This window comes from Mesoplodon densirostris, chromosome 14, assembly GCF_025265405.1.
Source record: "Mesoplodon densirostris isolate mMesDen1 chromosome 14, mMesDen1 primary haplotype, whole genome shotgun sequence".
Lineage (NCBI taxonomy): Eukaryota > Metazoa > Chordata > Mammalia > Artiodactyla > Ziphiidae > Mesoplodon > Mesoplodon densirostris.
In genome coordinates, this window is record NC_082674.1 from 69334113 (window position 1) to 69406201 (window position 72089).

General features: G+C 40.9%; 1 protein-coding gene across 1 annotated transcript; it reads right to left on the bottom strand.

Annotated features, from left to right (window-relative positions):
* Positions 1-214: 214 nt before the first annotated feature.
* IL1RL1 (interleukin 1 receptor like 1) lies at positions 215-15350 on the bottom strand. Its single transcript, XM_060117741.1, has 11 exons — positions 15147-15350; positions 14120-14289; positions 13387-13597; positions 12238-12412; positions 11979-12141; positions 10560-10631; positions 8873-9014; positions 8634-8779; positions 5094-5240; positions 3924-4091; positions 215-1053 (listed from the first exon to the last, which is right to left on the bottom strand). The coding sequence occupies exons 2-11, from the start codon at positions 14178-14180 to the stop codon at positions 668-670; spliced, it is 1671 nt and encodes a 556-aa protein (XP_059973724.1). The 5' UTR covers positions 14181-14289; positions 15147-15350; the 3' UTR covers positions 215-667.
* Positions 15351-72089: the final 56739 nt, after the last annotated feature.

Genomic DNA, 72089 nt, shown 5'->3' on the forward strand with positions numbered 1-72089 from the left:
TTAGGATGATGGATTTATGAATAATTTCTGTTATTTTTTCTTTCATACCTTCTGTTCTTTTATAGCTTGTACAGTGAGAAAGATATTTCTAAAGAGAATAAAAATATATGAAAGAAATTTTAGAATTAAAAAATACTTAAATATAATGATAATTTGGTAAGGTACTCCAACCAAATGGACAGTATTGATATGATAAAACTTAAGCATCTGATCAAAAAAAAATCTAACACATTCTGGCATTGGGAACAAGATTTAGTACTAGCGTTCTGCTTGAGGGGATCTGAGTGTTCAAGATCACATGAATATTTAACTCTAAAACTTTCAGTTTGATGTTCAAAATGTAGAATATCGACAAAGAATAAGGAGAGAGAGAGGGGAAGAGTAGTGAGAAGATGCTGGGCCACGATGGAGAAGGACCAGCCATGGGAGATGAGGGAGGGGATGTGAGGTGGAGACAGGGAGCCCGAGGATGAAAATCTCGGGGTATTTTGCATCCAGCCAGAACCAGAGAAATGGAAGTAAAGTCAGTGCATGAAACCTGAGGTCTGAATACCCTCGATACTCCCATTTCTGGAGCCTCCACCCCCAGTGACTGGTACAGCAGCGTGACCCAGCTGGGAGGGACTTGGATCCCCCAAACGCAGTGCGTTAGCCATCAAAGCAAGCACTACTGCCCCTGGGCACTCGAGGATGCCGAGCGGGGGGTCTTTCTTGGAAGTTTGCTTGGCACCGGCATGTGGTACCTTATGTGCTTCCAGAACTTGGAATTCAGGGACTGTTTGTTGGCCACGAGGTCCTCCCTCCACTTGATGGTCCCCTGCACTTTGACGAGATGCTTGAGGGAGTCCTGAAGCTCCCCAAACTGCAGTCCGCTGGGCGGGCACAGAGCCTCCATTTCAATAAGTATGGCCTTGGAGTCGTTCTGGATGAGGGTGTTGTGCAAGGCGATCTCCCACTCGTAGGCAAACTTCTTGCTGTGCATGACCTCAGGAGTCAGGATGAAGATGTACCGCCTGCTCTTCTGGATGCTGGTCTCCACTGTGGTTGCTACATCTAGTGATAAAAGACATAATGGAAGGAGTAAGAACACACACAACCCTTTCACGGTGAGAATATCAGCCCCAAGCCTTCTTCTCTCCCAGGCAGAGCAGTCCAGAGTCCTTCAGTTCAATGGGAACGTAGAGATATGTAGCAGGAGACTTCGAATTCAGGTTCACTAGCTATTGATACATATTATCTTCTTAGAATATTAGCTTACATGTTGTAAAGGGACTTAGAATTTTAACTCTCTTATTACAGAACATTCCATGCAAATGCAGCAGAACACACATTCTTCTCAACACACATGGCACATTCTCAAGGCTAGATTATGTGTTGGGACACCAGACAAGTCTCAATAAATTTAAGATGGAAATCCTAGCAAGCATCTTTTCCAATCACAATAGTATGAAATTAGAAATCAACTACCAGAAGAAAGCGGGAAAAATCACAAGTATATGGTGAAGAGCATGCTATGAACACCCACCGGCTCAATGAGCAGAGCAGTGGTTACCAGAGGGGGAGGTGCAGGGAGGGCAAAATGAGTAAAGGGGGCCACGTGTATGGTGATGGATGGAAACTAAATTTTTGGTGGTGAGCATGCTGTAGGTTGTACAGAAGTAGACATACGTTGTTCATATGAAACTTCCGTTAAATGAATGTTACCTCAAGAAAAATAAATCTTAAATAAATAAAAAGGGACGGTGGGGAAAAAAAATAGAGTGCAAACTCAGGAACCCTTGCTTCTCTGAACTGACTAAAGTCTCTAGGGAGTCCCGGATCCACTTCATCCCCTACTGGTCTCTGTTTTAGAAGCTGATTTGATCCAGACTAGGGAAATCTTAAGGAAGATCAGATCCCCTTATCAAGTCAGCGTTTATGGATCATCAACTCCATGGTGATTTCACTTAACTTCTGGGTGGACTTAGAACATGTAAAACACCCAGCTCTCAAGGCAAGGAGGGAGCAGCATGATTAAGGAAGCACAGCAATGAACAAAACAACTCAAGACATTCTTAGGCCGTGGAGGCTAAAGACTGCCGGTCCACATGGTCTGAAACAGGAAATGAATGTCGAATAGCGCCCGACGGAGACCTTGGGTCAGTCAGGATCCTAACAAAAAGCTCGGCACTCCCAAAAGCACTGACTAAAGAGAGTCTAATGGAAGGACAGTTTATAAAAGACGTGGGCAGAGCCAAAGGAAATCAACAAGAGGTGGTGCAGAGCCCCACAGCAGGTGATGTCAGGGAGCCACGACTGCCCTCCAGGTGTGAAGGGAGTGGAGCGGTTATGGAGCCCAAAGCAGGTACGTGTCTGAGGACGGCCAGCCGACAGGAGCCAGTGTTCCAGCAGAGGGGGGCACAGCTGCCCAGGGGACCCTATCCAGAGGGAACAGGGATGCACCCTGCCCTCTGAGCACCTGCCAGTGCCTCCCATTGGCCAAGCCCAGTGTGGAGCAGAGAGCAAGGGGGTGATGGCTTCCATAAGGATCAGCCACCAGGCCACTGGATGGAGGAGGGTGCAGAATGAATTTGAAGGAGCAAATGGAGAGTAATTGTCATGGGAAGAAATACACTGCATGGGCCAGTCATGAACTTTTTCTAAGGGAAGAGTGAAGTTTGGTGTTGTTTTGTTGGATTTTGTTTTACTTTGGTTGAGGTGAGATCAGAGGACATACTTGAGAGAGGGGGAGGTGGGAAACTTTTCCAAATGAAAAACAGCATGATAAAGGCCACACAAGCTTGAGCACCAGTGAGCTGGCACTCACATTTGGCTGGGGAGAGGTGTAACTAGAAATGAGGTTGGCAGACCTAAGAAAGAAGAGATGGAGAGCATATAGCACCTGGTGTGACATCACAAACAACTGGAGTCCCTGCAGCCTCATAAGCAGACGTGTAACAGGCAATGAGCATCTGAATACCATGACATTACTCTCGACTTGCAGGGGTAGCCAGTGGGGAGAGCTGAAGGAAGAAGAGAGCCTCGGGAGAGAGGTGGGTTACGTTTTCCTGAATTGTGCTCTATACGTGTCTCCCAAGCTGGTACTAGGCCATTAACATTATCCAAATATTGCAGGATAAACCAGATTCACCTGTCGTGTATACATTTAATTCCATAGACACTTGAATCCCTCTTTGCGGTAGGAATGCCAGTTTAAACTCACAGTCTATTAAACATTGACTTTAGAGGACTTACACTCATGATGTCCCTGCCTTATTCATATTCCACACACTTCCTGGTCCCTGAGGAATTTGAGAGGGGCTAGAAGGAGGCTTCCTAGATACCTGACATAAATATGGAGGGAAAGGAGAACGACTACTGAAATGCCGGAATTGTGACCCAACTGTCAAAATCACATGAAATCAACTAGGAATATTAAGGAACAGAAGACACAATTCTATCTGTTCTTTTGAGGGTATAAATTTGCAAATGTTTCACCAATATAAGGAAAATCATAAAGACTTTCTGAGTCCTTTCAAATATTTTAGCCAATGCCTCTGGATAGTAGAACAAAATTCCTTGGATTTCAAGTCCTCCTTCAAATCTTCTAGAGGGACTTCAGAGATGTCAGTTATCCTAGTGGTGGACATGGGGAGTGAAGTAGGGGCTGGGCCCTACTAAATCCACAAGCAAGGATGCCTTATCCTGTCTTCACATCACTGACACAACTGTGAAGACCTCAGGATCAGGGTGGTGATGGGGGCAGGAGAAGCAAAGAGTAAGTACCTCCTTCTTCTGGAGAAATACTTAAAAGCTCTAGTCTTATGGCCTGGAATAATGAGTGCAGCTCCTAATGAAGGCAGGGATAAGACCACCTATTACTTACTTATCCTTCTGATTGATGAATGTGAATTTCTGTCCCTGATGGTTGTTGACAGTTTTACCTTCTCCAGGGAGCAGATCTCTCCCGTAAATGTATAAGTTGTAGCCACATTTATTTTCAAGAACGTCAGGCAGAATCTGGTGAACAAAGTACTCCACAGAGCTGGCCCCCTCTGGACTGTTTTTACAGTTCCGTGGATAGATCACGTAAGCATCATAGGTCTTCCCATCTGAAGATGAGAACAAGGAACACAATATTATTACTTGGTCCTCAAAAATTCTCATTTGATTCTTAGTAGACATTCTTCAGGGAGTTTTATGGCTGTTGGTGAATGTATCTCATGCCCCCAAATAATCTAGAATCCAGAGACAATGACAACAATCTACTGCCACAAAATGTCATCAGGGAACCAATCTTAGTCCCAAAGTTCTCCTTTTTACTGTCTCAGACTGAATGATAGAAAACAGGCAAGAGCCTGACTAGTTGAAACCATATTGTCAAGTTTGATTAATAATCTATTAATAAGTATTTATACTCATGACTAAGGGGCTTTCTGCTGTGCTGAGCAGATCTCAATTTTAGCTTTTGTTTTTCCCACGGTGAAGTGAACATGCTAAAGAGTAATTAACGGTGGCAAAAGAGTAGAAGTTTTTAAGGGATCTGAATTTCCCAAAAATCAAATAATTAGCTCTAGTTGAGTGACCCATATGGAAAATCTAAATTTTATCTGCCTCCAAATGAAAGAACGGTGTTCGTATTTAGCAGGCAGTACTGTCTTCTTTCATGGGTATACATCTGTAGGTAGGTAAGACTCTTTATGGAACAGGGTTTCTGGTAAAATACACTGCATTCTGATGGACCTTTCTAACCTGTTCACATCTGGAAAACGGGAACAATTTTGTTAATGTTTTGACTTCCATAAAGTTTTCCCATTTTCCAAAATGCCCTTTCTGGGCTTGGAGCCGATTCTGCTACTGGGGTTTTAGTAAGAACAGCAATTCTATGGGGGAGAAAGTTGGAGCTATTGAGATGAATCTCAGAACCACAAGGAGTGACAAGGCAGGATGGAGAATGTCCTCTGAGTGGACTCAAAAATGTTTATTGATAACGTGCTAGCAAGCCAAAGGGAATCTGTGTTAAGTAGCATAACTATTAAGAGATTATTTGATAAACAACCAACAGCCCTTATAGAACCTTTTCTTTTGAAGAAAACTTGAAACTTGCCACTTACCATTCCTAGTTTTGTGAGGTCTAGCTATGTCTCTCCAGAGCAGAATAATCTCAATCCAGAATGCTTTTAGAATTATCACGAAGACATTGATTAGCAAGAATAATATGCTAAATCCTGCAAGCATGTAGTAGGTGATTTGTTGATCCGCTATTCAAAAGATGGGGGGGGGGGAGAGAAAAATGATCATTATTATTCCTAAAACAGGAGAAAATAAACAAATACATGGATGCTGGCTTCCACTGGGAGTATGAGAGATTTATACAAGGGATGCCTACATGGCATTTTCATGGCTGTTTTAAGAATCAGTAAATTAATGTTTAGTGAGCCCCTACTCTCTGCAAGGCACCAGACTAGGCATTGTAGGGGATTTTCAAAGCATAAGACAAAGACAGACACATGTAAACTTAGCTAAGATTGGAAGTGAAAGCATTAGTTTTAGCTAGCAGAGGTTTTAGGAAGGTGTGCTCACTCCATGCTGGATTGGGCAGTGAAGGCTTCTTGCAGAATAAGGTCCCTGGAGGATGAGTAAGATTTAGATAGCTGCCAAAAAAAAAAAATGTATTCCTGGCAAGAGAGGATGCTGTGAGCCCAAGGGCAGAGATGGGAGTGTGTTTTCTGAGGAAGGGGGATGATCCAGTTTGGGGAATTACTGGAACATATGATTGGAATGGTGGGTCTAGGGCTAGGCTCTGATCAGATTTGAGGCTCCAGCTAAAGCATTTTGTCTCTGTTCTGGTCATGAGAGCCATTGAATAGTGCTGAGTGGTTTGTTAACAGTGGAAGTGGTTTTCAAGCAAGATTAATCTGATGGTAGTGGAAGTTTTGTTTCTATGACCCACAGGTCCTCGAAGTAGAATGGGATGAGAAGTTTCTGCAGTATGGGGGGTGAGAGATGAGGAGGGGCCAGATTCGTGTAATAATGAGAAAGGAATGGACAAACCTGGCATTGGTGGCGTTAAGGAGAAAGAATCAACAGGTCTTGGGGACTTATTGCATCTGGTGGCATAGGAAAGCAGGGAAGAAACAAGAGCTATCTAAGTCTCTAATGAGTATTTGATGAAGTCAAATGACTGGGTTTTAGGTCCTAAATACGCCCTGTATTTCCCTTCTGATGAACGTTATTTAGCCATCACTGAACTTTTATCCTTACTCATTGCTTCATAATATATATATATGCAAGATGGTCCCCGTATTTATTGAATCAGATATATACAAATTGAATGTAAGAACTGTGCTCATCAATAGTATTTTTGGCTGTTTTAAGTTTACTTCCCTCCTTAGAATCATTAACTATCCCATCTTACAAATAGTCCCACTTAAAGATAAATGTGAAAAGACTCTCAAATGAGATTTGGCTAGATAGCTCCCTTTTCATTTTCATCTGATCTCAAAACACAGGCTCCCAGTTTTGCCATAGAAAATCCCTGGTCTCTATTTGCAAATTCCTTCATTAGTTCATCAGCTCCCTGAGTATCCACACTATGAAATCAAGAATGACCAAGGTGGGGACTTTCCTGGCAGTCCAGAGGTTAGGACTCCGAGCTTCCACTGCAGGGGGTGTGGGTTCGATTTCTGGTCAGGGAACTAAGATCCCACGTGCTGCATGGCATGGTCAAAAAAAATTTTTTAATTAAAAAAATAAAAATAAAAAAAGAATGACCAAGGTGAACCGATCCAAAACTGAAAATTGTGAGTGAGCCTAGCGTCTGCACTGTCATCAGTTTAAACGATAAATACTCCCTAAATGGATTATTTCAACAGGATTCCTTTCCAGGTCACTCTTTCTAAAAATCCTATCTGGATGCATGCCGGGAATCCCTATTTCTTGTGAAGTAGTTATGCACGTGACTGGCTAACTAGAAGAAAGAAGTTAATCCAAGACATTAAGGCAAGTTGAAGTTCAGTATCTTCCTAAATGTTAGTTATTTTATAAATGTATAAGTAATCCTTGTGTGTGTTGACTAAACACTGAATACTTTCTGTAAGAGCTTATAAACAGGAAACATTGCTTGCCTTTGAATCCTGGCTCTGTAACTGTAGCCTGGCCAATTATTCAACCTCTCTTTGCCTCAGTTTCCTCATCTATAAAACTAGATGATGGTGATAGTCTCTTCATTGTGGATTTTTGATAAAATAAATGAAAAATTATATGGGAAATAGTGACAGGTCCTGGTACCTAGGGAACAATGAGTAAATGTGTACTATTATTATTAATAGTATCAAATGTTTAATGATATTTAATAATATGGGGACACAGGCTTTTTAGTTTTTGTTGTTAAAATTCAGGACAATGTGTAATTTCTTTTATTGTATGATTAGAAATAAAGGAATTCATTGTGACCATTGAGAGCAGTTGTAACAATTTTTGTTTAATTGACATAGTTGTTGAGACAGAGTATAATTGTGTTGCTTTGAAGAAACACAGGTGAAAGGTAGCATATACAGATGAATTAGAAGGAACAAAATCACCAAGTACAGGTAACATGAAAACAATTCCAATACACAGGTACTCAGAGAACGGTCATATAATGACAACGTGAGAAAAGCATGGGGATAAGGACACCATGGCAGTGCTAGGGGTGGAGGTGGCTTCCTCTTTCCTGTGGGATCTTCCGTGCCCACCAGAACCACAAATGCCACCCTAAAATGACATCTCAACGGGGTCCACATGTCCTGGGGTGACACAGTTATAACTGGCAGAATCCTGATGACCCATGGAACATGACAGCATTTAAAATCATCTACAGTAGTCATGATTCCGTTTGTTTTATAAAAGCTTACAAATCGGTGGTTAAAGTTGAATTCAAACAAGAAAAATCCCAAGCACCCCCTCGGACAAAGACTAAAAGACCTTATCTGACTGGTGGTCTGTTTTCTCATCTCTCCCAATCATGTTGTGCCTTTGTGGGTTTATCCAAATTAATCTGGACTATACCCCACTTAGGGGTATAAACTGGGAGTTTACCTCTCCCTATGACTATGTGACAAACACATTAAATAATTTCTACATAGTGGTACATGGAGTGACAAGTAAAAGTATCAAAATTTTCTCCCCACCCTTTATTACACCGGATTAAATGCTACATCTAACCAATGGGGTGTCTTTATCTGGACATGCAAACAAGTGAGGAAATTGACAGGTGGTCAGGAAGGCAATGTTTGTAAAACTACTTTTCTGCCTTCATTGTGCGTGCAGTGATATATGGAGAGAGTGGAAGCAAGTTGCCTTTGCACCCGAGAGGAGGGGCACATCCTCACGGACTTGTTTAACGCTGTCTGGGCGTGCTGAGGATGGAAAACACAGTGAATGGGGCGTGGCTTCGTTTTTGTCTTGAATTCTCTACACACAATGTGTCCTGCTGTTGCCTACACCCAAGACAGATCTTTTCTCCACCTGCCTCCAATTTATGAGATGGACCACTCTGTCTTGATGGATTCCCCTGGAGCCACACTCCAATACACTGTTCTCTAAGAATATGATTCAGCCTATAGTTGTTAACAGCAAACTCAGGTGACCCAAGTCTGAGAAACATGCCTTACTTGGATTTTTCCTCCTTAGTCTTACGGTGTGCGTGATCAGGCCACGGAAATTCATGGCCAGACAGTCGTACTTCAGTGACAAATCCTCTTCTTTTACATCCGCTATTCTTAACACGGCAGTTAGGCAAGTCAGATCACTGCGAGAACTAGGAAGACAACCTGTTACTTTCAGTGCTTACTTTGCAGTTGCAAACCGTGTGGGAAGGGAAGGGGATGCTTTAACAGAGATTGCAAAATACCTTTGATTTTGCTCTTGCAACACTTGTATTCTTGCTTCACCGAAGTTCTCAACGTTGCTTCCGTTAACCTGCCACAGGATGTCAGCCATGGTCTGAGAGCCTTTCCCAAAGCAGGCAGAGCACCTTAGGTTTGCTGGTTTTCCTAGATGAGAAGGAAAGAAATTCACCAATAAAATTCAGTTCTGCAGAGAGGATTTAATTTAATTGCATGTGAAAAAAAAAATCATTGAACGTCTAGTGTGTGTTATGAATTGATTCCCATTTCCTTTCCTCATCTTCAGCACCTTCCTCCTTCTCTGCCCTCGCTTTGCCACCTTCTCTGTCTCCCGTCATTTTCATTCCACTCACAGTTCAGGCTGAAGCTCAGGCCCCTCTCTCTTCTCCCCTGCAGTGGAAACTATAGAGGCTTCACCAATGCCACGTTATAATCTAAGATTTCCCCTTACTACGCATTGCCATTTCTTTAACTTTTTTTTTTAATTGGAGTATAGTTGCTTTACAATGTTGTGTTAGTTTCTGCTGTACAGCAAAGTGAATCAGCCACATGTATATATGTATATCCCCTCTTCCTTGGATTTCCTTCTCATTTAATGGCTGTCTTCCACTCCTTTCTTCTCCTATGGAATTCCCTTCATCTCTCGGTAAGTTACCTTTGTCGGTAAAACCGTTTCACCTGAATCAGCCACAATCCCACTGCTTAATCATCCAACAAGAGCCTCTCCACTCCCACTCTTGTTAATTTGAGACTTCCTCACTTCAGAACTAAAAGCTTAAGGGCTGATTCCTGCCTTGGGTTGGGTACTCAGCTGTCCTTTACTGAGTTCTTCATCCCTGTGTCAAGAATGAAGCATCTGAAGAGGGATGAGGAGCTTAGAGTCTCCAAGGAGGTGACAACGGTATAAGCAAATGATCAGAACAAATGGTATTCTAGTGTTTTAATAGAAAGATAGACAAGTGGCATGGGAATATAGAGGGAGACATCAGGGCAGGGAGCAGGGCTGGTGCTGGTGGGCCCGGACTTGACCAGATGCTGGCTCTGATCGTGCTCCCTGGCAGGTAAGGAGGCAGGCAGGGGGATTTCACAGAGGAGGGGGTACTTGAGCTTCATGTCGAGGGATGGGAAGGAGGGCATGGGCGAAAGCAGGGAGGAACGTGGAAACCCTGCAAAGCAGTAGAGCAGCTCTGAGGCAGTCAGTGTGGTTTTGCTTTACGTGCTAAGAACTTTGATTTTGACCCCATTCTCTCAGGGAACCAGGAAAAGCAGAGACGGACAGAGGCATACAATCTGGGTTCTCCTCCATCATCATTTATTCACGCCACACCCTTGGGTATGTCATTGAGCCTCTCTAAGCCTAAGCATCCACAAGCATAATGTGGGGACGATATCTACCTCCTTGGATAGTTGGATAGAAGTGAGAGGGAAATGAGGTAGCACACATGAAAGCACGAAAATAAATAAACAAAATAGAGCAAAGTGCAGTACAAATGTAAGTGCTGTACGTTGCTGTGACCACATATTCCTATTGTTAGCAAGAGCCCAAGGTGGGTGTTTCCAAATATGCATCTCATTTAATCCTCAAGATCTGCTATGGTAATAGCCTGACCCCTGCTTGGGGAATTCAGAGCAAGGGTCATATGGAAAGACTTTCCAGATGAAACATTTACAGTACTCTTAAAGTTTTCTTACCAATTTCCACTTCCTTTGTTTCATTCTGTGGAGGGGCTATAATTACTGGAAACAAAGAAAAGCTTCGCTTATCTGAAATCAAAGACAAAAACAGAATATAAATATTAGGCAAGCGTTGGGTGGTCATCAATATAAAGCTTGTATTTTCATATTTCTGTCCTTTTTCACAGTGAAGTTTCTCAGATTTTTCTCATTGTGATCCATGGCAACAAATACTCATGCATACACACACACACACACACACACACACGAAACAAAAACATTCAAGCAATATGTTCTCTTACTACCTATGATGTTTTTTGATATTTTCTATTCTCTTTTTATCATTAAAACAAATGCCATCCAAAGCATTAAATTAATTGCATGACATAGCAATTGTCAGAAAACCACGATTCTATAGGATAAGCATAACGAACGCTACAGGGAAGAGTTCAAAGGACTCCTGAAAGTGATAAACACATAAGTCCACACTTCTGCTCACAGCTTTCCACCAGTGTGTCCCCCCCATCAGGAAGTTCAGATTCCTGTGGCACTGACACCTAGACACGGTGAATGCACGGCTGCATTCCTGCACCCTTGATTCTCATTTATTTCGGGATGGTGTGATTAAGGACCCCTGCAGGTTTTGATGTTGAACGCTGAGAGATACTAACACAAATGTGGTCCAGCAATGCTTATTTTACAGCGGTGGGGCACTGGAAAACTACAAACAGAAGCTCTTCTCCACTACTGCTCTGCCCTGAGAAATCTGCCAGACATACAGGTCCTGCTGCATCTACACCCATAGATCAGGCTCTGCTAAGGAGACCCCAACTCTTTGTAGATTTAACAGGCTTGACTGTGAAGTCTCACCCCTGATGGACTTTTATAGAACTTAAAGTAATTTTGAAAAAAAAAAGTAGAATTAAATGACCTACTTAAGGTCCTGGAGGATGATGAAAGCATTGCAAATCAAGATTGAAAATCAGCCAGCAATATCTATGTATCTCTTTATAAAGCTTCTCACTCAACTTCTAATCTGGCTAGGTATGTTAGAGATGAAATAGATTTTCCTCTATTTACAGAACCTCTGACAACAAATTGGGAGAAAAAGAGTTAATCTTGCTCTCCAAATAGTTGTATTGCCATTCAAAAAAATGTTAGGTTAGCATTCAGATCACATTATCTTTGAAAAATTAAGCCATAGAGGAGAGAACAGATGTGGCTTTGGATTAGCAGCGTAATTTCCCTCCAAAATGTCTTAAATCTTGATAGTGCATTTAGAATATCTCTTTGCGTCACATTAGAGAATACACGTAAGATGAGTCAGGAGGAAGTTTGGGGAGGAGCATGAAGTACTGGCAAATCAACAAGAAGGACACAATTTCTGTCACATTATCTTTTTTCAAGTATTGCATTTTGTTAAATTCAGTAGCTTACCAATAACTGTGAATGACCTGGTTGCAGTCACAGTATAGTTGACTCCATTTTCATTGTGCATAAATTTACATGTATAATCACCAGTGTCCTTGCTGTTTGCATTGTCAATCAGCAAAAATGACTTGCGTGCTCGGTACCTGGATCCTTGAAGAACTTCACAATTCTGAAATGAAAAGTTCCAGTCCACTTTCAGTAATTCTTTACTTCCACCTATTTGGATGGTGTAATTTTCATCTATTTCCTGCACGTTTCCTTTTACCTTAAACCACTCCACAGGCGCTGTCCAATTGTAGAGGTCAATTGTAGGACAATATATTTTGGAATTTCTTTCTGATCCAGATGTTGTTGAATATAACAGAAAGTCTGGAATATCACAACCTGGTTGTTTTTTATAAATGGTGACATTCACATATCCAGTCTTATTGGAGGTAGGACTATTAAAATAAATCAAACAATTTTTAAAAAGTCACTTAGCATTACGAAATAACTTAACCCAGCTCTAACTTCTACTTAATATTGCTTTTCTTCCTAAAACAATGGACAGAGAGTGGTTCTTCTTCTAAAATAATCATTAAAATCTAGAGTTTTAAATGCTTTCTGTTACATTTTAGGTAAAACACAACCCCACAGTAGCCTTTAAAATGATTCCCTCACCATTTCTGTATACACTGTATGTGCTGTAACACCAAGACCTGCTATAATAAAGATAATTAGTATTTATTAAGAGTTTACTGTGTATCATTCATTTTATTCTTGTAGTCACACTTTGAAGTGGGTTCTACCATCACATGTATTTTACAGATGAGGAAACAAGGTTGGAGAAGTAACTTACCAGCAATGCACAGCTAACTAGAGACACTGTGACTTTGAAACTAATGCTGCCTGACCTCAGAACCTCGGCTCCTAACTGTACCCATCTTGCCTTTTGACTTAGTTCATCTGACATCTCGTACGTACCAAACAGGCACAAAATCACAAAAGTTGGCAATTTACATGTAGAGTAAGGGACTTGTGGGCCCCCAGTCTCAGGTAAACTTCTTGGGTTTGCCCCTCACGTGGGAGGCACAGATGACCCCCCTTTTATACCCATCGTAAGCCTCCTGACACCCCACATCTAGGCTGCTGGTTTGTTCTGATCTGGAGCCCAACGTGAGCAACTGCTCTCAGTTTTCCTGGTCACTAGAAAAGCTAGGTCTTTTTCTAATTGGGCTACAAATTAAGCCCTGTCATTATACATCCAGAGAGTTCACCATCACCTAAAGCCCAACCTGACGGTGTTCCTCGGGTGCTCTTTTATTCCAATCACTTTATAAATTCAACTGCTGCAGAGAGGTCTAGAAAGAGAAGGGAAGTGAGGCAGCTCAGACTATCAACTCTTAAAAGACAAAGGAGCAGGACTGGATAATACCTTCTGATAATACAAGTGTAAAATCCAGAATCGTTGACTTTGGCTGGGAGAAACTTAAGACGTTCCCCTGAGGCAACTACACGACTTCTTCTCTGGGTGGTAATACGTTTGTTGGTCTTTGAGTAATACCAGACCACAGGGTATCGAGATCTTTCTTGTCTGGGACATCTCACAATTAAAGCCTCATTTTCCAGGCCCCAAGATGATTTGCCTGCAAATAAAAAAATATGTATAAATATCATCCTGAAGTGATCATATAAAAAGGATTACAATTTCTGTATTCTAAATATCCCCTTCTAGGATTAAACTTAGAAACTGGTCACACTTTGAGAAAGAATAAGTAAATGATCTAAGATCTTTTATGAAATATTCTAATGGATACACAGATTAGTGATTTAATTTGGAGCTAAATCCTTCACATTGCTCCAAAGGAAAGCAGCCACGTCATCTACACAAAGCATGTTGTCAGTCAACAAATTCTGTCAATACCTTCTATGTGCAGGCACCATATTAAATTTTGATGTATTTGAATATGTAAAATTAAAATTATGCTATATTTGTTATGAAGAATTTATCCTGATAGATTGGTGATGAAGAATGGCTGTAGAACATAAATGAATTTTCTAGGTTACCATTCAGCTAGAGCAATTGGAAGCAGGCAATTTAAAACTAGGCAAATTGTTCTTGGAATTACTTAAGATTTTTTAAATGTCAGTTCAAAAGCAATACTTACTAAATGTAGCTGATGTGGAAGGTATGAGAATTGTTAGAGTTACCAAGACCCAAAGTCCCATTCTCAGTTTCTCAATCTAGAGCAAGTGTTGGTAACCGATTCTCAAGATGATTCAAGTCAAATCTGTGACATACGACGGTGAAGCTCCCCTAGGTGGTTGATGGTATTCCCTAAAATTTATAATTGGGAAGAGTTGTCAGTATCTCTGACAAAAAGATACCAAAAAATAAGTCATACAAAATCACAAGCAAAATATTTACAGCCATGGTTTTTACTTGCTCAATATCCCACAGGAAAATTATTCATGAACAGATCTTTAATATGTATAAATATGTATAGGAGCAGACTTCAGACATATATCATTACATTTATTCCTACAGGACTTTTGGACCACACAGGGCTTACGACAGCCATGCTATATCACTGTCTCATGAGAATGTACCGAAGCTAAATTAAGAGGAAAGAAAATGGGTTTCTATTTTTGAAAAAAAAAGAAAATTATAAAATTCAACAGACCTTAGAAAATACAATATTATAAATGCAGATATGAAACCCAGACATCCACACAGGCTGGCAGCTGTGTGTACACACACATGACTCCCGCCTGCCCTCAAGCACACAGGCAAACAATCATCCCAAAGCAACTAAGGAATATAGGAAAGAGATGGGTAAAACAGTCATCAAATAGTTGCCCTAGACACTATACCAAACCCTCAGAAATGTGTCCCTGCCCCTGCTTATCCCCAAGATTCACCAAAAGCTTTCTAAGAAGAGTTGAAGGTCTGTGAAAAATAATGACATACTTTTTCTTTCAGCAAAAGGATAACTTAACCATATTATTTTTTTCTTAAAAAGTCAGGGGAGGGATGGAACCAATACAGAAACTGACAAATATAGAATGAATACAACAACGCTTAATATATTTTAAGAAAGCACATTTCCTCTAAACACGAATTGTTGATACTTTCCTTATTACATGTCTGGAAAAGTTTTTACTACAAATTTTAAATAAGTAATTGATACTTACCCAAACTGAAGGGCAGGAGGAATGAATTTCAAGTGAATGACTGAGCTGTGAAGTTTCCAGCTCTTGTAGCTCCTTCCTTGCAGACTACTCACATGCACTCTCTTTTATTTTAAAGGGGAGATACTCAAAGACATCCTTCAACTCACCACTCCACCCACCCTGAAATTTGATTTCTAGCCAAAATTCATGACTTGTTCAAAAGTGCTGGTGCATCATGTACCAAGAACTCTGACCTTGGTACATAAATATTTAAATGTAAGGACAACATTGAATAATCCTTTAGAAAAAGTAATCAAATCATCTCCCTGTTTTAGCATCAGTTACTCAAGCTAATGCTTGTTGTTTATCGCACTGATATTATTACACTGAGTTCCAAATGATCTGGAAACCTTGGGGCTTTGAGACTGCTCTTCCGGATACTCCTTTGACACTTCAGTTGGCAGACGTTAGTTAGGAAGGTGTAGCCAGTTACAGCAGCTTTGGTGCAGAGAGTTTCAAAAGCAAAATGGGGGCAAGCAATGAGAAGTAAACAGGACTTTATGGGATTTTGCAAATGTTCTGTTTAGGGTCCAGAATTGACACATCCAAAAACAGATTCCAGATCCTCAGATTTAAGTCCCTACAGGGCTCTTGGATGGGAAAAAGAAGTTTTCCTAAGGAGTTCAGAGAAATAGAAGGAAGTTTTGAGTACAAAGACTGCCTTAAGGGGAATGACAAGGAAACTCATAACCCTCAACTCCTGGGCTCCACGTAAAACAAATGCTCACCACAAGATTTGCTTTTAGCTATGAATAGCTGGTATGACTCAATCATGGGTAAATTCGAGTTATTTTTAAAACTCACCACATTCCAGAAGGATTCAGGGACTAATTCCAGACCCGTACAATAATATAACAAGAAAAGCTAAGCCTTCTCTGGAACTCACTCTATGCCAGATACAGTTCTAAATGACTTACGTGTATTAACTCCTTCATTCCCATAACCACCCAATGAAGCAGGCGCTACCATTATTATGGCCATTCTACAGGCAAGGACACTGAGACACAGAGAGGGTAAGCAAACTGTCCAAGTCATGTTACGCTAAGAGGAGGAACCAGAATTTGAACCCAAGCAGGTTGGCTCCAAAGGCTAGATTCCTAACCACTAAATCATCCTGCCACCAGGTGAAGAAGGTCAAGAGAGGAGGCGTAGCCAAAGAATCATTCTAGTAGGTTTTTGGAACCAGTTGACCATACCATCCCCCTCTCCCCACTCCCCTGTGGCTGGCAATGTTCTTGAACAGGCATCCCTATCTGCAGGGACACCAGTCATGCGCTCTCAGAAGAAGAGATGCAAAGTCTTGTCACTGCTGGGAGATTCACCACCATGTTTGGCCTCACTTCAAGGAATTAGATCCGTTCATTGATATTTTTTTGTTTGTTTTGTTTTGTGGTACGCGGGCCTCTCACTGTTGTGGCCTCTCCCGTTGCGGAGCACAGGCTCCGGACACGCAGGCTCAGTGGCCATGGCTCACGGGCCCAGCCGCTCCATGGCATGTGGGATCTTCCTGGACAGGGGCACGAACCCACGTCCCCTGCATCAGCAGGTGGACTCTCAACCACTGCGCCACCAGGGAAGCCTGCTACTCTTGACTTATTTGTCAAGATCATGAGTTTTGGCACTGAGACCACAGAGTCAGGGGCAGGCAACACTGTAAGCTCTAGATAACATTTTTTAATTAATTTTTTTGGAGTCCAGTTGCTTTACAATGTTCTATTAATTTCTACTGTACAGCAAAGTGAACCAGCTACAGGTATACATATATCCCCTGTTTTGGATTTCCTTCCCATTTAGGTCACTACAGAACATTGAGTAGAGTTCCCTGAGCTATACAGCAGGTTCTCATTAGTTATATATTTAATACATAGTATTAATAGTGTATATATGTCAATCCCCACCTCCCAGTTCATCCCACCACGCCCTTTCCCCTTTGGTATCCGTATGTTTGTTCTCTATGTCTGTGTCTCTATTTCTGCTTTGCAAATAAGATCATCTGTACCATTTTTCTAGATTCCACATATATGTGTTAATATGCGATATTTGTTTTTCTCTTTCTAAATAAAATGATACCAACTTAAACATTCTTACACTTGAATACAAACTTATATTTTGTACCCTAAAACATCTTAAAATTTTAAATTAAATTTAGACATTTATTCATTTAGATGAGGCCATAGTTACTTTGAGTTTTAAGTAAGGTTTCAGTTAGAGTTTTAATATAATCGTGACACCTTGCAGAAGCATTTAATAAAGTCTAGCTATTATGATAAATAAAAGCTATTGTTTTAATTCAGTCCATTATTCAACAATGAAGTCCTTTCATTCAAAGTAAAATACTGCATGGTACTTATCATCAGCATCATTCAACGTTTGCAGATTAAAATAAAAACCCAAGGACGAGACTGGTTAAATAATTTGACCAAGCTCACCCCATTGTGGCTGGTTTGAAACCAGACTTACTGAACCTCAAAGACAAGGCTTTTTTTTTCTAATATCAACTAGAAACAGAGACAGAGATTAGAGTGGTAAAGCTTTCCTTCTTATGATTGTGACTGGGAGATTAAACAAAATAAGCAGCTCTAATTTCCTTTAAGCCTCCTTTCTGTAAAGAGCCAGACAATTCTGGCTTCTAACCTCTATGACACCATCCAGTGTAAAAGTATAATAGTTTATAATAACTTAGCAAGACAAGAGCTTCTAATAAATAACTAAATCCAAGATCTTGAGCAGCCATGAATTCTGCCAAGTTAAGCAGAAATCTTCCAGTGCCTGCTGGTTTCATTGGCAGATATCGTCTTTTTAAGACTCCTCAGAATTACTCTTAATTTTCAAAATTAATCTAACCTAATTTGGCCATAAATTTTTTTCTGGTTTTTGGGTTACAGTTTTGAAATCTTGCATGTCCCCACATATAATCTAAGTCTCTGATATTTCCACTAACAAACAAAAAACAAAACCTTTATTTGCCAGAGGAACATCTAGCTGCTTGCATTCGCAACATGGAACCCAAGTATTTCATAACTTAGAACCTGTGAGGCTTATTCATATGTTTTGGCCGGTGTTATAGCTAAATGGAGATATGATGTCAACACACTGCAGAGCTTAGCCATCTGTAGCCTGGTCTTACTGTAAACATGTGAAAGGGAGGAAATATTTGTCCTATTACACTTTTGTGAATTTAAGTGAGTCAGGTTCTCACTCAATAATTCTGATGATAAGCAAATGGATTTTCCCCCCCTCATTTCATTAGAGAGCGTTTTAGGCACCACTTTCCTTCTGTCTTTCCTGATGAAAATGTGCATAAAGCCTGTGATAGATGGGGGCAGATCCTGTGTAGGGTTAGGTGGTCTGCCCTGCATCTCCAGAAAAGGCTCTGGGCCCAGTCTACCCACTGTGTCTCCTTTGGTTACACTTTTATCTCTTTGCTTCTTCTTTGCCACACTCCAAACTCTTGGGGCACACAGCAATTTATCTCCTTCCCTCTGTGCTTCTTTTGGCCTCAGCCAGTTTTCCCCTTCAAAAACTAGAAGCAACTGCTATACATTCAAGGACAAACTGGAATTAACAGAGACTTTATATCTCCAGAACTAAACTGGAGATATAACCCTCCAACCTTCCTCCACTCCCTCGCCCCTAAGAAAAACTTCTCCCACAATCTTCCTTGTCTCAGTGATGGCAACTCCATCTTGCCCCTTGAGAGTTGCCCAAGCCAAAACTCTCCATATATGATTGTCTCTCCTCTTCCTCATGTATCAGGACATCCTAACAGTTTCATCTTCAAAGTACATCCAACCTACAATGACATCCCTCATCCCCCCGGCCCCACCTCCACGGTCACCTCCCCATCCGAGCCACCATTATCTCTCACCTGAATTTTAAAAATAGCTTCTAACTGTTCTCTATGCTTCCACAAGTGCCCCTCTTCAGACTATTCCTGATACAGAGGCTCCAGAGACCTTGTTAAAACCTAAGTCAAATCATATGTGCCTCCACTTCAACCAGAGGAAACGCCAACACCCTTACAGCAGCTATGGTGCTCACATTATCTGAGGCCACCTGGGTCCTCCTGAAGGTACAGCCAGTACTCTGCACTCACTCTTCCTTCTGTCTGGACGCCTCCTTCCAATTACCTACAAGGCTAACTTTCGCACCTCCTCAAGTCGTTGCTCCAATGGCACCTTCTCAATAAGACTTAGCCTAACTATTCAATTTTCTTTCCTTATTTTGCTGCTGAATAATTTTTTTTATTGATGTTAAATTCACATAACAAAATTAATCATTTTAAAGTGACAATTCAGTGACATTCGGTACGTTGACAATGCTGTGCAACCAACACCTCTATCTAGTTCTAGAACAATTTCATGACCCCAGATACCATACAGAGCAAAGGAAGACAGAAATACCTGCCCACGTGGAATTTTCAGCCTAGTGGAGAAGGAGGACGATATTTATATAAATAAGTAGAAGTATTTATAAAAGGTTTTCCATGGTGATACATTCAGGGAGAAAAAGAAAGCAGAGGAGGGAAGTAAGGAGGATTGGAGAGGAGTGCAGTTTTAGGTAGGGAGACCTGGAAGGCCAACTAGGAAGGTGGCATTTGATAAACAGTTGAAGTACAACCCAGGAAGAAGCACGCCTGCTGTGTCTGAGGAGCAGCAGGGAGCCCTGTGACTTGAGTGGAGAAAGACAGAAGGGAAGGAAGAGCAGCTCGGAGAGGTCCGGTGACCAAATCGTGCACGGCCTCATGAGTCAGCTTTAGCACTTTAGTTCTTGCTCAGTGAGATGGGAACCACAGGAGGGCACAAGACAAGGAATGGCAGGACCTGACGTGGGTTTTAGCAATAAGGCTCTGGGTGCTGAGAATAGCCTTCAGGAGGGCAAGGGATGAGGAAGAAAGCAAGTTAGGAGGTTTCGTGATGGCCCAGATGAGATTGTGGCTTGGATGGACCAGGCTGTGGAAGTGTAGGTTGTGAGACAAGGTTGGATTTTGGCTGTATTTTGAGGTTTGCTGACAGAATTTCTTGATGAACAAGGTATAGGGTAGGAGAGAAAGACAGTGGGCAAAGACAATTTCAAGACTTTTGCCTGAACTTCCGGGGAAGATGGCGGAAGAGTAAGATGCGGAGATCACCTTCCTCCCCACAGATACATCAGAAATTCATCTACACGTGGAACAACTCCTACAGAACACCTACTGAATGCTGACAAAGACCTCAGACCCCCCCAAAAGGCAATAAACTCCCCACGTACCTGGGTAGGGCAAAGCGGAGAGATTCCCACACAGAGGATCAGTGCCGACCGGCACTCACCAGCCTGAGAGGCTTCTCTGATCGCCCGCCGGGGCGGGCGGCCCTGGGAGCTGAGGCTCGGGCTTTGGTCGGAGCGCAGGGAGAGGACTGGGGCTGGCGGCATGAACACAGCCTGAAGGGGCTAATGCACCACAGCTGGCCGGGAGGGAGTCCGGGAAAAGTCTGGACCTGCCGAAGAGGCAAGAGACTTTTTCTTCCCTCTTTGTTTCCTGGTGCGTGAGGAGAGCGGATTAAGAGCGCTGCTTAAAGGAGCTCCACAGATGGGCGTGAGCCGCGGCTGAAAGTGCGGAGCCCAGAGACGGGGGTGGGACACTGGGGCTGCTGTTGTCGCTGCCAAGAGGCCTGTGTGTGAGCGCAGGTCACTGTCCATGCCCCCCTTCCGGGGATCCTGTACAGCCCATCACTGACGGGGTCCCGGAATCCAGGGACGGCTTCCCCATAGGAACGCACGGCGGACCTCGGGTTGGTGCAACGTCACGCCAGCCTCTGCCGCTGCAGGCTCACCCCGCACTCCGTACCCCTCCCTCCCGCCCGGCCTGAGTGAGCCAGAGTCCCCGAAGCGGCTTATCCTTTAACCCTGTCCTGTCTGAGCGAAGAACAGATGCCCTCCGGTGACCTACAAGGAGAGGCGGGGCCAAATCCAAAGCTGAGACCCGGGAGCTGTGAGAACAAAGAAGAGAAAGGGAAATCTCTCCCAGCAGCCCCAGAAGCAGCTGATTAAAGCTCCACAATCAACTTGATGTATCCTGCATCTGTGGAATACATGAATAGACAATGAATCATCCCAAATTGAGGAGCCAGGAGTCAGTGCTGTGCCTCTGAGGTGGGAGAGCCAACTTCAGGACACTGGTCCACAAGAGACCTCCCAGCTCCACATAATATCAAACGGCAAAAATCTTCCAGAGATCTCCATCTCAGCACCAGCACCCAGCTTCACTCAACGACCAGCAAGCTACAGTGCTGGACACCCTATGCCAAACAACGAGCGAGACAGGAACACAGCACCACCCATTAGCAGAGAGGCTTCCTAAAATCATAAAAAGTCTGCAGACACCCCAAAACACACCACCAGACGTGGACCTGTCCACCAGAAAGACAAGATCCAGCCTCACCCACCAGAACACAGGCACTAGTCCCCTCCACCAGGAAGCCTACACAGCCCACTGAAACAACCTTAGCCACTGGGGAGAGATACCAAAAACAACGGGAACTACGAACCTGCAGCCTGCAAAAAGGAGACCACAGTAACATAAGCAAAATGAGAAGACAGAAAAAAACACAGCAGGAGAAGGAGCAAGATAAAAACCCACCAGACCTAACAAATGAGGAGGAAATAGGCAGTCTACCTGAAAAAGAATTCAAAATAATGATAGTAAAGATGATCCAAAATCTTGGAAGTAGAATAGACAAAATGCAAGAAACAGTTAACAAGGACCTAGAAGAACTAAAGATGAATCAAGCAACGATTAAAAACACAATAAATGAAATGAAAAATACTCTAGATGGGATCAATAGCAGAATAACTGAGGCAGAAGAACGGATAAGTGAGGTGGAAGATAAAATAGTGGAAATAACTGCTGCAGAGCAAAATAAAGAAAAAAGAATGAAAAGAACAGAGGAAGGTCTCAGAGACCTCTGGGACAACATTAAACGCATCAACATTCGAATTATAGGGGTTCCAGAAGAAGAGAAAAAGAAAGGGACTGAGAAAATATTTGAAGAGATTATAGTTGAAAACTTCCGTAATATGGGAAAGGAAATAGTCAGTCAAGTCCAGGAGGCACAGAGAGTCCCATACAGGATAAATCCAAGGAGAAATACGTCAAGACACATATTAATCAAACTGTCAAAAATTAAACACAAAGAAATCATATTAAAAGCAGCAAGGGAAAAACAACAAATAACACACAAGGGAATCCCCTAAAGTTAAGAGCTGATCTTTCAGCAGAAACTCGGCAAGCCAGAAGGGACTGGCAGGACATATTAAAAGTGATGAAGGAGAAAAACGTGAAACCAAGATTACTCTACCAAGCAAGGATCTCATTCAGATTTGATGGAGAAATTAAAACGTTTACAGACAAGCAAAAGCTGAGAGAGTTCAGCACCACCAAACCAGCTTTACAACAAATGCTAAAGGAACTTCTCTAGGCAAGAAACACAACAGAAGGAAAAGACCTACAATAACGAACCCAAAACAATTAAGAAAATGGGAATAGGAACATACATATCGATAATTACCTTAAATGTAAATGGCCTAAATGCTCCCACCAAAAGACACAGATTGGCTGAATGGATACAAAAACAAGACCCATATATATGCTGTCTGCAAGAGACCCACTTCAGACCTAGAGACACATACAGACTGAAAGTAAGGGGATGGAAAAAGATATTCCATGCAAATGGAAACCAAAAGAAAGCTGGAGTAGCAATTCTCATATCAGACAAAATAGACTTTAAAATAAAGACTACTAGAAGAGACAAAGAAGGACACTACATAATGATCAAGGGATCAATCCAAGAAGAAGATATAACAATTGTAAATATTTATGCACCCAACATACGAGCACCTCAATACATAAGGAAAATACTAACAGCCATAAAAGGGGAAATCAACAGTAACACATTCATAGTAGGGGACTTTAACAGACCACTTTCACCAATGGACAAATCATCCAAAATGAAAATAAATAAGGAAAACAAGCTTTAAATGATACATTAAACAACATGGACTTAATTGATATTTATAGGACATTCCATCCAAAAACAAGAGAATACACTTTTTCTCAAGTGCTCATGGAACATTCTCCAGTATAGATCATATCTTGAGTCACAAATTAAGCCTTGGTAAATTTAAGAAAATGGAAATTGTATCAAGTATCCTTTCCGACCACAATGCTATGAGACTAGATATCAATTACAGGAAAAGAGCTGTAAAACATACAAACACATGGAGGCTAAACAATACACTACTTAATAACGAAGTGATCACTGAAGAAATCAAAGAGGAAATTAAAAAATACCTGGAAACAAATGACAATGGAGACATGATGACCCAAAACCTATGGGATGCAGCAAAAGCAGTTCTAAGAGGGAAGTTTATAGCAATACAATCCCACCTTAAGAAACAGGAAACATCTCGAATAAACAACCTAACCTTGCACCTAAAGCAATTAGAGAAAGAAGAAGAAAAACACCCCAAAGTTAGCAGAAGGAAAGAAATCATAAAAATCAGATCAGAAATAAATGAAAAAGAAATGAAGGAAACGATAGCAAAGATCAATAAAACTAAAAGCTGGTTCTTTGAGAAGATAAACAAAATTGACAAACCATTAGCCAGACTCATCAAGAAAAAAAGGGAGAAGACTCAAATCAATAGAATTAGAAATGAAAAAGGAGAAGTAACAACTGACACTGCAGAAATACAAAAGATCATGAGAGATTACTACAAGCAACTCTATGCCAATAAAATAGACAACCTGGAAGAAATGGACAAATTCTTAGAAATGCACAACCTGCCAAGACTGAATCAGGAAGAAATGGAAAATATGAACAGACCAATCACAAGCACTGAAATTGAAACTATGATTAAAAATCTTTCAACAAACAAAAGCCCAGGACCAGATGGCTTCACAGGCGAATTCTATCAAACATTTAGAGAAGAGCTAACACCTATCCTTCTCAAACTCTTCCAAAATATAGCAGAGAGAGGAACACTCCCAAACTCATTCTATGAGGCCACCATCACCTTGATACCAAAACCAGACAAGGATGTCACAAAGAAAGAAAACTACAGGCCAATATCACTGATGAACATAGATGCAAAAATCCTCAACAAAATACTAGCAAACAGAATCCAACAGCACATTAAAAGGATCATACACCATGATCAAGTGGGGTTTATTCCAGGAATGCAAGGATTCTTCAATATACGCAAATCAATCAACGTGATACACCATATTAACAAATTGAAGGAGAAAAACCATATGATCATCTCAATAGATACAGAGAAAGCTTTCGACAAAAGTCAACACCTATTTATGATAAAAACCCTGCAGAAAGTAGGCATAGAGGGAACTTTCCTCAACATAATAAAAGCCATATATGACAAACCCACAGCCAACATCATCCTCAATGGTTAAAAACTGAAACCATTTCCACTAAGATCAGGAACAAGACAAGGTTGCCCTTTCTCACCACTCTTATTCAACCTAGTTTTGGAAGTTTTAGCCACAGCAATCAGAGAAGAAAAGGAAATAAAAGGAATCCAAATCGGAAAAGAAGAAGTAAAGCTGTCACTGTTTGCAGATGACATGATACTATACATAGAGAATCCTAAAGATGTTACCAGAAAACTACTAGAGCTAATCAATGAATTTGGTAAAGTAGCAGGATACAAAATAAATGCACAGAAATCTCTGGCATTCCTGTACACTAATGATGAAAAATCTGAAAGTGAAATCAAGAAAACAATCCCATTTAGCACTGCAACAAAAAGAATAAAATATCTAGGAATAAACATACCTAAGAGACAAAAGACATGTATGCAGAAAATTATAAGACACTGATGAAAGAAATTAAAGATGATACAAATAGATGGTGAGATATACCATGCTCTTGGATTGGAAGAATCAATATTGTGAAAATGACTCTACTACCCAAAGCAATCTACAAATTCAATGCAATCCCTATCGAACTACCACTGGCATTTTTCACAGAACTAGAACAAAAAATTTCACAATTTGTATGGAAACACAAAAGACCCTGAACAGCCAAAGCAATCTTGAGAACGAAAAATGGAGCTGGAGGAATCAGTCTCCCTGACTTCAGACTATACTACAAAGCTACAGTAATCAAGACAGTATGGTACTGGCACAAAAACAGAAAGATAGATCAATGGAACAGGGTAGAAAGCCCAGAGATAAACCCACGCACATATGGTCACCTTATCTTTGATAAAGGAGGCAGGAATGTACAGTGGAAAAAGGACAGTCTCTTCAATAAGTGGTGCTGGGAAAACTGGACAGGGACATGTAAAAGTATGAGATTAGATCACTCCCTAATACCATACACAAAAATAACCTCAAAATGGATTAAAGACCTAAATGTAAGGCCAGACACTATCAAACTCTTAGAGGAAAACATAGGCAGAACACTCTATGACATAAATCACAGCAAGACCCTTTTTGACCCACCTCCTAGAGAAATGGAAATAAAGACAAAAATAAACACATGGGACCTAATGAAACTTAAAAGCTTTTGTATAGCAAAGGAAACCATAAACAAGATCAAAAGACAACCCTTAGAATGGGAGAAAATATTTGCAAATGAAGCAACTGACAAAGGGTCAATCTCCAAAATTTATAAGCAGCTCATGCAGCTCAATAGCAAGAAAACAAACAACCCAATCCAAAAATGGGCAGCAGACCTAAATAGACATTTCTCCACAGAAGATATACAGACTGCCAACAAACACATGAAAGGATGCTCAACATCTTTACTCATTAGAGAAATGCAAATCAAAACTACAATGAGATATCATCTCACACCGGTCTGAATGGCCATCATCAAAAAATCTAGAAACAATAAATGCTGGAGAGGGTGTGGAAAAAAAGGAACACTCTTGCACTGCTGGTGGGAATGTGAATTGCTACAGCCACTATGGAGAACGGTATGCAGGTTCCTTAAAAAACTACAAATAGAGCTACCATATGACCCAGCAATCCCACTACTGGGCATATACCCTGAGAAAACCATAATTCAAAAAGAGTCATGTACCAAATGTTCATAGCCGCCCTATTTACAGTAGCCCGGAGATGGAAACAACCTAAGTGTCCATCATCAGATGAATGGATAAAGAAGATGTGGCACATATATACAATGGAATATTACTCAGCCATAAAAAGAAACTAAATTGAGCTCTTTGTAATGAGGTGGATGGACCTAGAGTCTGTCATACAGAGTGAAGTAAGTCAGAAAGAGAAAGACAAATACTGTATGCTGACACATATATATGAAATTTAAGGAAAATAATGTGTCATGAAGAACATAGGGGTAAGACAGGAATAAAGACACAGACCTACTAGAGAATGGACTTGAGGATACGGGGAGGGGGAAGGGTAAGCTGTGACAAAGCGAGAGGGAGGCATGGACATATATACACTACGAAACGTAAGGTAGATAGCTAGTGGGAAGCAGCCGCATAGCACAGGGAGATCAGCTCGGTGCTTTGTGACCGCCTGGAGGGGTGGGATAGGGATGGTGGAAGGGAGATGCAAGACGGAGGGGATATGGGAACATATATATATGTATAACTGATTAATTTTGTTATAAAGCAGAAACTAATACACCATTGTTAAGCAATTATACTCCAATAAAGATGTAAAAAAAAAAAAAGTGACCCCAGAACTGAAAAAAAAAAAAAAAGAAATGGAGAGTTAGTATCTTGTTTTTTGAAATGAAGACTAGGTCCCCATGAGCTGATGTTCCATGTCTTAACCACGGCGATGATGACAATGATGCAGCAATATCAACATTCCATGTAAACACAGCGATGATGACACAGCAATATCATCTGATATGGGATCCTTGTTAGGGCCAGCTGACAGTGTGAGCATGTTTCTATATGGTAACTCATCCCCTCCAGGGGACGTCTCTTTGTTATTCCCATTTCACAGACAGGAAAGTGGAGACCCAGAGAGATTTGGTAGTTTGTCCCTAGTGTCACAGCTGTGAGTGGTGGGATGGGGATTTGAAGCTAGTCCGATCCTACGATGTGTGCTTAACGTCAGGCTCCAGGGCTCAGTGGAAGGCCAAGGACTCAAACTCAGGGCTGCCTGGTGGTAAACCGAGAGCTTTTCTTCTTCTCCATCAGCCCAGGGAGGCAAAATTATGTCTGGGCTGGTGTTGGCCCACTGTGGCTTTCCTGTTCAGCTGCCCAGTCTGGGCCCTGGAGAATCAGCCAGCTAAGGTCTCATGGGACCTGTGCACCCAGGGACCAGGGGTTCTATTGTGTGTACATAGCAGGCTGGCCCCTAAGGGGCCAATAATTCACTCCTGGCCTCAGGAATGTGGTTCCTGCCACTCAAGCCTGTCTAGTTCCAAAGCTTTCTCCGCTTGACTTTTGTGGAGTTTTCTGAGGGACTCTTGCCTCAGACAAAGACTTCTCCATCAAAGCAGAGCTTGACATAGAGTTATTTTTGACTAGAGCGTCAGAACTCAGTTTCTAGAAGGTTTATGCTTCCATGGGTTGCCTGCAGCTACAGTGAAAGATGAAGCAATTGGCTCCACTTCAGTCTTAAAGCACTGGCATCACAAGCAGGCTGTCCCTCCTGCCCGGAAGGATGCATCAGTGCCACAGAGCCCTGGCCGCTGGAGGAGAGGACGCTGTGTGTGCAGTGGCTGGGACTGGTTTGCATGGATTGTGCTGTCCCATTTGCCTCTTAGACACAACAAGATACCCACATGCTGGTTCTAAGGAACCCTCAGAATTCCAATTCCTTCCAGCTCAGTTGAAAGTAGATTATGTCTCCAGAGCTCCTCTCCCTGATATGGTAGCCGTCAGCCACATGTGGCTCTAGAAAGCTTGGCATGTGGCTCATCCTCATTGAGATGGGCTGTGTCAAATACTCACTGGCTTTCAAAGGGTACAGAAAAAGAGATGTAAAGTGTTTCATTAATAATTTTTATATTGATTATGTGTTGCAATGATCATATTTTTGATGTATTGGGTTAAATAGCATAATGTAATATAAAATAATATATTAAAAAAAGACTTTTGCCTGAGCAGCTGGGCATAGGGGGTTGCTATTTACTGAGATGGGGGACTGGATGTGGAACAGGTTTTGGAATGAGAGTCAAGCAGTTTTGGATATATTCAGCTTGGCATATCTCTTAGACATACAATGGGAGATGTCAAGTCACCAGTGGGCTGTTTGCTTCTGAAGTTCAGGAGACACATTTGGGCTAGAGATATATCATCCATATATATATAAATTTGGAATATGTCAGTGTATAGATAAAATTAAACCCACCAGACTAGATGAGGTCTTCAAGAGTGAAAGTATATAGATAGATCATGAGGTTTACAAAAGAGCAACCGCTTATTTTCACTGGAAAGCTTCCCTGGGGAGAGATATTCATCTTTCCCAAACAGATAAATTTGCATCTCTGTTTGTAAATCACTGCGGAAGTGCTGAGAATTTCGCATAAGTTAAAATGTTTCTATTAGAATCCTTTCTTTCTTTGTCTCTGTTTCTCATTTTGTTTTGTTTGTTTGCTTGCTTTGCAAATAACCTTATAGAATCTGAACCCATTTTGGAAACACTGCGTTGCTTCTTTCTTTAAATTTCAATTCTGTTAATAACTAGTTAGGATTGTAATGGCATCCTGCCGTTGTCAATGCCACCAATTACCTCCACGTAATTGCTAGAACCACTGTGTGTCCTCAGTCTTCATCTTGCCTTGAGCTCTGTGCAGCCTCTGTCCCAGTGGAAGAGTTTCTCCCCGTCTTTCTTCAGGACACCGCTGGCTGCTCTTCACATCCCCTCTTTTCCCCATCGCTGCATGGCTCAGTCCTTGAATCTCTTTTCTTCTCTGTCTACACTCATTCCTCATGTGATGTCATCCACTTTCCTGGTTGTAGACTTCATCTATATGCAGATTATACTCTCACAGTTAAACCTGCTGTCCAGACTATCCCCCTGAACTTCAGACTCAGATATGCACCTGCTGACTTGACCCTCCACTTATCTGTATCCTAGATGTCTCAAAATTAACCTGTCAAGACTTATTCCTGTTCTTCACACCAAAATCTGCCCTTCCAACAGCCCTTATCATCTTGGTTGATGGCAACTCCATCTTTACAGCTGCTCAGATCAAAATCCATGGCTGTTTCTTTATGCCTCTGTCTCTAACACATCTCATCCAAACCATCAGCAAGTCCCACTGAATCTACTTTCCAAGTAGATTCAGAGCTCAACCACGTGACCACTGCTCATGATGCTCACTGGTGGTCTGGACACGCAGGCTGAGTGGCCAAGGCTCACGGGCCCAGCCGCTCTGCGGCATGTGGGATCTTCCCGGACCGGGGCACAAACCCGTGTCCCCTGCATCGGCAGGCGGACTCTGAGCCACTGCGCCATCAGGGAAGCCCTTGCCTGGATTATTGCAATAGCCTCTGAATTAGTCTCTTTGGTCCTTCACTTGTCCCCTTAGAATCTATTTTCAAATCAGAAACCAGCATGATCCTTTTAACCTCTCCTCTCCTCAAACCTCTCCCTTTATTCAGTGAAAACCAAAGTCTCTGTAATGGACTAAAAGGCCCTCCATGGTCTGGCACCCTTCACACTTCTCTGATTCAGGTCTTCTATGTGTCCCACCCTCATTCCACACTTTTCTCCTTCCTCTTCCCCCAACACCCCAAGCTTGTCCCTACCTCAGAGCTGGTATTTGTATCCCTTGGATACCTCTTGGATATCAATGTTACCCAAATCTCTGGAGATCCTCTCCTTTGCACTTTTCTGTCTCTGCATTCACAGAAAACTGGGAAGTGTGGAAGGACATATATGAAGAGTTCTCCTGCTGGAAGAGCAGGAATCTGAAAACTAAAGACGTCCCAGATCTGTTTGAGCTATTAGTCCCCATCTTCAAACATAGAGGGAGCAACGTCCTCATCTATACAACCTGTTCAAGAGCGGAGACAACCCAATGTCCTGCTGGGGATTCTGTAATTCAAAACAGCAGCCACGGCATGCTGCCAGCAGGGCACAGAGATGAAGGTTCCCAGAGCAGGAAAGGTAAAAAATAATGATGATGGCTGACATTATTAAGCATTTGCTGACAGCTAGGTGCGGTGCTGTTACTTTACATCCATTTAATCTTTAGAAACCACCCTCTTAGCTTGGTATTAGTACTAAGATGCTGGTTTTATAGGTAAAGAATACAAGAATTAAAGAGGTCAGATGAGTGGCCTAGAGTCATCGGTAAGTCATCGGCAGAGATTAAATACAGTTCTTTGTAAGTCAGAGCTTTCTCTCACATACTGTACATAGAATAGCAGAAAGGGGATAGCAAGGTCCATATTGAGATTTGCGGGCAATGACACATGAATATTTTTTGCCTCAAGAGCTGCTGCAAAAAAAGAAAAAGAAGGAGTCTTCCCTGGCGGTTCAGTGGTTAAGAAGCCATGCTCCCACTGCAGGGGTCACAAGTTCGATCCCTGGTCAGGAAACTAAGATCCCGCATGCCACATGGGGTGGCCAAAAAAAAAAAAAAAAAAATGAGAGAGAGAAGTGTTGCAGCCAGAGGAAGCACACCTCCCACTTCTCTGTCCCTGACGCTCAAGAGTACGGCTTTGGGGGTCAGCTCTGCCACATCTGACTCTACACGCTTTGTTGGGAGACTTCAGAGAGGAAAGAAATGGAGCTGTCAACTGGAGGCGGCAATGCCAAGCGTGAACTTAAATCAGGTATTCCTCCCTACCCACCGCTCCCCCAGAAAGATGGGCCCTTAGTAGCCCTGCTCCCCACACCCGTCACTCTCCTTTTTCATCCTGTATCTCCTTCTCCCTGAGGGTGTGACTTCTCTTCCCCATACCACATACGCTTTGCCCCGCAGCTCCTTGCTTGTTAAGCACTTTTCCCTTCTCCACCATCTGAGCAGATTTCACTTCTGGACTTTAGTGGATTCCAGCAAGAATAATTCTGGCATACGAGCACTTTGTATGTACTGTATACTGCAAGGCCCCCTCCCAAGCCCATCCTCACCCATTTATTTTCCATTACACGAGGCCAAAGTTCCATATCATACAAACAAGACTTCACGGGACTTCATCAGTCTGTAACTTGGGTTTCCCATGGGTAATACTACTTTTTTCATAAACAGAAAATTGAGAGCAATGATTAAGTTTAACCCACATTTTTGTTTTAAAATTCCATTCCCTTTGAGATAAATGCATTTTTGAAAAACACCCCAAGGAAAGACACTTACCATCAGTCTGATGTGCTCTTTCTTCCTCAACTTCCTACCAATGAGTTTGTTAACTCTAAAAACCAATTTCTCTAACAGCTCTGTGCTCAATACGACCGACAGCCACCTTTCTCTTAAAACCTCCCATTTTCCTTATCAGTTAAGACACAGGAACCAGCTTACTGATAAGCTAAAACTGATTCACTGTACTGTTAACAAAGACCAACTTCAGTTGGCACCACATGCTCTATTCGAATGCAAAGTGATTGCATCTCTATTGTGATGCAAAGTCTGCATCACATTCTCTATTCGAAAGGTCTCTGATGAAGCTACACTTCCAGTTGTAACATTATCTCCATAGATGGTCACATTTCCTCTTAATTCTGTTTTACTTCCCTTGTGGGTGACTTCCTCAGCAAAACCTCCCCACTCTATCTTGGTGGCAGGTCACTCAGTGCCCTTACAGTGTGAGCTGGCAGCTATAACTTTCCAAAAGCTGCAGCTCTAAGAACAACAGTGCACTTTTCTGTAGGAAGTTTTACTGTTGATGCTTCAACCTCAATGTTTTGAAAACATCTGATACGATTGGGTGCCTTAAGTGTACACCAGGCTCTGTGTGCAGACACTTTTGCACACGCTGACTCTTCCATTCCTCAGAGGCTTACCAGAGGCTCAGAGAGGCAGATTAATTACCTTACGCAAGGCAAGAGCCAGTACAAGGTAAAGTCAGAATCCAAAGCCTCCATAACTGGACTCTTTCCATGTGTCTCCAGATGGCCTGTCTTGGATGGTTATAATACAGATTTGTGGACTCATGTTGCACCTGTTAGAATTCTGAATAAACCAACTTTAATCATCTATGTGATTTTCTTTTTCAGACTGTTAGTGACTTCCAAATGATCAGGATGTGCCAGCTGCCAAAGAACTCTCTAATATAGTAGAAAGAACAGGAACTTTAGATACAGCTGGTTTTCCACTTACTGACAGTGTAGCTTGGGTCAAATTCTCCATCCTCTCTAAATCTCTTGTGCAAAGGGTATGGTTATCAATATTAAATGAATAATCTATGTAAGGGATCAGCCATATTAATGAACACTGGTGGCTTTCTGTCCTATCATATACTCAATCCACCAAAATTGTGCTAAAAAACAACTTCAAAATTTATTTTCTTTCATATTTGCTTCCAGACCCCAGTCTCACCAAGGGAACCAAATCTCCTTTTCTCCTTACCTATGGTCACTGTACATAAAAGATGAAAATCTACAGCACAATCCAATTATTTACTACACAATCTTTTTATGGAGCCTACTTTTACATGGGGTCATCTATCACTTCTTCTCCACAGCTAGAGAATTATAGAAAATGCACTTGAACAATAAACCAAGCAGTATTTATTGATGTATCCAACGTTGTGTTGGGCATTATGAGAGATGTAAAGTAAGTTTGAGACTCATTACTGATCTCAAGGAACTTAAGCTTTACCCAACAAAGGGTGGGAGGGGAATGTAACATTTTCCAAATCTGAATATTTTGAGTTTAAATTAGAAATCTGCAACAATCTGAATATTTTTAAAAAGTAGAGTAGGTTATCAAGAAACTATAAAGTAGTCTTTGTTCAAGAGTGGAATTTTTCAAATCTTTCTGGCATGGTTGAATTATGGTTCTACCCTAAATCTAGATCTCTTGATGTGTGTATTAAGGCAGCAGGACAGTGCTTAGAAACTTGGGCCAAATCTGCTGTGGAATCTTCCTTTCAAAGAGTTTGTCAGCACTGGCACTTACGTACTTGACAGTTACCAAGATGACTAACAGCATCTTCAATGTTTCCATTGACTGTTCAAGACATTTCGTGTAGTCCAGGGAGGCCAGCATCTATCAAGGCCTATGAAGTTTTGTAATAGAGAAGGGAACATTTGATGTAAGATAGAGGGGCCTCAGTAGCCATGGGCTGCTTCAGGAAGTTCCTCTTTATCCTTCTGTCTTCAAGGGCTCTGCAAAATGTATAATCCAGAGATTCTTGCTGATGCATCCAACTGGCAGGGAGAGGCTGAGTGAGCCTGAGAGGGCACACAGCCTACTCCCTTGAGGATCTCTCTCCAGGCCCGAACATCTGACATTGCACCCCATGTGTAATTTGCTCTCAGGCCACACCCACTAAAAATGACTGTACCCCTTGGAGGTGACTCTCCTAAACAAAAGTGACCCAGATCCGATGGAAGGCAATGCTTCTCTATGGGGGCACAGAACATCTGTGGCAACTCACCATTCAATGACATGAAAGGAAAGATAAAAATTGGCCAAACTTGTTTGTCTGAAATGAGAACAGATTGGTACAGCTGGAAGAGCAGAAATGTGTTTGTTGTGTGTGTGTGTGAACGCACACACGTGTACAAGAGCTTATTTGTGTTTGCATGTGGGTTTTGTCCACGTGGAGAGGACATCTTAGCTCTGTAACCAAACCAAAAGGAGCTTTTAAATGTCAAAAATCTCACTGACCTGCCAAAATGGAAAAGTTAGCTGGGCTTCCTTGCGCCTTGGAGAAATAGGAATAATTAGTTCAGACCCACTTCCAATTCCACAACCATATAACAACCCAGAGTCTTCCCTATGAGGTCTACTAATTCCGGGGGCTCCTGATTTCGAGGTGTCTCTGTCTCAGGCTTCTGTGTCCAGAAGTGCCGGCTCTGTTCTGCTCAGCATCAGCCCAGGACTCGCCCTTTCTCCAACTTGCACAAGAAATCCATGTACATGAACAGTTCTGAAATATGGGGCACCAAGCTAGCGATGTGTACATCACTTGGAGTATCTCACAGCTTCTTATCCTTCCTAGCCTCTTGCACCTGCTCATCACCACCCCTTCCCTCCCAGAGGTGCTCAGAAGCCTCTCACTTCTCCTCAGTGTCTGTCCCCAGATGTGCACACCCCAAATCCCCCATGGTGCTAGGCAGCTATGAAAGCTGCTCCCTTTTAGAAAGAAGCTGAGGCTATAGATTGCAAATTCATTTTCCCGTCACATCTGCCTTTGCTCTCCTCCCCTCCCCTCCCCATGAGAGCTTTTCCCCTTCTAGCACCTTCTCTCCTCTTAGCTGGTTACTACAACTCACCAAATATGTTCACCAGTAAGACTTGCTGCTTCACTCCCGCAAGGAGGAAAGAGTTTCTTGAAAAGCAGAAAAACCTTATAAATACAGGTGTCCAATTAGCTTATAAAGGAATCTCAGCATCTATGAAAAAGAGAGAATTGTAGGATTAATGTTTTACCCCAGAAAACTAGAATCAAATCTAATACATAACCAGAAACTTTCCCTCCTTGTAAGACTAGCCCTGTATGTCTCTGCCTCACCCTTCAACCTGGGTCACTGTCCTCCTCATCATATTTAACAGGAAATAAAAACTCGACCTTATTTCATAGTCACAATATAGAAAGTTCTTTCAGATCTTTTATGATCACATAAAGAGGTAACAAACTTTCTATTTTCAGGAGTTTCTATATTCTTGACTTTCTGAGGCAATTGTCTTCAATAATTGACTTCTACTCATCCTAATTAGTCTGTATAAGTCAAAGATTTTGGCTTGCAGTACTCTCTCTCTGTCTCTTTTTGAGAAATTAAAACTTAAAACCAAGCACAAAAGCTAGTATTTTGTCCCTTCCTTCTTACTCCTATCCCATAGTTCCAAAAAATGTCTGTGTTTAGCTGAGAGTTCACAGAGATGCTTGCTTTGGGAATTGAAGAATAGGAGTTATGCTGAAACCATATGTCAATTTTGATCTGAAAAATTAGATTTTTTTTACATTCTCTCTTTCTTTCTCTCCCTCTCCCTTTCCTTCCCCCCATCTCTGTCTCTCTTTCCCCCCCCCACACACACACACAGTCTCCTCCTCCAAAACAACAACAACAACAAAGAATGGAAAATGTTTAGTCAATGGCTTTTATAAAATATGTTTAGCTCCCTCCATGTTTCAACAAGTTTCAAGGTTCATGTGTTCCCTGCCAGACTTGAGTAGTTTAAATGAAAGGATGAGGAACTGAGTCTCTAGAAATTGTGAGGTCCCAATAAAAAGCACCTTTAGCAAGTGTGGTGGCCAGGCTCCAGAATGGCCACCAATAATCCCTGCTTCCTGTTGTTCACACCTTTGCAGGGTCCTCTCCACTCTGTACCAGAGAGGTCGACGTGACCAGTAAATCATGGAGTAAGTAATCACATGCCACTTCCAAGATGAGGTTATAAAAGGCATGTGGCTGCCATCTAGGGCTCTCTCTCTAGAATCACTTCTGTCTCAGAGAAGCCATGTGTTGAACAGCCCCATGAGTGCTCCACATGGAGAGGTATCAGAGCTTTCTGACAACAACCCACATTAGCGACTTGGAGGGAGGTCTTCCAGTTGCATTCAAGTCTTCAGAGATGACAACTTCTAGCCAACAGGTTGACCACAACTTTATGAAAGACCCTGAAGTAGAACCACCCAGGTAAGTCACTCTCAGATCCCTGACCATCAAAAAAATGTGTGAGATAAGAAATGTTTATAGTTTAGGCTACCAAATTTTAGTCATTTGTTATACAGTAATAGGTTACTAATAGTTGATAATAATGTGTCTATCACCATTTTCCTTGTGAATCTATTGACAAGAGGTAGAAGTCAGGGGTCCTTGTTAGCATGAAATGGCTTTCATTCAAAAATACAACTTCTAGTCCTACTTAAGAGGCCTTTTGCTATCTGTGTTGTCAGGAAGCTGCTCCACTGTGTCACTTGGGTTTCCCTTATCAGAGACAACTTCCTATGTTAGAGATTGTTCCACTGTTCTTAAAAACACTCCTTCCCTAGTCTAATCAGATAAAGTTCTTCTCTTCTACATGCTCATTCTATATATTCAACAGATCATTACCTGTGTATCAGAAGAAAGCAAACAGTGTTTTATCACAGGAAGCAACATTTCATCATGCTGCCCTTGAAATATTGGTCAACAGGGTCATCTGTGGGGACTCATGAGGACAGGTCTCTGTGGGTAGTGAGATGACCCACTTGTGGGTAGTGAGATGACCCACTTGTGGGTATTAGGAGCACAGCAAATAGGCAGCAGATGTCACAGGAGGAAAGCCAAGGGTTCAGAAGAGCAGAGGTCAGGGGCTGTGGCTCGGGCAGGGAGTCCATGACTTTGGGCAGACAATCTTTGCCTTGATCAGAAATGTTCTCATCTTGATGTGATGTCTCCTCTAGCAGCCTTTGCTCCCTGGAATCTCACACAAATGCTTTAGCTTCTAACACAGTGAGAGTGTGAGAGGACATCTGATGTGTAGGTTATGGTCTCAATACTCCCCTGTGTGCTGGCCTTTCTTCTCTGGGGTCTCGGTTACAGCCCCTGCCTTCTAACTCTGTAAGAACCTAAGAGCAAAGGCCCAAGTATAGGTCCTGTTCTCATTCATTCCTCCTGTTTAAATAAATGTCAACATTTTCTTTCATGGCCCTGTGTCTTCTACAACCTAGAAATCTAGAAGCTTCCATCTGGGTTGGTAAAAATTTAAATGTGTTTATCATTTGCTGAAATTCTCCAATCCTGTAAATACTAGTTCTCAGATTATCTTCTGAGATCAAGTCCAGATATCCTGAAGCATTCCAAGAAAATTTAGATTTAGGAAGGAAAGAGGATTAGGATTAGGATTAGGATTATGGAGGAAAAAAAAGGTAATTTCACAGAAACCAAGTCATGCATTTTCAGGAAGTCACTTTAATCATCCGCTTAAAATTGTTTTCTCAATGTCCTATACAATTCTTGTGAAATCAACTTCCCTAATTGATAACACATTTAAAAAAACAATTTGCCAATATACTTGTGCATTACATAGCACATAATATGTAACAGGCACTGCACTTTTGTCTGAAGCACAAAGCAGTAGAATATTGGGGTGCCAGACTAATTTAAAAATCATGTATTTCTGACTGTTATGAGTAATATTCAGTGAAGAAATTTTGAATATCTCTGAGTATTATCCATAAGACTTAGGATAATCATTTTAAACATGCTCATATATTTCCTGTCAGCCCTATTTCTAAGAAGGTGTATGTGAATACAATTGTGTGAGGTATATATAATCATGAATAAATATTGTATATATATATATATATATATATATATATATATATATATATACACATATACACATACAACAAAAAGATGTAAAAGAGACACAAAATAAGTAAAAGGAGAATCCTATGATGTTTCTAGAGAAGGCTCAATTAATAAAAATCATAATTATTTTGGACTTTGACAAAATAATTCTAAAATTAAAATTAGAAAGAAATAAAAATAGCAAAACTAACTTTTTATGCAATGCTCATGTGTGCTAGGCACTGGTTCCATCCACCGTAATAATCATCATCATAATAAACTAATAAGCTAAGGACTATTATTACCCACACTCTCAAGGTAAGGAAACTGTGCCACAGAGAAGTGAGGGTATTTGCTGGGCCACCTGCTAGTCAGCTGGGGACCTGGGATTTGAAACTGAATGCTATGAAAGTGAAGTCTGCTCTCTACCTGATGTCTGCATGGCTTCTCGACTTTCCAGGAATGTTTGAGACCAGCCACTGAAATGGTAAAAAGCAGTAAAAAGTTAAGGGAATGGGTGATTTATCCTTCCACATGTTTTCTCTTGGGCCTACTGTTGTCCAATTAAGTTTCAGTAATTAAAATAATATGGAACAGAAAAGAAAAACAAATTAAAAGCAAGACAAAACAAAGTAATATGGAACAGCCACAGGAGGAGACAGTTTAATAGAACAGAATGGAAAATCTAGAAACAGATCTAAATATTCCTAAGAATTTATCATAAGATGATAAAAAAACATAGCATATCAAATCTGGGGAAAAGAATAGATACTAAATAAACTGTGTTAAGACCATTTTAGATTTATTTAAGCATTGTAAATGTTTTAATATAAACACTATAAAATATATCACAAGCAATAGAAAAATCAAGTTCAACTGATGAAAAAATTAAATTCCAGATGGATTAGAGATTACACAGTAAAAAATTTAAAGCTGTAAACAAATAGAATATAATATTTATTTGATTATGAAGTGGGAGTAATATTGGCTTTCTATGCACAATAATACATATAGAAACCATAACAGCAGAGATCAAATCAATTTCATTACATCTGAATATATTATAAATAGACAGCAAGCAAAAGACTGGGAAAATATTTGAAAATTTGAAAATTTATATATAGCTTATATATATAGCATATATACATATATACACACTCAAATACATACATTCTATACAAGTATATTTTATAAATCACTAAGAGGAAAAAAACAACTTAATTTTTAAGATAGGCAAATGTTATGAACAGGCAGTTCAAAAAAGAGGGTATAGGAGTTTTCAGTAAGCTTCAATAGAATATAATGCATCAAAAAGTAATTGAGAAATTAAAATTAAAATCAATAAACACCATTTTCACTCATCAAATTTGTAAAAACATTACAAAATTATAATATCCAATACTGACAAAAAGTGTGGGGAGATTACGGATGTATAAACTGGTACAAGTTTTCCAGAGGATAATTTGGAAATTTATATCAAAATACTTTAACTTGGTAGTTTGTCTTCTATTAATATATTTGAAAAAATCATGGATGTTCAAAAATATTTAGCCTCTCATTGGCAGTGTTGTGGACAATAATGGGAAAAATATATATACAAATTGAACAATTGATTAAATAATCTATGGTACTTCTAAATAATAAAATACTTTGCAGTCATCAGAAATGATGTAGGCTAATCATATTTAAGAAACAGGAAATGTTTGTGACATATTTTAAGTGTTTAAAGAACAGGTTTTCTGATTTTCACTTCCAGCCAAAGTGGTATAACAGGGACTAGATTTACACTCCTTTCTAAAACAATTAAAAACTGCACAAGATATATGAACCAATAGCTCTCAAGATACTGACGTCAGGCAATAACTGATAATGAACTCTGAGAGATGGGAGAGAGCCTGAGATTGCCCCAGTTTACTGCCTGGAGTGTTTCTAGGCTATGGCACTTGGAAGGAGAGAGAGATGGAGCCCAGCAGTGGCTCTGAGTTGAGGGTCAGAACTGACAGTCTGGAAAGCCAAGGTAACTAGAGTTCAGAAAGCAGAGTACCAACAAGGAGAGCACTGCATAGAGAGATCTGCAGAAGGTCCCTTCAGTTTCTCAACTGAGTACCAATCAGCTCATGTTTATGAGGAAATTATCTGAAGCCAAGGAAAGAAACACCCCAAAAGATTAGAGGGAATAATCATCACAGTTCATATAGGGCCAGGAATAGTACTTATTCCCACTATTCAGAATAGAAAATGATGTAATTCATGGGTTGTCATATAGGCTGTTTAGAAAGATTTTGTCTCAGTAGTATAAATTAACCTTAGACTAAATGCTGCTCTGGTCACACCTAAAAAAATTTAAAAGACCCCAAAAATCCAACTGTTTCAGTGCAACTTAACACTGATTCAGAGGATAGATAAAGAACAGTTATAGGGATACAAAAATATTCAGTATCTAGCAAGTCAAAATGAACATTGCCTGACATCCAAAGATTATCAAGTATACAAAAGAGCTGAAAAATACTACTCTTAATGAAAAGACAAACAATTAAAACTGACCCAGAATTGGCATACAGGGTAGAATTAGTAGAAAACATTAAATCAGCTATTATATCTGAATTTCATATGTTTCGAAAAACTACATGAAAGACTGAAAGTGTTAAGCAGAGACATGGTAGATACAAAAAAAAAGACACAAAGAGAACTCCTACAGTTAAAAACTAAAATATTTCAGATGAAAAAAATGCAAGGTATGTTAATAGAGGCTACACAAAATGAAACACAGAAATTTAAAAAAATCAGAAAAAAATAGAGCATCAGAGAAGTGTGGGAAATTTTCAAGGTATCTCATACAAATGTAATTTGAGTCTCTGAAGGAGAGGAGCTAGAAACGGGACAGAAAAACGTTATTTGAAAAAATAATGGCCCCACAATGTTGCAAATTTGATGAAAATTATAAAACCCCCAAGTCCACGAAGCTCAGTGAAACTCGAGAATGAAGGGCATGAAGAAAAACACCCCAAAAGGCACACCATAATCAAGTGATAAAGAGAAACTTTTAAAAGTCATAGGGGGGAAAATCATGTTACTACAGAGCAACAAAGACAGAGATTATATCAGATTTCTCGTCAGAAACAAGCAAGAAGATAGTGGAACAAGATCTTTAAAGTACCACAAAAAAAAAAGTCACCTTAGAATTCTTGACCCAGTTAAAATATTGTTCAAAAATGAATGTGAAATAAAGATTTTTTCAGACATATAACAATTGAAAAAATTCATCAACAACAGAAAAGTGCTATGAAAAATTTTAAAGGAAAGCCCTTCAAACAGAAAGAAAGATACCAGGCAGAAATTTGAAACTGCATGAAAGAACGCAGAGCACCAGAAAAGTTAACTATGTGGGTCAATATAGAGATTCTTATTTCTTGTCATTTAAATCACTTAAAAGATAATTGATTGTTTAAATCAAAAATGATTACAATGCATGTGCAGGTTATAATATAAGTAGAAGTAAAATATATGACAAGAGCACAAAAGTCATAAGAGAATTGGAAATATACTACTGTAAATCTCTCATTCTATAAGTGAACTGGTAAAATAATCACTTCAAGGTAGACTGTGCTATTTAAACATGTATAGTATGAAGCTAAAGAAACCACTAAAATAGCACAACAGAGTTACAGTGAATGAGTTTACAAAGGAAGAAACTGATATCAAAGAATATGCAACTATTCAAAGGAAATCAGAAAAATGAGAAAAGAGAAACAAAGAACATTTGACTCAAATAGCAAACACACACAAAGCAAGAAGAGAGTTTTAAACCCAACCATATCAATAATCACATGAAATGTAAATGATCTGAACACACCAACTAAAAGGCAGAGATTATCAGATTGGATTAAAACAGGAAAGCCAAACATTATGCTGCCTACGGGAGTTCAACTTTCAATAAATAGATTAAAAGTAAAAGGAAGAAAAAAGATATACCATATTAATACCAATCAAAACATAGCTATGATGGCTGTATCAATATCAGACAAAGTAGATTTTAGAGCAAAAAGTATACATCTTACCAAGAATATTAATTATCAAAAATGTTATTTCATGATAAAGAAGTCAATTCATCAAGAAAAGATAATAGCCCTAGATATTTATGCTTCTGATAATGGAGCCTCAAAATATGTGAAGAAAAACTGATAAAACTGCAAGGAGAAATAAAGAAATCCTGAATGAGAATCAGAGATTTCAATATCCCAATTTCAGTAATTTATAGAATAAATAACATACTGGTAAGGATATAGAAAACTTGAAAGACTTTGTCAACCTATTTGACCTAATTGACATTTACAGAACTCCACCCAACAGCAGCAGAATATTCCTTCTTCTCAAATACATATGAATCATTTACTATGATAGATCATATTCTGGTCCCCAAAGCAAGTCTCAATAAATTTAAAAGGGTTCAAGACATACAAAGAAAGTATGTTAACAGACAACAATGGAATTAAATCAGAAATCAACAACAGAAAGGTATGTAGAAAATCCTCAAATGTTTGGAAACTAAATGACACACTTCTAAATAACCCACAGATCAAATAAGTCAAATGAGAAATTAAAAACTATTTTGACTGAATGAAAGCGAAAACACAATATATCAAAATTTGGGAAGTGCAGCTACAGTCTTATATAGCAGAATATTTACAACACTAAATGCCTGTATTAGAAAAGAATGAAGGGCACAAATCAATATTCTTGGCTACCACCTTAATATATTAGGAAAAGAGAGCAAAGGAAACACAAAGTAAGCAGAAGAAAGGAAATAATATATAAGCATGCCTGATTTTATTGCCCTCTGTGAATATTGCTTTTTTTACAAATTGAAGTTTTATGGTTACTCTGAGTCAGCAAGTCTACCAGTACCATTTTCCAACAGCATTCTTTTTTAATTAAGGCATGTACAGTTTTTAGACATAATTCTTTTGCACATTTAATAGATTATGGTATACTGTGAACATAACTTTTATACACATTAGTAAAAACAAAAACAAAATCACGTGACTCACTTTATTGCGATATTTGCTTTACTGCAGTGGTCTAGAACTGAACCCAAAATATCTCTGAGATATGGTTGTAAATCAATGCAGAAAACAATGAAATCGAGCACAGAAAGGCAATAGAGAAAAATCAGTGCAACTCAAAGCTGGTTTGTTGAGAAGGTGAATAAAGTTGATAAATCTCTACCCACACTGATTGGGGGGCATGCAAATTACTGGTATTAGGCATGAGAGAGTTGATACCACTAAGTTTCTACAAATATTAAAAAGATAATATGAACAATAAAAATACTAAAATAATTTTAAAAGAAAAAAGAAAAAGAAATGAGCTATTGATACATGCAACAACATTGATGAATTTCAAAATAATTATGTTGAATGTAAGAAGCTAGGCAGAAGAGAGTACATGCTGTATGATTCCATTTATATAAAATTTTAGAAAATGCAAACAAATTTATGGTAACAGAAAGAAGATAGTGGATACCTGGGGATAGGGTAGGAGAGGCAAGAGCCAGGAATTTCAAAAGGATGAGTGGAAATTTGGGAAGTAATGAATATGTTCGTTGTTTTGATTGTAGTGATGGTTTTATAGGTTTATACATATGTCAAAACTTATCAGCTAGTACAATTTAAATATGTGCAATTTATTACATCAATTATACCTCAGTAAACCTGGCAGGGAAGGGCACTTAGAGGATTTTACCTCATCTGATAGTGATTTAAACTCTGCCACTGAACATAAGGATGGACAGAAAGCCCTCTTACCATTGACATGTCATTGCAGAGCAGGAGCTCCTCTTAACCTCAAAGTGCCAGCTACATGAGCTGATAACAGTGCTTCTGCTATTGTTTCAGGGACCAAGAAATTCCAGGATAGCTGTTTTACATAGACACATCAAAGCTTCCTTTAGAGCTCTTTCGGTCTTTCTTTCTTTTTGTGTTCCTTTTCAGATTGTTTTTAATATGTTCACCACCTAGGCAAATTATATTACATCATATCCCCTGGCCATTCAGCAACATGAGCTACCACATCAGTCACCCCAAGAGACCAAATCCCCTGCAGAATCTAACGGGAAACCTCTCAAGGGACATGAGGCCCCGCCAGCCCCATAAGGATCTGGAAGGCAGACAGGCACCGTGGTTAAGAGCAGCGGCTTTGAGGCCAGACCACCTGTGCATGTACCTCCCCCACTGCTTACCAGCAATGTGATCTTCAGCAGGTTACTTAGCATCTCTAAGCCTCAATTTCCTCATTTATAAAATAGAGGTGACTATTACAATGTTCCAAGACTATTGCAATAATAGGTGAGAAAATGTGCATAAAGTGCTTGGACCATAATGCAAGCATCACGAAGAGTAGCTACTCTTTTATGGAATAGGGTGTGGCCTGTTTTTTATTTTTTATTTTTTAATGCAGAAAAGTTCCCAGCCCCATCTCTCCTGAAAGAGAAGTGGTTATCTTGGAACAGACCTTTTTTTTCCTTGAGTGAGGTCAGTTGATGCCCTCTTAGGGGTGCAATATGGGTGAGTTGGCAATCAGTGTCCTCAGAGAAGAATCTAATGTTCAGGAAAGGTCCACTTCTGTTTTGATGGTAGCAAAGCTGCCTCAGTGGGGCAATAGACTTTGCTGCACATAAACCTAAAGTTTTCTGGGGTGGAGAAAAACTGTCCCCAGAGATTCCAAGATAGGGAGGCATAGCAGTGGGCAGTAGGGTGACCCTGCAGCTGTGAGTGGGGACTGGTGATCAGAGTCCTCAATGCAGTGCATGTACCTGGAAAGCAACAAACACTGAGCCCAGAGGAGCAAATCAGAAAAGGGCACCTCCAAGGCCGGTTAGTTCATCCTAGCAGCAGTGGCCATTCCCAACCGTGACCATGGGGCGGAGGACCACGGTGGCATCCAGATTCCCCTGAACTGATGAAACAGGTAGTATCTGTAATAATTGGAAAGGAGTTTTTTTTTTTTTTTTTTTTTTTTTTTTTTTTTTTTTTTTTTTTTTTTTGCTGTACGCGGGCCTCTCACTGCTGTGGCCTCTCCCGTTGCGGAGCACAGGCTCCGGACACACAGGCTCCGCGGCCATGGCTCGCGGGCCCAGCCGCTCCGCGGCATGTGGGATCCTCCGGGATCGGGGCACGAACCCGTGTCCCCTGCATCGGCAGGCGGACTCTCAACCACTGCGCCACCAGGGAGGCCCTGGAAAGGAGTTTTTAATGGAGAAAAGTATGCTATTCTTTAAGGATCTAATTGTGACCCCAAAGCAAAAATCCATGTTGATTTTCAGGGCCATTTGAGGGGTGTCCACTGAGGAGAAGAATTTCCTCTCAGAAAGGTTCACTGTGCTCTCAAATCTTTATGCAAGGGTCATGGTGTCGCACCTGCTGTCAGATTCCTGGAGCGAGAATTGTAGAGAATGGCCCTCCATCTGCATCTAGAGTGCGCAGACAGGCATCTGACCTAATTCAAGTCACTCTTCTTCACCAGCCTCAGAGAGACCCCTCCAGCTGAAAGCATCAGGCCAACCTCTGCAGAGTCCTGAACAGAAAGCAGTTAGGGAATGAACAGAAAGACTGTTCCATTTCTCATTTATTAACATATTGCCTCATTTTCAACAAGAGGTGTCAGGTCCAGAGATTTATTAATAAGTCAATCTCTCAACTGATTCAAACTCAGCTGACAACTTATAAAGAAGAAGGGTAAGAATGTATATTTATTTCATGTCCCCTTTTCAATCACTGCACCTTGGGAAGTAGTCTTTCTAGAAACTGGGGAATTGGATGAGTAACTTCCTCTTACCTTTTCTAGGGTCAGAGAGCTTGTTATATAAGGACAGGTGTTCAGCTGATATACTGTGACATCAGTACATTGGCAACCATGACATTTACCTTCCAGGGGAAGCTGAGCAGACCCACAACCATTAGGGGCATTTCCTACAGAACCAAAGATGTCATCTCTTCAGCTATACCTGAATCTTCAACATTCCCGGGGGCGGAGCTAGCATTCCCTCTGTGATCAGAGCAGCTGCTGAAATCAATGCACTCAAGGTTCCCACGTGCATTAGTTTAACACAAAGATAACTCCACAACTTCTTACCAAAAAAAGTGGTGGGGAAAGAGGCTGTTACACCTGGCAGGGAGTACTGTGGTTCATATCACAGTGTGTGGACAAAAAAAGAATGTTGCCCGCCACTGCAGTAAACGACGAATGTTGCCCTCCATCAGGCCATCAGTGACTGAGATGTCTGATGTTCGACAACGTGGGTTTTTTTTCTTTTTCAGCAAAAACTCATATATATTCTGGCTCCTCCCTTACCTGTTTGGAACAGTTCCTCAGAGCTATCTGAGAGGTTGTCTCCGAGGCTATAGTCTTCAGTAAGGTCCCTGAATAAAAGATAACTCAACTTTTAGGTTGTGTGATTTTTTTCCTGTCAGCAGTGGCTGCCATTTATTGAGAAATTTGTATGTGCCAGGCCCTGAGCTAAGCTCTTTACATATGTTACATATACACATTTATACCCCATTTGCATGTTAAAAACAACTCTGAGATTAAGGTATTAGCACCCTGGTGGTATAGGAAACAGGCACACAGAGGTAGCAGTCACATAGTCAGTAAGCAGGAAAGCCATGATCAAGGTTCAATCAAGTGGACCCCAACACTTGCTCCTACCATGATTCTGTCTACCAAGCCTTTGTTTTGATTGCCCACTTCTCTTCCGTCTTTGAGGTGGGAGGCTTTGGCTAAGGGTAAGGACATAAGGTGAGGTCTAATCAGTAACATTAGCAGTAACAAATGCTATTGCAACATCTTGTTTGCCTTGTGTTTGTAACTGATACCCAGTAGCCCTGAATAGATCACTGATCTAGACATGATATGAGAATAGACCACACATAAGCTTCCTGCCTTCTAGAACTTTCTGTGCCAAGAGGGATGTATTGACAGCATTTGCAGAGACAGATAAGTTATCTCAAAATAGATGCACATGCTCAGAGAAATATAAATATCATGTGATCCCCCAGAACTGACTATTCAAGAAATGCTTTTGAAAGCAAAAAGGTCAACACATTTCTAGAAATAACAGAGGACCTCAGAGTTCTCTAGGTCAGCATTCTCTGAGTTTTCTTGAACAATAACACTTAAAAATAATAATGCATTTACCCAATACTGTAAGAGATTATGAGATATTTTATATACTTAGAATAAAGTACAAAACAAAGATGATGTTACAGATGAATTAACTATTTAAATGTTGAAAAATTTGTAGTTTCTCCTTTATGACAATATTTTAAAACTCAAAACTAGATGAATTGTCATATGTTTTGTTAAAAGAACAAAATGCCACAGCTACATGTTGAAAAAAACATAATTAGAAATGCCACAGAATCCATGGACCTTAGGAAAACAGTGTGTTGGGAAATAAGCAGATGGAAATCTGATCATTCATGCATGATGGGATCCCCCATATTAAATCCTAGCATGTTCTGATATGGCTCATCCTTCTTTAAAGGGAGATTATTTAAAATGAAGAGAACTATAATTTGAAATTTAAACTTTCTTTTTCTTTTAATTTTATTTTAACTATATTTCAGAAAATGCATATCCATGGCATTGTTTGTTTATGGAAGAACTCAGAAGAATATCTGAGGAATAAAATAGTGATCCAAGGAATTAGGGTTGATGGGAGGGAGTTGTGTAGAGAGAAGAGATAGGGACAAAGAAAGGAGAAATAGGGAAGGGTTGTCATCATTCTATCCCACAGTTCTACGAAACCCAGCCTTCGTTATCATTAAATACAAGAGTCAGTTTAGGTTCTAAATTCTTATGGTAACAGCTTAGAGGATCCCAGGTAACCAACCAGAAAGTGAGATACCCGTTGGGAGCCTCCTGCAAGAATCGCACCAAGAGGTGGTAAGGGCTTGAATTTAGAAAACAGCTGTTAGAATGAAGTAGGAAGGAAGAACACATTGTATTCCTATGTTTAAGAGTAGAATTAATTAGATTTATTAAGTTATTTTGCATTGGGAAGGAAAGATGGAAAGGAGTTTGGGGTATAGCTCTCAAACAAGGTGGGATGTTTGACAACCATTGACAGAGATACCAAATACCGGAGGAGGAGCAGTTAGTAGGAAAGCAATGGTGGGTTCAACTTTGGATAAGCTAACTTTGGGGGGCTGTCTTGACATTAAGCTATTAGAAATACGTCGGTAAAATTATGGGCTAGACCTATTAATTTGGGATTTGTCAGTGTGCAAATTGTACTCAAGTCATGGGGATGATCCAGGTCCCTTCAGGAGGAAAGAACAGAGCAAGAACTGCAAGGGACAAGGAAGGAGTCCTGGGATGCATGACTCCCGATGGGCAGAAGGGGGGACTGGCACCCCCACAGGGAAGTAAAAGAGGTTAAAGATGGAGAAGGATGGAGAAGTTCCCATCAGCAACCAGTGCAGTCACTAATGACATCATTTAAAATGACTTCAGAGCTGGTGAGGGTGGCCCAGGCAGGACACAGTGAGTTGGAAAGAAATGCTAGGAGAAGTGAGAACACTAAGTGCAATGTGTGGTTGTTTGGAAATGGCAACGAATGCAAAGACCCCTGCCTTCTCCTCTCAGAGACACGAAGAGGGGAGATGAAGAAACCCCCCGGGAGACTTGGTGTCCTCAGAGGAGAATCAGGTCTCGGTTAAATCCAGAAGCTACAAAGAATGTTCTCTGAAGAATTTAGGGGTGAAGGATGTCTACTAACAATGGAATGGTAACTGTTGGAATTCCTTATATATTTTGGATATTAACTCCTTATCAGATATATGGTTTTCAAATAATTTCTCCCATTCCATAGGTTGCCTTTTCACTCTGTTGGTTGTTTCTTCTGCTGTGCAAAAGGTTTTAACTTGATGTAGTCCCACTTGTCTACCATAAGATCCATCAATCACACTTTGGGGTGTGTAGTCAAAAGCATTGGAATCAGGATCTTAAAGAGACATCGGCACTCCCATGTTCATTGCAGCATTATCCATAAGTCAAGAAATGGAACAACCCAAATATCCACCAACACATTAACTGAGGAAGAAACTGTGGTTTATACATATGACAGAATATTATTCTGCTTCAAAAAACAAGGAAATCCTGGCATATGTGACAACACAGACAGACCTGGATGAAATTATGGTAAGTGAAATGAACCAGTCACAGAAGAAAAATTACTGCATGATTCCACTTTCTAAAACAGTCAAACTCACAGAAACAGAAAGTACAATGGTGGTGGCTAAGGTCTGGGGAGAGGGGAAAAGGGGGTGGCTGTTCAATGGGTCTAAAGTTTCAATTATGCAAGATGAATAAGTTCTAGAAACCTGCTGTGAAGCATTGTGTCTATAGTTCACAATGCTGTACTGTGTTCAGAAAAATATAGTAAGGTAGATCTCTTGTTAATAGTTCTTACCACCAGAGAAAGAGAGAGAGAGAGAGAGAGAGAGAGAGAAAGAGAGAGAGAGAGAGGGAGAGAAAGAGGTAAATCTTGAAACTAGATGCGATCACCCAGATGGAGAAGAAGGTAGAATGAGCCCTGAGTCCCTCCTAAACCAGAGGTGTTTGGAGTCTAAAAACTAGGTGAGAAATATTTCAAAGAGGAAGGAATGATTCATCACGCCAACGCTGCAGGCAGTTCCAACAGGATGAGGACCGGGAAAAATATCACTGGCTTAACAACATAGATGCCACAGCAACATTGAGAAGCTGGTGTTTGTAGAACAGTAGGTATGAAAACCTATTTAGAATATTTTAAGAAAGAGTGGGAGAAAAGGAATTAAAGACAGTAAGTATATAGAACTACTCCAGGGAATTTTGCTGTAAAGAAGAAAGAAATGGAGCACAGACTGGAAGGGAAACGGAGGCAAAGACAAAGGTTACACGCTGCGCAGGGGCGGTCAGGGCCACATGTGTGGCCACGAGAGTGTGCTTTTGGAAATCAGTCCCCAAAGCAGCCTCCTACAGTGTACCCAAAGCAGTCGCATTGTTACTTCCAGCCAGGATACCCAAAAGGATAATAAGGAAAATGTGAGTCAAGTTGTCAAACCAGCAACATCGGGAAGCATAAGAAAGTTGATGGGTGAGAGAGGGCAGGGTGAGCCGGTGGGGAGGAGAAAACTGGAGGTTCCCCTGGACCAACCCATGTGCAACTAGCAGGCCGGGCACAGCACAGCCCTGGATGGAGGCAGGAAGTTGGATGGGCAGGAGCACTTGGGGAGGAGGAGGGAGCCTCTACCAGGCTGAGCATGATCTGAAGGGGGTCTGGGGAGGCCTGACCACAGGTGAAGGCCAGTGCTCAGCTGGACTTCTCGCAGTGGTGCCATCAAGAAGATGCCCCAGGGACTTCCCTGGTGGCGCAGTGGTTGAGAGTCCGCCTGCCGATGCAGGGGACACGGGTTTGTGCCCCAGTCTGGGAGGATCCCACATGCCGTGGAGCGGCTGGACCCGTGAGCCATGGCCGCTGAGCCTGTGCGTCCAGAGCCTGTGCTCCGCAATGGGAGAGGCCACAGCAGTGAGAAGCACGCGTACCACAATAAATAAATAAATAAATAGAAATTAGACTTTTTTCTTTTCTGATAAATAAGGAAAATAAGGAAACAATGAACAGGCTGGGGAAACAGCATAAACAGGCCTGAAAGGATTAAGCAATCTTGGTTATTCTTTAGCTGTTACTACTAACAAACACTTGTAGCTAGATGTGTCCTTCACATAGCTAATTGCTTTCTGACTCCATATGAATTACACCCTGCACCTGGCATTCTTCTCCCCCTACTCTCCCTTGTAGCATTCTTCATTTCAGAAAGAAGGTCACGGGCTGATAACTTCAGGGACACCAGACCCAGTTGCTGAACCTCCTGACACCAGTTTTGACCATGAATTTATAGAAGAAAAGAAAAAAATGTAAGGCCTTCATTACTCTGAGGCTTATCACCTACCCCAGACCACGAGCTCCAGCTATAAAAACCTTTCCCTACTCCGCAGGGGAGGAAGACACAGTCCTTGAGGTGCTAGCCTACTGTGTTCTCTCTTTGCCCAGCAAAGAATAAAGCTACTCTCTCTTTCCTCCAGACTCTGTCTCCATGCTTCTCTTTGACATCGGTGCACAGAGAGCCAATATTCTGGCATCACAACTATGAGCAGATGCTGATGGTCAAGATCCATGTCAAGGTCTCACACCTCCTCACGTCACCCTACCTGCAAATTTCTTGATGCCACCTACACAATATGCATTGTGTTCAGCCACCTCTTTCATCACTCACCACATGGCCCGATTCAGACCTTCATCATCTCACCAGGACTATTGCAATAGCTTCCTAACTATCCTCCACTTGTGCCCTAGTCTTAGTGCACTCAATTTAGTGCCTTCATCAAAACCCAGAGATGGGTCACACAGTCCTTACAATAATGTCCAAATTCATTGTTTAAGGGTCTTCTCTCTGGATGTGTGTCCTTGTTCCAAATGAGCTGTGGGATTTGAAGAAATTATTTACCTTCTTTGAGCTTCTGTAACTTTACCTCATAGTGTTTCTGTAGGAAAAGTTGCTCAGGTTGTACACTGCCCAAGTGTGCCCAGTGGATGGAGCATGTGGAAACTGAAATCCAGCCCATGCTCTAATCACCAAATGGGTTCCCTGGTCTGGGCTGAGTCTGAGTCTGGTCAGAAGAGGAAGCTCCTTTCCCTAATTTGCCCAAAGGTGTAGTAAGGATTGGGACTTCCCTCTTCAACACTTACATATTCCTCTCCCTAATTGACAGTCAGACCCAAATCTTCTATTTTTTCCAAATATGCCATGTACTCAAACAACCTAGTGTGTATGTTTCCATCGTCTCTGCAGCAGTGTCCACCTGGTGAAAACCTCATTCTCCAACGCCCCTTGGCCTGGGAAGATTCTGTGCATCCTCCCAGCTCAGAACTTCCTCTTTAGCTCCACTGTGTAAATGGTTACATGTTTCTTGAGCACTTATGTCACTCTTGTTTGCACTGTGATTTTGATTAGGAATCTATCTCCTTCATTATTGGGTGATCTGACAGCAAGATGCAGAGTGGAGCCCACTCATGATGCTGGTTTGAGCTCAGTATTCCTGGCAAACCTGGATTTGTAGCACTATCAGTTTGCAATTTGGAAAGCAAAGGCATAGAGCAGAACTTAAGGAGGATACATGTAAATCTTGAAGAAGCCAGATTAAATAACTGTTTGAAACTAACATTTTAAATTATAGAAATAATATACAATGACCATATGTAAATTAGAAAAATATAGATATGTAAAAAGAAATCAAAATTACTTCTAATCCCTATACCTAGAGATAGCCATTGTCATCATTTTGTTCTGTAACCTTACAAATGTCATTATACATATATTTACATATATATATGATTTAACCCAAAAATGAGATTATTATATTACCTACATTTTCACTTAGTTTCATGAGCATTTTCTGATGATATAAAATATTTTTCTATAGAATTATTATTTTTACTGTCTGCATAGTATTTCACTAGATGGCTATACTGTAATTTATTTAAACACACCCTAATTAGGTTAATTTTTATTTTTCTCTATTTTATGTAATACTGAAGTCAATATCTTTGTAACTAAATATTTGGTACAAAATGAATTTTCTCTTAAGAATAAATGCCTAGAAGCAGAACTGCTGGATCAAAGGTTAGGTACACTTTTAAACCCTTTGCTATCTATAACTAAACTGGCCCTGAGAATCACCATAGCAACATACCCATCCCATTTGAGATCAGTGACTTGCCAGTTTCACCACGCTCACCAAAATGGATCTTATTCTGTCAGATCACAGAATTTTAAAGCTGGAAATAATCTAAGAGATCTGCCCCAAGGTATCACACCTGCTGCCACTGGAATCAACTGGGGCTGGGGGCAAGGCATTATGTATTTTTCTAAGCTGTCCAGGTGATTCTGCTATGCAGCCAGGTTTGAGAACCACTAATATTGTCCATATTCCACATTCTAGGTTTGGGAAAACTAAGGACAAGGAAAGGTAAGTAACAAATTGACTCAGGAAAGGAAGACAAATGAAAATGTCTCCAAAATATAAAGGAGAAGAAAATGATGCATTTAGGTGGAAAATTAAGAAGTAGTAATTTATAGGTAATTATTGTTAAGAGAACTGGTAAGTCCCTAGGTGTTTATATTTGAAATCTCATTCTAAGTCTGCAGACTATTTAAGAACACAGAATGAAAGGAATGCTGATCTTTCTTCTATTCCATGGAAAAACCACTCTTATAATATCAATTCATAGCCATTTGTTCATCTTAAAACTTGCTCTTTTTTTGAAAATTATAATTTTGATCTGAATGTTTCTCATTTTTAACCAGCATTTATACTTAACCTGATGTGATTTTACAAAAGATTTTAGATTTACCTAACCTCCAAATTTTATAGTTTAATTTTTGTAAGCAATAGAAGAAACATCCTTCATCAATGATGACACAAAAAAGGGATAGCACATGAAGGGACAATGGATAATTCTACCCAAATAAATTCTCAAGAGTTTGAGAAAAAAAAACTTGCACTTTTTAAAGTGTATCCTTATAACAAAGGGGTGGGGGGAAGAGCATGGATGCCTGTAGATGAACTTTACATGACTGGGGTATAAAAGACGCAAAAATACATTTTTAAACAAATATCAATCCTGACGATACAGCAAAATACTGTTTGTTCAGCACATAGGGAAGAATAATTGTGTGTGTGTGTGTGTGTGTGTGTGTGTGTGTGTGTGTGTGTGTGTGTGGCGGGGAGGAGTGAAGGAGATGGGGAGGGGGTGGAAAGGCTGAGGAATTGTGTCTAAGACGCAACGTCTTCTAGAGACCAGCTGAATCGGCGATTACAACAAAGGGCTGCTTTCAGTTACCACTTTACAAGAAAGAGTGATTGTAGCACCTGTTTTTCTGAGAAAGGAAATATTCTCAGAAAGGAAAGAATTTTTTTTGTGCCTTGTTATTTGCTGCTTTCAGGAGATACACTGCTTGTGGCTTTGAAAGTCTGAATTGCCTGTCACTAAATCCATCTTACCACTCCCAGTGGTGAAATGAAGAGCTATGTCTTCAGTATTAGTCAACCAATGAACAACTCTGTAAATGAGCACCCCCTGCATTGCCAGGAGTGGCCCCAGACTTGGCCTTAGATTCCCAAAGGGCTTAGAATACAGAAAAGGGAGGTACATTCACTTTCATGGAGCATCTTATGCCCCAGGCAAGCTTCTGCTTTCACTGAGCCTCCCCACAGGAGACAATCAAAGCCCAGTGACATTCTTAGAAGCCATTCTGCTGGTTGGTACCATCAGACCAAAGGAAAGAGCAGTCAGTCGAGGCTGGAGAAACCAGGGCAGCTTCATTCAGGAGATGAGCTCATCTTGTTATGGGTCAGTGATGCTAAATCTTCTGGCTTATTCTACCCTACTTCCATATGGCATATCAGAATCCTTCAGTGACCACACCTGGAGGGAACTACCCAGGTGATTCTGAGGGTTTCTCAACCTCAGCACGATTGCCATTTGGGCTGGTAATTCCTGGTAATCTTCATCGGGAACACTGTCCCGTACATTGTAGGGTGTTCAGCAACATCCCTGACCTCTACTCACCTGATGCTACTAGCTGCCCAAATCCCCCCGGTTATGACAAAGAAAAATGTCTCTGGACATTGCCAGATGTCCATGTCCTCTGGGGCACAATCCCCTCTCCCCTGGTTGAGAACCGTGTTCTAGCAGAGAGCTCCGCTCTGGGGGAGAGTGTGCAAAGAGAAGCATCAGAGATGGGGACCGAGCAAAGGCACAGACTGGAGAAAGGAGAGTCTTGTCTGCAGCATCATGAGGAGGCCGGGCTGGCTGGTAACAATAACAACAGCAGCAGCTACAGTTTGAGAGCCAACAGTGTTACAGGTTCTCATTTTTATCCCTAAACATGTCCACATGTTATTACATCTTGCAGATCAGAAAGCAAAGGCTAAGAAGTATTCTTAAAGTCACCCAGACACTGTGACCCTGGGTTGGGATCTGAACTCAGGTCATCCATGCTCTTTCTGTTGCTATAACAAGGACTAGAACTAATGATAAACTGTGGCATTTTGAACAAAATAAGGTGCAATTGGGTCACATTAGAAAGAGCCTAGATTACCAGGATAAGGAGCTGGCTTTTCTAAATGAAAGTGACACTCTTCTCACTCATTTTGTCACTTTTTCACAGGTAATGGACATTAGCTTTGAGCAAGAATGTACATTTTAGGAAAAGAATGTTCAGGGATAATTAAGAAGGCAAAGACAAACATTAAAGAAGAATAGAGTAGGAATTAGGAGGTTGGGATTGACACATATACACTACTGATACTATGTATAAAATAAACAACTTATGGAAATATACTGTATAGCACAGGGAACTCTACTTAATGCACTGTAGTGTCCTAAACGGGAGGGAAATCCAAAAGGGAGGGGATATATGTATATGTATGGCTGATTCATTTTGCTGTACAGTAGAAGCTAACACAACATTGTAAAGCAACTATACTCCAATAAAAATTAATTAATAAAAAAAGAAGAAGAATAGAGCAATAGCAAAGCAACCAGTTATGGTCCAGTTATAAGCTTAAAGGTATATATATGAAATTTTGTTAATGGTCTCTACATAGAAGAAAGAAAATAGAAATTCAGGGAATATTTCTTTTTTCTTATGTAATGAGTGGCTCTACCAGAGGGACACCCAGCCAGAAATTAAACTTGAATATATATGCAGGGACTGATCCTCTTAAACGAGAGAAGTTTCCACTGTCATAATATAAGTGAGGATAAGAAATCTTTTGGGGGGCTTCCCGGGTGGTGCAGTGGTTGGGAGTCCGCCTGCCGATGCAGGGGACACGGGTTCGTGCCCCGGTCCAGGAGGATCCCATGTGCCGCGGAGCGGCTGGGCCCGTGAGCCATGGCCGCTGAGCCTGCGCATCCGGAGCCTGTGCTCCACAACGGGAGAGGCCACAGCAATGGGAGGCCCGCATATCGCAAAAAAAAAAAAGAAAAAAAGAAATCTCTTGGGATCCCCTGCAAGGCCATCCTCATTTAGAAAGTCACATCACTTCTGAATCACTGGCAAGGTCTTCCCTTACAGGGGTAGATGCAGGGAGAAGAGGAAAAGAGCAGTGGCTTTCCTGGGGGCGGGGGGAAGAGTGACCCCACATAGGAGAATGAGTTATGGCCAAAGAGACCAGCACAGATGGGGGTTCTGGTCCACAGTGTAGAATGCCCTAGGACACCTGCCTCAGCTCACTGTACTTGCCAGGACAGTGAATGCAGCCTTGCCCGTGATAGTCCAGATGTGCCCTTCAAGAGCAGCACTTCACTAGATGGATCCCCACTCCGTCATTCCAACCACCCTGTACTTACAACAGAGCTCAGATGCAGGTTTCTGTAGCCCAGACCTCCACCATCACATGCTCCTGAGGTAACAGCACCCTTATCAGTCCCTGAGCTGTGAGGGACAGGAAGTGACAGGTTAGAAGTGAAGGTACCTTTCACATGTGCCCTCTGGCAACAGGTATGCTTACGGCACTTTTTTTTTTTTAATTGGGGTATAGTTGCTTTACAATATTGTGTTAGTTTCTGCTGTACAGTGAAGTGAATCAGCTGTAAGTATACATATATCCCCTCTTTTTTGGATTTCCTTCCCATTTAGGTCACCACAGAACATTGAGTAGAGTTCCCTGTGCTATATAGTAGGTTCTCATTAGTTATCTGTTTTACGCACTTTGAACAATGTCCAAGTTATGCTTGGCTGGACATAGTACTTAGCAATTTGTGAGTAAAATGATTTGAGAATGTGCAAACTTGGAATCAAAGTAGTAACAGGAAAATTATCATCTTCCTTCTAATGCCAATGGGATTACAACAATGTGTGCAAGACATTATTTAACACTCTACAGTAAGTCCCCTACATACAAACAATTTCCGTTCTGATAGTGCGTTCATAAGTTTAATTTGTTCATTAAGTCCAACAAAGTTAGCCTAGGCACCCAACCAACACAATTGGCTATATAGTACTGTATTGTAATAGGTTTATAGTACTTTTCACACTAATAATACATGAAAAACAAAGACAAAAAATAAACATTTTTAATCTTACAGTACAAGTACTTTGAAAAGTACAGTAGAACAGTACTTCTTAGCAGTACCAGCTACATCACCGCTGTTTTTATGCTTGCTTCCGGACATCCTGGGCTTGAAATAAAGATACTGTACTACTGTACTCTATACAGTATGTACGGTAAAGTAAACAAAAGCACAATCACTTGTAGAGGATGAACGCACATGACAATGTACACCAGACACGTGAACTAATTTACATGATTGGACATGCGAACACATGTTTGCATCTTTGAAAGTTTGCATCTTGAAGGTTCATATGTAGGGGACTTAGTGTATTGTAAATGGTAAAGAATAAAACTCCTGGCCATGATGCAATAAGACTAGAAATAATTAACAATGTTACATGCAAACAAAGAACCACTAGAAAAAAAGAAAGTCACTAAAATTGGTGAAGATGGAAATTGAGACTTAAAAAATCAAAACTTATTGTGGTAATCATTTCGTGATTTATATAAGTCAAATCATTATGTTGCACACCTTAAACTTACAGTGTTGTATGTCAATTATATCTCAATAAAACTGGAAAGAAAAAAACTTAAAAATCAAAACTTAAATATTAGCCAGAAGAATGTCACATATCAAACTTCTGGGATACAGCTAAAGCTGTACTGAGGGGACAATTCTTTATATCTTAAAAATAAAGTACTTGAATTAAGTTATTAAGTATTTATCTTGGGAAGTTACAAAAATCAGCAATCACAAATAAAGTTAAAAAAAGGGTAGAAAGACTTAAAGATAAAAATAAAAAGAAATTAATTGACTAGGAGAAAATGTTTGCATTGATAAATCCAAGTGGTATGGAGGGTAGAAGGTGAAATAGACATCTCTGCCCGGTCAAAAGGCAGGAGGGAAAAGTGAAAGCAAAAGGAAACAAAGTTAGAGATGAAACAAAGAACGACAGTGTGTACATTTAGGACATGAGTGCTTTTAGGAGGATTACTTATATCTTTCTATGGTAATTAATTTAAAATTTTTGACGTCTCCACAATTTCTAGATAATTGTAAAGTAGCAAAATTGATTAAAGAAAACTTTTAAAACCAAATTAATCAATAAATGTGACAGAAATAACAAATACCATGTAAGGATCGCCACCAAAGTGATACTGTACTCAGATAGTTTCATGGGCAAAGTCTTCAAACCTATAAGGAAGAAAGAGTTACCAGTCTATGTTAACACTTCCAGAGCCAATAAAAGATGGAAATCTTCATATTCATTTTATAAAGCCAGCAAAATTTCTACAGGACAGAGTTTTAAAAAGTAAAGATCAATCTCATTTGTAAATATAAATGAAAATTCCAAATAAAATTTGATAAATGTAATGTATTAACAAATAAGAGAACAATGGGTATTCAGGAATACAAAAATGGTTTAATACAAGGATATGTATTAATATGTTTAGTCACATCAAAAAGTCAAAGGAGAAAAAGCATATAATCATCGTAATATATGCCAAAGACTCATGATAAAATTCAAGCACATTCCAATATAAACTTTTAGTAAATTAGTCCTGAAAGATTATTAAACTTAAAACAATTTGAATCTGAAATAATTTAAAAATCTTAACAACAGCAGCCAACATCATAGCTAAAGTTAAAACATACAGACATATCTATTCTCATTTCTATTAATAAAATTCTAGACATTCTAACAATTAGACAAGAAAAAGAAACAAGTACCATAAATAATGGAAAGAAAAAGACAAGTCTATTACTATTTTTGGTTATGATCATCTATGTAGAAAAATAATTGAATCTGCCCCCAAATATTAAAACTAGTGGCAATTGGCCAGTTATAAAATAAAAATACAAAAATCAGCAGTACCCCATTAGTCAAGAATTAACGGTTAGAAGAAAACCAGGGAAAAAAGATACTAGTAACAGTCCCAATAACAAAAAAATACAAGATGATTCCTGAGAAGGAACTCTATAAGAAGCTTGGGCAAAGACCTATATGGAAAAATTATTAAATTATATGAAGGGGCCTTAAAGAAATATTGAGTTGAGAGATATTACAAGTTTTTAGAGAGGCATAATGTAAATTAATGCATAAATCCAAAGCAGTTCAAATCAAAATACCTTTAGAAATGTGTTGAAACTTGGGAAACGAATGAATAAACAAGGGAAGTGCTGAAAGGAAGTATTGTAATAAGTATAATAGTAAGGGATAGCTCGCATTTCTAGGTGTGAAAACAAAGTATAAAAATATGAACAGTGTTTATGTCTGTATGGTAAGATTGTGAATGTTTTTCCTTGTGCTTTTTTGCATTTTCAAAATTTTACTCGAGTATTTATAATCAGAAAAGTCTTTTAAAATGTAATCCACATACGAAATCCTAACCCTCTCTCAGTCTGTGCCCTGCTCCAGGCTCCCACTCACCCCCTTCCATCACCCGCTCTGCTCACCCACGTTTCAGCCCCACCCTCCTTCCAGCTTCATGCTCTGGCTCCAGTTTGATTGGGGATCACATTTTCCCAAAAGTTTTCTCTGACCTCCTGTGCCCCATCCTCACTGCTCTTCCTACATCACATTAAAATCATGTGTAGGTAAGAAAATTGATGAAAGAAGAACAGACTTAGATTGAAGATGGTGTTTCATTGCAAGAGGGAGATATATTTTATCTTATGCTGAAAACACTTCAATTTGTTGCTTAATCAGATTATTTTCAAGATCTGTGTCACATTCATGTTTTAATCTTGTAGGGGAAGAAAAATAATTTTCCCTCTACTCTTCTAGGTTCTGTAACTGAGGTCTCCCTGCAATAAAAGACAGATTCACAAGAGAAAAACAAACAAAAGTTTAACAACAGGTATACCTTCTGCTATATGGGCGAAACCCAGGAAAACTTAGTAAAACTCCCTGAAATGGCCCAAGCCACCACCTTAAATATCATCTCCAGTTAAAGACAAAAGAAAGATGTTGGGGGCGGGGACCAGTTATGGGAAATTATCAGAAAAAGTACAATAAACAAGGGTAAGGTTGTTATGCAGATTTCAGAAGGGTGCCTTCTCCCTGGATGAGTTTCTTGTGATTCAGAGTCCTCCTCTTCCTGGTACTGAGGGGAGATTTACAAATGGAGACTTCCTTTATAAATGTAAATATCTCTTAGAAAATGGTAATTTCTACTCTGTTCCAAGTTTCTCCTGTATCTGCCATTTCTTAAAAATAATCAGCTCAAAATACTCCGTAAGCCAAACAGGCAGATTTTGAGGTGGTATATCTTGCTCCTCTTCAACCCTCAGGCTTAAAAACAGCTTATTGTTCTCAATCAAAATATCTTTTAAAACACAAATCGGTAGCATTACGAGGGATGTTTATAGCTCTGTTCTTCAGTCAGATTTCAGTCCCGTGGGCAACGAGCTAGGACAGCCACTGAGATGCCCCAGGAAGGGGGCTGCCACCATGTACAGTCAAGGATACAGGCTTCTATCTTTTCCGTCTCACTGCTCCAACTAGGATAGGAGAGAGAGAGCAAGAGGAGGGGTGCATGACCTACACCCACCGTCAATCCGACCACTAGAGGCTCAGCTCCCATCTCCCCCTAGCGGCAGAGAGGAGCAGAAAGGCTCTGACTCAAATGATGACGTAATCTGGACTAGAGCTTCATCCTCTAGACCCCAAATGACACTTCAAAGCACCAAAAGTGACTAAGAAGCTATCAAATCCTGCCAAGTGCTCATTAAGAGAGCTGATGGGGAAGGGGGCTCAGCATTGGCGGGTGGGGGGCGACCACCTTAGTACCACAGTCATGGAGCTCAGTTACCTGGGGACACCTGTCTTCCACCTGCTGCCAGTCTTAGGGAGTGGTTGCGATGATGGAGTGAGATTTCATGTTGCACTTTTCCATCCTTGATGGGCCATGTCTAGAAGAATCACCAGCAAAAACACTTACCCATCCAACCGTACCAGAAGCTAAGGCTGTGAGTTGTTTCTAACGGACGTTTCTTGTGTTTCTGAGACAAGGAGGAGGAATGTAGAATCCGCTAGCCAGTCTGTTCTCCCCCCGTATTTTATTAGCATAGATTTTTATTGCTTTGTGTCAAATCAACGTTACAGTTCTTTACAGGAACCCTTAGAAATTGAAGAAAAAAGTGCCAGGATGCCCCCTGCAGGACATTTGGAGCAATCGCGGGCGCCACGTGGGCCGCCTGCTTCAGCACCAGCTTTAAGGGTCTGGGACATCCCTGCAGCTGTCTGCAGGGGGTTTAACAGTGCGTTCTTGTCCTTGGGAGCAGACAAGTAGCCACCTCCCAGGAGAGTCGGCAGCGTTCCCAAGAGGGGCTGCGCCACAGCGACCCGCCAGCCGCGATTGGGGGCGGGGCTCGGGGGCTGGGGGTTGCCCTGGGGCTGAGGAGGGGACAGCAGCTTTGAGGACAAGCCATTCTTCCCCAGATTCTCTGTCATCAGCAAGGCTGAATCTTCCCCCCTCCTGCAGCTACTGCCACCCTCCCCAACCTCGGGACAATTTCCCTGAGTACTAAGGGAAAACCACTTTAAATGATTTATTCTCCATTCTCCGAAACGGACATGTCTGGTGGAGGGTTTAGTCTTAGGTTTAATTTAAACCAACCAGCTTGGCAGACACCACAGCCCTGTTCAAGGATCCCAGTGGCTTCTGGCCGCAGCTCCTACCCACGTGGACACCTGATGGCCATGGGGAGCCGGACCATGGGGGAGGGGGGTGCTCAGTGGAAAACAGCTGGGTCCCCGCAGCCTCTTCATTTAGCAAGGTAACATCCAGGCCAGCCATGTCCCCTTGTGACCTTTGTTGCATTTAAAATACTACAGATGATACAGATAGCTAGAGATACAGATAAGATATACGATCTCCAATCAGTTAACTTTCTCCCCCATGATTTTTTCTTCTCTCCCTCTGCTCGGCACCCCCCTGCACCCTCTGCCCATCTCCCCTCCTTTTTAAAAAATATTTATTTATTATTTATTTATTTATTTTTGGCCTGCGGGATCTTTAGCTGTGACTTGCGACCTTCTTAGTTGTGGCATGCATGCGGGAAGGGATCTACTTCCCGGACCCCTGCATTCAGAGGGTGGAGTCTTACCCACTGGACCACCAGGGAAGTCCCTCCTCTCCCCTTCTTGTTGCTACCTCACCTGTCCACTAGCTTGCACAGACCATCAGGGCACAGACGGGGCTGTCTTGTTCATCTTTGGATCTACGTAGGAGGCCCATTTGCTGAATGAACACGTGGTAAAAGATGACAATAAAACCACAAAAGTCCTGTTTGGGACACGTGTTGGAGCACAGTAGCTCTGCCAAACTACCTCCCAGGGCTCTTTCCTGGTCTCTTGAGTGTCTACAGACTGGACTATCGCCGTTGGTTTGGAAGGTGAAGGCTGCAGCAGGTGTGTGTGTGTGTGTGTGTGTGAAAGATGGGGCTTCTAGGAACACAGGCAAAGCACATCTTCCGGGTCCCCGGCCACACCCTGAGAGGCGGGGCAAGCACAGCCCTGGGAGGGGCTCCCGCTCAGTGTTGGGCTGCTCACCAGTTCCCCGCTTCCCCGGGAGCCACACTGGGCAAAATGTCCCAAGAGAGACCAGCACTGCAGCAGTGCAATGGAAATCTGGCACAATCTCAGATTATAGATACAAAGAACATCAGGCCAAAAGTAAATGTCCCTGCGTCCCACGTTCCCATTGCTCATTCATCCACCGACCTCTGCCAGCACCATGCTGTGCTGGAGGCCCTCAACTCCCCCTGGGGGCACACATGGCCACTGTCAGAGTGAAGGGATGCGGATGCTTTATTTTCACCCTGAATGAGATGGACAGAGCCTGCCTCTCATTCAGTTAGTCATTTGTGGGGATTTTCCAAGCTGACTGATGTTACTTGAAACCAAAAAGGGGGAAAACTGAGAAGGGAATGGTTTTTCAAGCACAAAGGTTAGGAGCACATATCCTGCTATTGTGCACCCACCCCTCCCTCAATAAAGGATTTGGTTTTGTTGATTGATTCCAACAAGTAGTATTAATACTTACACACAAGACCTATAGTCTTCTCAAGGGCCCAAGCATCTCTTCTCAAGAATATCTGTGCCCTATCCACTATGGTGTGTGAAATGAACTCAGAGAGGGTGACATCAAAGCAGGGCAGGGACATCCTGAAAGCCCAAGCCTCCTGTTAGTTTTAGGGGCTCGCACTCCTCATAGGGGAGCAGCTCACCACTGCAGCCTATCTGACTGAACTCCGTCCCCTTCCCCACGGGGCCCTGAAACCAAAGACCCCAAAGACATTGGCCTCTCTCACCTGGGGTGGGGTGGGAAAGGAGAAAACACAGTTGGGTTGTGACTTGCTGTTGTGGCAGTAACTTAGGCTACCAGAGTGGGTGGCGGTAGCGGCAGCCTAGAAGCCACTCCCCTTCGTTTGGAGCCCCAGGCCTCTCCTCACCCCAATACTATGGCTCCTCAAGGTTTAGGATGCAGCCAACTGGATGGGGCAGCAACAGAACCCAAACCTGCAGGAGTGGCCCCGCCTCCACGTCAAAGTCCTGCTTGAGACCACACCCTCCAGGGCCTCCAGCAGCATAGCACACTGGATCCCACAGGTGCCCGCTCCAGGGAGACGGGCCTGGGAATTGCACAGCTGCACCCCAGTACCGAGAAGTGTGTGACTGCGTCCTTCAAGACCCAAAACATCCCACCCCATCCATCTTGTTGATCTTCTCTTTTGAAACATGCAAAAACATATGAAACAAGAAATTTCCCATTGTTATGACCAAAATAGGAACTCAAACTGAAATTCTTCACTGGGACACCTTAGAATAAATACTTAACTCTCTGGCATCTTCAACCAACATATGGTATGAGTCACAACCACAAACTTTCTGGAGGGGAATTTGGAAGGATGTTTCAGATGTCTTAACCTAGAAATTCTATTTCTAGTCATCTATTCAAGGCAAATCATCAGATGAATGCACCACATTTGCCAAAGTAACCAATTGGAAACAACCTAAACATCCTTAAATCAAGGATTAGTTTAAAAATTATAATACATCTATCCAGTGGAATGTTATGCAACCATTAAAAATGGTGTGTGGGGACTATAGTTAATAATCCTGTGTTGTATATTTGAAAGTCGCTAAGAAAGTAGATCTTAAAAGTTCTCATCACAAGAAAAAAAATGGTAACTATGTATGTTGAGGGATGTTAACCAGACATATTGTGGTGATCATTTCACAATATATACAAATATTATATCATTATGTCATACTCCTGAAACTAGCATAATGCTCTATGTCAATTATGTTTCGGGGACTTCCGGGTAAGATGGCGGAAGAGTAAGACGCGGAGATCACCTTCCTCCCCACGGATACACCAGAAATACAGCTACACGTAGAACAACTCCTACAGAACACCTACTGAACGCTGGCAGAAGACCCCAGACCTCCCAAAAGGCAAGAAACCCCCCACATACCTGGGTAGGGCAAAGCGGAGAGATCCCCACATAGAGGATCAGTGCCGAGCAGCACTCACCAGCCCGAGAGGCTTGTCTGCTCCCCCGCCGGGGCACGCAGCGCTGGAAGCTGAGGCTCGGGCTTCGGTCAGAGCGCAGGGAGAGGACTGGGGCTGGCGGCGAGAACTCAGCCTGAAGGGGGCTAATGTGCCACAGCTAGCCGGGAGGGAGTCCGGGAAAACTCTGGAGCTGCCGAAGAGGCAAGAGACTTTTTCTTCCCTCTTGGTTTCCTGGTGCGCGAGGAGAGGGGATTAAGAGCGCTGCTTAAAGGGGCTCCACAAACGGGCGCGAGTCGCGACTGAAAGCGCAGAGCCCAGTGACGGGCGTGGGACGCTGGGGCTGCTGCTGCCGCCGCCAAGAAGCCTGTGTGCGAGCGCAGGTCACTGTCCACACCGCCCTTCCGGGAGCCTGTGCAGCCGCCACTGCCGGGGTCCCGGGATCCAGGGGCGGCTTCCCTGGGAGAACGCACGGCGCGCCTCGGGCTGGTGCAACGTCACGCCGACTTCTGCCGCTGCAGGCTTGCCCCGCACTCCGTGCCCCTCCCTCCCGCCCGGCCTGAGTGAGCCAGAGTCCCCGAAGAGGCTGCTCCTTTAACCCTGTCCTGTCTGAGCGAAGAACAGACGCCCTCCGGCGACCTACACGCAGAGGCGGGGCCAAATCCAAAGCTGAGACCCAGGAGCTGTGAGAACAAAGAAGAGAAAGGGAAACCTCTCCCAGCAGCCTCAGAAGCAGCGGATTAAAGCTCCACAATCAACTTGATGTACCCTGCATCTGTGGAATACATGAATAGACAACACATCATCCCAAACTGAGGAGCCAGGAGTCAGTGCTGTGCCTCTGAGGTGGGAGAGCCAACTTCAGGACACTGGTCCACAAGAGACCTCCCAGCTCCACATAATATCAAACGGCAAAAATCTTCCAGAGATCTCCATCTCGACACCAGCACCCAGCTTCACTCAACGACCAGCAAGCTACAGTGCTGGACACCCTATGCCAAACAACTAGCAAGACAGGAACACAACGCCACCCATTAGCAGAGAGGTGGCCTAAACTCATAAAAAGTCCGCAGACACCCCAAAACACACCACCAGACGTGGACCTGCCCACCAGAAAGACAAGATCCAGCCTCATCCACCAGAACACAGGCACTAGTCCCCTCCACCAGGAAGCCTACACAACCCACTAAACCAACCTTAGCCACTGGGGACAGACACCAAAAACAACGGGAACTACGAACCTGCAGCCTGCAAAAAGGAGACCCCAAACACAGTAACATAAGCAAAATGAGAAGACAGAAAAACACACAGCAGGAGAAGGAGCAAGATAAAAACCCACCAGACCTAACAAATGAAGAGGTAATAGGCAGTCTACCTGAAAAAGAATTCAGAATAATGATGGTAAAGATGATCCAAAATCTTGGAAATAGAATAGACAAAATGCAAGAAACAGTTAACAAGGACCTAGAAGAACTAAAGATGAATCAAGCATTGATTAAAAACACAATAAATGAAATAAAAAATACTCTAGATGGGATCAATAGCAGAATAACTGAGGCAGAAGAACGGATAAGTGAGGTGGAAGATAAAATAGTGGAAATAACTGCTGCAGAGCAAAATAAAGAAAAAAGAATGAAAAGAACAGAGGACAGTCTCAGAGACCTCTGGGACAACATTAAACGCACCAACATTCGAATTATAGGGGTTCCAGAAGAAGAAGAGAAAAAGAAAGGGACTGAGAAAATATTTGAAGAGATTATAGTTGAAAACTTCCCTAATATGGGAAAGGAAATAGTTAATCAAGTCCAGGAGGCACAGAGAGTCCCATACAGAATAAATCCAAGGAGAAATACGCCAAGACACATATTAATCAAACTGTCAAAAATTAAACACAAAGAAATCATATTAAAAGCAGCAAGGCAAAAACAACAAATAACACACAAGGGAATCCCCATCAGGATAACAGCTGATCTCTCAGCAGAAACTCTACAAGCCAGAAGGGAGTGGCAGGACATACTTAAAGTGATGAAGGAGAAAAACCTGCAACCAAGATTACTCTACCCAGCAAGGATCTCATTCAGATTTGATGGAGAAATTAAAACGTTTACAGACAAGCAAAAGCTGAGAGAGTTCAGCACCACCAAACCAGCTTTACAACAAATGCTAAAGGAACTTCTCTAGGCAAGAAACACAACAGAAGGAAAAGACCTACAATAACGAACCCAAAACAATTAAGAAAATGGGAATAGGAACATACATATCGATAATTACCTTAAATGTAAATGGCCTAAATGCTCCCACCAAAAGACACAGATTGGCTGAATGGATACAAAAACAAGACCCATATATATGCTGTCTACAAGAGACCCACTTCAGACCTAGAGACACATACAGACTGAAAGTAAGGGGATGGAAAAAGATATTCCATGCAAATGGAAACCAAAAGAAAGCTGGAGTAGCAATTCTCATATCAGACAAAATAGACTTTAAAATAAAGACTACTAGAAGAGACAAAGAAGGACACTACATAATGATCAAGGGATCGATCCAAGAAGAAGATATAACAATTGTAAATATTTATGCACCCAACATAGGAGCACCTCAATACATAAGGCAAATACTAACAGCCATAAAAGGAGAAATTGACAGTAACACACTCATAGTAGGGGACTTTAACACCCCACTTTCACCAATGGACAGATCATCCAAAATGAAAATAAATAAGGAAACACAAGCTTTAAATGATACATTAAACAAGATGGACTTAATTGATATTTATAGGACATTCCATCCAAAAACAACAGAATACACATTTTTCTCAAGTGCTCATGGAACATTCTCCAGGATAGATCATATCTAAGGTCACAAATCAAGCCTTGGTAAATTTAAGAAAATTGAAATTGTATCAAGTATCTTTTCCGACCACAATGCTATGAGACTAGATATCAATTACAGGAAAAGATCTGTAAAAAATACAAACACATGGAGGCTAAACAATACACTACTTAATAACAAAGTGATCACTGAGGAAATCAAAGGGGAAATTAAAAAATACCTAGAAACAAATGACAATGGAGACACGACGACCCAAAACCTATGGGATGCAGCAAAAGCAGTTCTAAGAGGGAAGTTTATAGCAATACAATCCCACCTTAAGAAACAGGAAACATCTCGAATAAACAACCTAACCTTGCACCTAAAGCAATTAGAGAAAGAAGAACAAAAACATCCCAAAGTTAGCAGAAGGAAAGAAATCATAAAAATCAGATCAGAAATAAATGAAAAAGAAATGAAGGAAATGATAGCAAAGATCAATAAAACTAAAAGCTGGTTCTTTGAGAAGATAAACAAAATTGATAAACCATTAGCCAGACTCATCAAGAAAAAAAGGGAGAAGATTCAAATCAACAGAATTAGAAATGAAAAAGGAGAAGTAACAACAGACACTGCAGAAATACAAAAGATCATGAGAGATTACTATAAGCAACTCTATGCCAATAAAATGGACAACCTGGAAGAAATGGACAAATTCTTAGAGATGCACAACCTGCCAAGACTGAATCAGGAAGAAATAGAAAATATGAACAGACCAATCACAAGCACTGAAATTGAAACTGTGATAAAAAATCTTCCAACAAACAAAAGCCCAGGACCAGATGGCTTCACAGGCGAATTCTATCAAACATTTAGAGAAGAGCTAACACCTATCCTTCTGAAACTCTTCCAAAATATAGCAGAGGGAGGAACACTCCCAAACTCATTCTATGAGGCCACCATCACCTTGATACCAAAACCAGACAAGGATGTCACAAAGAAAGAAAACTACAGGCCAATATCACTGATGAACATAGATGCAAAAATCCTCAACAAAATACTAGCAAACAGAATCCAACAGCACATTAAAAGAATCATACACCATGATCAAGTGGGGTTTATTCCAGGAATGCAAGGATTCTTCAATATACGCAAATCAATCAACGTGATACACCACATTAACAAATTGAAGGAGAAAAACCATATGATCATCTCAATAGATGCAGAGAAAGCTTTCGACAAAATTCAACACCCATTTATGATAAAAACCCTGCAGAAAGTAGGCATAGAGGGAACTTTCCTCAACATAATAAAGGCCATATATGACAAACCCACAGCCAGCATCGTCCTCAATGGTGAAAAACTGCAACCATTTCCACTAAGATCAGGAACAAGACAAGGTTGCCCACTTTCACCACTCTTATACAACATAGTTTTGGAAGTTTTAGCCACAGCAATCAGAGAAGAAAAGGAAATAAAAGGAATCCAAATCGGAAAAGAAGAAGTAAAGCTGTCACTGTTTGCAGATGACATGATACTATACATAGAGAATCCTAAAGATGCTACCAGAAAACTACTAGAGCTAATCAATGAATTTGGTAAAGTAGCAGGATACAAAATTAATGCACAGAAATCTCTGGCATTCCTATATACTAATGATGAAAAATCTGAAAGTGAAATCAAGAAAACACTCCCATTTACCATTGCAACAAAAAGAATAAAATATCTAGGAATAAACCTACCTAAGGAGACAAAAGACCTGTATGCAGAAAATTATAAGACACTGATGAAAGAAATTAAAGATGATACAAATAGATGGAGAGATGTACCATGTTCTTGGATTGGAAGAATCAACATTGTGAAAATGACTCTACTGCCCAAAGCAATCTACAGATTCAATGCAATCCCTATCAAACTACCACTGGCATTTTTCACAGAACTAGAGCAAAAAATTTCACAATTTGTATGGAAACACAAAAGACCCCGAATAGCCAAAGCAATCTTGAGAACGAAAAATGGAGCTGGAGGAATCAGGCTCCCTGACTTCAGACTATACTACAAAGCTACAGTAATCAAGACAGTATGGTACTGGCCCCAAAACAGAAAGATAGATCAATGGAACAGGATAGAAAGCCCAGAGTTAAACCCACGGACATATGGTCACCTTATCTTTGATAAAGGAGGCAGGAATGTACAGTGGAGAAAGGACAGTCTCTTCAATAAGTGGTGCTGGGAAAACTGGATAGGGACATGCAAAAGTATGAGATTAGATCACTCCCTAACACCATACACAAAAATAAGCTCAAAATGGATTAAAGACCTAAATGTAAGGCCAGACACTATCAAACTCTTAGAGGAAAACATAGGCAGAACACTCTATGACATAAATCACAGCAAGATCCTTTTTGACCCACCTCCTAGAGAAATGGAAATAAAGACAAAAATAAACACATGGGACCTAATGAAACTTAAAAGCTTTTGCACAGCAAAGGAAACTATAAACAAGACCAAAAGACAACCCTCAGAATGGGAGAAAATATTTGCAAATGAAGCAACTGACAAAGGATTAATCTCCAAAATTTATAAGCAGCTCAATAACAAAAAAACAAACAACCCAATCCAAAAATGGGCAGAAGACCTAAATAGACATTTCTCCACAGAAGATATACAGACTGCCAACAAACACATGAAAGGATGCTCAACATCTTTACTCATTAGAGAAATGCAAATCAAAACTACAATGAGATATCATCTCACACCAGTCAGAATGGCCATCATCAAAAAATCTAGAAACAATAAATGCTGGAGAGGGTGTGGAAAAAAGGGAACACTCTTGCACTGCTGGTGGGAATGTGAATTGGTACAGCCGCTATGGAGAACGGTATGGAGGTTCCTTAAAAAACTACAAATAGAACTACCATATGACCCAGCAATCCCACTACTGGGCATATACCCTGAGAAAACCATAGTTCAAAAAGAGACATGTACCAAAATGTTCATAGCAGCCCTATTTACAATAGCCCGGAGATGGAAACAACCTAAGTGTCCATCATCGGATGAATGGATAAAGAAGATGTGGCACATATATACAATGGAATATTACTCAGCCATAAAAAGAAATGAAATTGAGCTATTTGTAATGAGGTGGATAGACCTAGAGTCTGTCATACAGAGTGAAGTAAGTCAGAAAGAGAAAGACAAATACTGTATGGTGACACATATATACGGAATTTATGAAAAAAAAAATGTCATGAAGAACATAGGGGTAAGACAGGAATAAAGACACAGACCTACTAGAGAATGGACTTCAGGATATGGGGAGGGGGAAGGGTATGCTGTGACAAAGTGAAAGAGCGGCATGGACATATATACACTACCAAACGTAAGGTAGATAGCTAGTGGGAAGCAGCCGCATAGCACAGGGAGATGAGCTCGGTGCTTTGTGACCGCCTGGAGGGGTGGGATAGGGAGGGTGGGAGGGAGACGCAAAAGGGAGGGGATATTGAAACATATGTATATGTATAACTGATTAAATTTGTTATAAGGCAAAAAATTAAAAAAATAAAAATAAAAAAATTTAAAAAAAATTATGTTTCAACAAAAAAAGATATAGTTCTATTTTACTGGCTTGTAATTATGTCCATGATATGCTATTACGCTGATATATTAGTATTTTACTGGGGAACAATTAGATATGTATTTTAAGATCAAATCCATGTAAATAGCCATATATACACCAAAATGCTAATATTGTTTTTTAAATAATTTCATGTTTTTATGAATTTTTCCAATGAGTAAATAATCAGGAAAAGAAGAAGCTGATTATATTTTGAAAACAAAAGAAAACCAAATGCCTTTTTCCCTAGCTAGAAAAGAAAAATGTGTTTCTTTTTTCATAGGCAAATTTGCTCAAGTGTCTGAGAGTTAGTTGTTGTTCTTTTTTAAATCTTTTTAACTTCTTTAATGTTCAAGCTTACTTTGGAGAAGATTTCATACGTATCCAAAAATAGAGAAAATAATATGATGGGCCCCCATGAGCCTCATTCACGGCCATCTTGTTTCCTCCATCCTCTGAAGGGCCCCTCTTCTCCCTACACTGAATTATTTTGAGGCAAATCTCAGACATCTTAGTATTTCATCCATAAATGCTTCACTGTATCACATCGAAAACACAAGGACTCTTTTGGAAACATAACAGTGCTACTATTATCACACCAAAAAATTTAATGGTAATGTTACAGTATCAAGAAACACTTAGTGATACATTTCCTAGGGCATTTCTTACAACTACATTACCCCTGGGTGATCTCTTACATCCTTAATTTATTCATTTTTCCAAGTGGGGAAAATATAGGATCATTGAGAGTAATAAATGAGAGAGTATATTAAAGAGATTAGCATAGAGTCTGGCACATTGTAACTGTCCTCAACCAGTAGCAACGGGTGATTTGCCATGTTTTCCACTTTCTCACTCACTAGGCATTTGCAGGAATTAGCCCTTATTTTGTGAATTTCCTGTTCATATCCTTTGGCCTATTTTCTAGGGGGCATTAAGAATGGCAACCTTTATCTTTCATATGCTTGTTCACATTCTTTTTCAGTTTATTCTACATTTTTCTATTTTACTTGTGATTTTGTAGTAAAATATGTCCTTCCTTTCCTTTGTTTGGATCCAATAGAATATACATCTATATGTTTTCAGTGTTTTGTGGTTTCGTGTTTTTTTAATTTGATTCATGTAAACTTTGAGAATCACTCATCAAACGAGCCCTGTACTCTATACTTTCACTAAAAAAGCAAAAATATAATCACTCTCTGAATTCATGAGCTTATATATTTTTTAGTAGAATCAAGTTTTTCTTAAGGTGGAACTACTCTAAATATGTACCCAGTGACATAAGGTAATCTTGGGTTTACCATATTCACAGTAATACCAACTAGCCATTTTGTCTAGGGCTTAAAGTGCCTTCCACATATTGCATTTAATACGTACCATCCTCTTATCAAGGAAGTATTATTCTCATCTG

What these genes read in the sequence shown, in the direction of transcription:
- IL1RL1 (XM_060117741.1), bottom strand. Translation starts at nt 14,180, where the DNA reads ATGGGACTTTGGGTCTTGGTAACTCTAACAATTCTCATACCTTCCACA. An exon ending in ACTAAGGAGGAAAAATCCAA is followed by an intron (nt 5,241 to 8,633) that starts GTAAGGCATGTT and finishes TCTTTTGAATAG; the next exon opens with CGGATCAACAAATCACCTAC. An exon ending in AGATCTGCTCCCTGGAGAAG is followed by an intron (nt 1,054 to 3,923) that starts GTAAAACTGTCA and finishes TTTTATCACTAG; the next exon opens with ATGTAGCAACCACAGTGGAG.